The sequence below is a fragment of the Camelus dromedarius genome, unplaced genomic scaffold (assembly GCF_036321535.1).
Source record: "Camelus dromedarius isolate mCamDro1 unplaced genomic scaffold, mCamDro1.pat HAP1_SCAFFOLD_15, whole genome shotgun sequence".
NCBI lineage: Eukaryota > Metazoa > Chordata > Mammalia > Artiodactyla > Camelidae > Camelus > Camelus dromedarius.
In genome coordinates, this window is record NW_026989805.1 from 93,599 (window position 1) to 165,687 (window position 72,089).

A 72,089-nucleotide genomic window follows, 5' to 3' on the forward strand; every position below is an offset into this window, starting at 1 on the left:
ATGCACTCGCCCCAGCCTCTCCTTACAGCAGTTTCCTCTTTGAGTGTGAGTGTGCTGTCCTGTGTATCTGCTCCATAACTAGCTTCATATCCCAACACAACATGTCCACCTTTCTTGCGCTCATGAAATTATAGACACCCATCAAACTTCGCCATGATGTGGTACGCGCACAGGCCACTGTTAAAGCAACAGCTATCAGGTGTCCAATGAGCACAAATACTGGAACTGACATTGATGGTGATCGAACAGATGAGACATGTCAGTTACATCAAGATTTACAAGTGATGGAAGACTCAACCCAAAATGACCTATGTCAAATTGAACTTATTTATTCAAATGACTGAGATTTATTTGGGTATCTACCTTCATGTTTAGTTTATTCCAATTTATGTAGTTAGGAATTAGTTTTGCTCCATTTTTCACTCCTCACCACTGGCTTTATTCGAGGATTCAGTGGATCATTTTCTACAATGATAGGCATTGACCTTGGCCAAAAAGACAAGAAGCCTCTCTTTTAAAAGACCCAGCCATGTGAGTCAGACAGAGAAAGACAAATATCACATGATATCACTTATATGTGGAATCTAAAGAAAAGTGATACAAATTCTACTTACAAACCAAAAACAGACTCATGGGCATAGAAAACAAACTATGGTTACAAAGGGGAAAGGCAGGGAGAATGGGGATTAACATAAGCACACTACTGCATATAAAGTAGATAAACAAGAACCTACTGTATAGCACAGGGAACTCAATCCAATTTTTTATAATAACATACCATGGAAAAGAATCTGAAAGAAAATATAATATGTATGTATATGTACAACTGAATCACTTTGCTGTATACCTGAAACTAACATTATAAATCAACTATACTTCAATAAAAAATAAAAATAAAAATAAAAGACCTAGCCAAAATCTAAGTAGGTTTTACTGGCATCAGGTAAGGTCAAATGTTCATTCCTGAATCCAATTTTTAGGGCCAGAGGAAATCCCTTTGTGTTTGTCTTATCAACTCCATGATCCTTGTCTATTTCTGGAGTTTGGAAGTAGAGTCAGCTCTACTTAAAACTCAAGAATTAAATTTGAAGGATGAATTGGTAGCCACAAAATAATCTGCATACTGTTTACCAGGGCAAGAGTGTTTGAGTGTTGAACAGCCATGTGAAGAGATCTATTACATCTGCAGTGGCAAAAACTGGCATCCAGGCTACTACTAGCCCACATCCATCCATGGCAGACATTTTTATTAATCTTGGACCCATCTCCTGCACTCACAATCTATTTCAACTTACTCTCCAGGAAATAGCTTGCAGTTCATCAGAGAAAATTTATATTATACCCTTTGTTATGCCATACATGATAATATTCTTAATGACTGTGGATAAAGCCTGGAGGATGTGTTGATAACTCATTTTTAATCTTTCACCTTCAAATGTACCTAAAACCTTCTTGAGTCTACTTATATTTTTGACTTTTCCACCTCTCAGGATAATTAATTATCTTCATACCTCTATTTCTAGAGGCATAGCAAGCAGTCCGGTCTACTCTCTATTACACCTGCCTTAACATCTTCAATTTAAGATTGAATTTTCAGTTAAAGAATAGAAGCATTCAGATGTTAAAGACCCAAGTGTCAGAAAGACGCAGGCAAAAATTGGAAACAATTTTTTATCTCCGATGATATGTGACTAAACAAAGAAACAGAGCTGCACATATAAAGGAAGAAAAAATTATCTCATGTGATAGAAAATTATTTATGGATAATATTTGAATTGCTGCACAACTTGTAAAACTGCATAAAGGCTTGTATTACCATGCACATCCATACAGTTTAACTTTCTGATTTTAACATGTTAAAATGTCATTCACTGCTAGTGAATGTAACAAAAAAGAAGCAGACTCAAGGATAGAGAGAGCAAACTAGTGGTTACCAGAGGGCAGGTGGAAAAGCAATGTAGGAGTGGAGGAGTAGGAGGCGAAACTCCTGTGTGTGAGATAAGCTACAAGGATGTATTGTACAATCTGGGGAATACAGCCCATACCTTGTAATACCTGTACATGGAAAATAACCCTTAAAAATTGCATGAAAATAAAAGTATTTAGAATTTTTCATAAGTTCACTAAAGACATGTTTAATAAGAAAGAATTAGACTTAGAAGAATATATTTGAAAATTGAAATGCTTCAGCTTCATTGCAACTTCAACACCTAAGAAGATAACAATGAAGAAGGAATGACGTTTCTCTCCTACCATTTAAAGTATCATTATTTCACTAAACATCATATTTGCCCTAAATTGACAAAACTTGAGTTGTTAGAATACATTCCAAATAAAATGCAAATCAAAGAAATTCTGATATGAATAACAAAAAAAATCATAGAATGACTCCCTTTACAAACTTCAGATTTTTTTTCAAATAAAGACACACAAATATAAGAAATCCAGGTATTAAGATTCTCTCTTGGGTGCTCTGTGTGTGTGTATTTATATACACCCTCTGCATATATATGCACACATAAGATAGATAGATAGATTGATCGATCGATCAATAGATAGATGCACTGGATATACACACACATACAGAGCATGCAAGAGAGAAATCTAAGAGTTGGATTTTTTATTTCGTTCTGTAAACGACACATGAAGATGGTAACAGTGTTGTAAAGGTGACAAGAATTGTTTCATGGCAACGTTTGGCTTTACAGTGCTACTAGGAACAGCTATAAATATAGTGTGAATCTCTAATAAAATGTTATGACAGTTAGTTTCTTTTCCATGTATCCTTAAACAGGAGCTTGTTAATATTATCTAATTAGTTGACTATGCTTAAGTACTTATAGGATCACGTACCTCCATAATATCACTTGTTTTTTAAAAGTACATCATTTCCAAGGTCATGACCCACTGCTATGACAGTTAGAATAGCTCGACATTCTGTGTTAGTAAATAAAGAAGACACTATTCTATTTCTGTGAGGCAACTGGCAATTATTTTTTTAATCAATTTGGCAAAAGTGGTAAATATCCAAATGACAAATATATGAAGGATCTGAATTCTATGTACAGAGGCCAGCTCTTTTCTGATGCCCTCAGACAGAATCAATAACTCTAACATCTGCATTCCTGTAACAGTTTATACAGGAATTAAATATGACGCTAACTATGTTGTTTAGCAAATATACACATTAGCATATGTTTTCACCCAATATTGGGAGTATTTTAGGGTTTAGAGACACTTTTTTCCTTTTCTGTATTCTCAGCACTTTCAGCACATACTTGGTGTTCAGATGTCATTTTTTAGATTTAATATGAAACAAAAAAGAAGGGTAGGTGTTTTGCATACATTTGATAATAAATAGGGTGATAAAAAATAATGCAAATTAAACTGACCATTTAAAGGCGGAGTTTATCCTCTAAATTCTAAATTTTAGTACATGACATCATGACGTTAGTTCTCCAGGCACAAAATCTTAGCGTTAGTTTTCCCTATGTCATCCTCTTCATCCATTCCCAACATGTCACTAAATTCCTTTGTACTTTGTTTTATGATATTTGTCCAATTTGGCTTTTCCAAGCTCCTGATTTTAGTTTTAGGCTCCCTGATTAAATAGCAATGCTACCACATTAGCCAGGCTTCACCTAAATGTCACGTACAAATTTATGAACCCACAGCACTATTACTAAATACTTAATTGATCAACCATTTTGTATACATATATTTATTTATAAAATACAAGTGTGTGCTAATTAAATAATAGTTAACACATTCCAAGTAAAGGTAATTACTAACAGTATGAGAATAAAATGTAGATAAAGTAAATTCTGATCCTAATGAATTGAAATATACACCTGTGGGAATGTAATGTAGTGTAAAATACAACGGATCTAAATGATTGATTTCTTATTTTTAATTTCCCCTGGTCTCCTACACATCCAGCACTAGGTACCTTCTGAAAATACTACTTCCTGCAGGCTTGTGCCCTGAACAGAAATCTACAATGTTTAAGCTTAGAGTCCTCAAGTGGCCATTTAAGTATTTCTACACGGAGGTCCTTTTTTGCTAATCCAAGCTTATTCCTTGCTCCATACTCCTCAGCAACACACACACGTGCACACCAATTCTTCTGTGTTATTCAAATAATGCCTGTTTTTGCTATTATCTTTCTCGTGTAGTGTGCTCATTCTCTTCTCTCTCCTGTCACCTGCACCACTCCTCTTGTCTGCATCATGATGCTCACACCAGCGCTACCCCGAGCCTGCACCACGTACCCTTCTGATCCAATGTACCCATGCCCAAAGCCTAGTTTTAGAAGACCTGCTCAGTGAAGTTCTCCTCAAGTATGATGACACAAGTCAATCATGTCTTTAAAACAACGGTAGCTTAGGGATCTATTTCATCACAGAGAGATTCTTTTTTTTTAATTTTTTACTTAAGTATAGTTGATTTACAATGTTCTGTTAGTTTCAGCTGTACAGCAAAATGATTCATTTATACAGACACACACACACACACACACATATATATTCCTTTTCAGATTCTTTTCCATTATAGGTTATTAAAATATATTGAATATAGTTCCTCATGCCATACAGTAGGTCCTTATTGTTTACTTTATATATAGTAGTTTGTACCTGCAAATCCCAAACTCCTAATTAATCCCTCTCCTCCACCCTTTCCCCCTTCAATAACCACAATTTGTTTTCTATGTTTGTGCATCTATTTCTGGTTTTTAAATAAGTTTACTTGTATCTCTTTTTTCAGATTCCACATATAAATATCATATAATTGTCTTTCTCTGACAGAGCAAAATAATCTTGATTCTTTTTCATGAATATATCTACCAGAGTCAAACACCTTTCTAGTATTACACACACACACACACACACACACACACACACACACAATTTAACTTATAAGCATCAGAGAGTAGTGGTGTCAGAGCAGGTGTATATTCGTTATAATTAGATCCTAAACCAATAAAACTACACACAGTGGATTTTCCATAAATGCTATTATTACTGATAATAATTAACTTCATTATAACTCTAGTAGGATCTTAAACAAGCACTCACAAACTAATATAGGTATTCTCAGTAATATTTAAGGCCAGTGAAATTTCCCACTGTAGAACAAAGAAAAATAAACTGTGTATATGACCATTTGTATGCAGCCAAATTTTGGGAACATTTCAGTGCTTTATAGGGACCCCAGCCTTTCTGAAATACTCCTCAATATATTTTTTATCTGAAGGAATCCCACTATTTATTTTTATGGTGTTTTGTGGACACATATAATTAACCAGAATCATCTTCTGAATACCAGTGACAATTATCAAAGGCCAAATCTCTCTGGTATTAAAACACAGTAATCCTATTCTGGAATTGAATGAATAATTTTATATCAAGTTGGAAGAGATGGGTAAAAACAGAGCAAACAGATGCCTCTGGCTAACAAGTACATGTAAAAAGGTAAACTTTTCTCCATTTCTCCGATTTTTCTTTTTACTGAGACAATCATGCCCTTTGGCATGACATAATGGATTTTATTTTTAATAGGAGAGTTGTTGACAAATGTAATTATTAGAATGTCTGTTTTCAAAGGTGTAAGAAGAAATAACTCTTTAGAAATTCCTAAAACATTTTTAAATAATTCTTTTGGAAAATCTCACCAATCTACCCAATTATGTGCCAACACATGAGAGCTTTTTCCTCCATTTGGCACTTTTGGAAGATTTCCCAGAATCATTGCCTCTTAGCAATGCTCCTGAGCACACCTGATCAAAATCGACATCATTCTGGTTGCTGCTCTGACGTCCAACTCCTTGAGTCACACCCCGATTTGGTCTCTTTGACTGAAACGAGCACTGGCTTCCAGCTGGAATCACAGATTTGGCCTTGTCACTGGATGTGTCATTTCTGGATTTCTTGTGTAAATCAAGCTGCTTGCAAAGAAGATGCATGAGTCCTGGAGGATGAAGGGGACTATTATTTATTTAAAATTATGGGGGAAAAAAACCCTGTGATTTTGTGTATATTGATTCTTATGTGAATAATGCACTAAACATTCTGTGAAAATTTGCCTGGGTCATTTATTTTTCAAAAAAAATTCAGCAAGTAAGAATAGACAATATTACTGTAAAATTTTTAAGTAAAAATGCATATATATACGACATTGCTACCATTAAATATGATTAATGTGGAAGGGAGAATGAAAGCAGTCACGGGAGTTGTGTAGAAAAACCAAGTAGATTCTGAAGCCTTGGCTAACATTGAACTTGGAACTATTTTAAAAGAAAGGCAATTCTGGAAGGATTTTCATCAAACCTAGAACTTAATGCTTTGGACTGAATATATACTTTGGAATTAGGTGGTTTGAGGTGAAACTCTCAGCTCAGTTATGTTTAAAGTTGGACAAAAAATCCATTACTTACTAGGTTTTTTTTTTCTTCTTTCCTTCCTTCCTTCTTTTTTTCAACCCTCCTCTCTTTCTTTTATGCTACCCTGAGGTTGCAGCATTGAACTAATGATAATCTTTTCTGCATCAAATACGTGGCTCATGCAAAGACCTGTTTTCTTTTTCTTCTTGCCTGCCTACCTTCCTTCCTTCTTCCCTCCCCCTGTATTTCCTCTAATTATGTAATGTTACACTCCTTAACCCTTCTTACCTTCATCTTCTTGATTGGTTAAAATCAAAATACTAGCATCTGCCTTACTGAACTGCTATGAACAGGGCAATGGCTGAGTGAAAGTTTGCCCCCTGCCTTGTTGTGAGCTGGCTGGTGTGACAGGAACAAGGGTCAGAGCTGGGGGTTGGGTGCTGTGAAAGAGACCCCCATCCCCCTCAGCCAGCTTTGCTGTGGGTCACTGGGCGCTCACTGAGCAAGCCCTAATAGCCTATTTAATTCTTGCCAACTCAGTTGCAAAACACTTACTTTGAAAAAGAGGAGACCTAAACAAAGTCTGGACAAGGAATTTGTATTTTTTTGGCCAGCTAGACATCTGTTTCCTGTTAGGCAGTGACATCCATGATATAAAGAAGTTCCTTGATACAATTCTCTACACTATTATGAAATTCACCCTATCATGGCATGTGTTCCTCTTATTACAACTGTATACACTATCTATGTGTATAAAGGGGAAATCATCATAAAGCTACAAAGAATATTGCACACTTTGCAATGGGGATTTATCATAGACAGAAGAACCTTTTGATTACTTCTTTGTTCTTGAAAAATAACTAAATACAGATTTTCTTCAGCTTATTTAATGTTTTGAGAAGACAAATATATTAACCTCAGAGTTTATGAGCGTGTAGGTCACAATTGAATGTGACTAGTCATTTCCATCCCGTGCCCTGGCCGCGGCTCTGCCTGCTGGTGTATGAGCATCATTACCAGGCTCTCAGAGTGCCAACAGTATGTCTCTTTCCTACTCACTGTGCCAGCAGCCGGATATGCAATCAGTGGAGCTGAGAACACAGACCCTCACCCTTAAACCCCATTGAGATCTGCACAGGATAGGATACCCTTGCTGAGCAGAGATGCCTTTATGCCTCCTCCTATTTAACTGGTTATTTTTCACTTACTTGTATATGATTAACAATGAAATTGGAAATGTAAAACACATAGACAAGGTTTACTTGTTTAAATATTCATTTAGTAATTCTTTATCAACATCTATTAATTAAGAGCTCATTTAAAAGACTTCTTGTTTAAATCTATTTGGAGAAAAATGACAAAGTGATGATACCACCTATTGCAATTTTATTTCTTTTTTGCCACCATCCTTAAAGTATCCCTTGTGTTTTCCTAATTTAATTTTAAAAATGGACTCTAAGTCTGTCTGAACAACTTTTGTCAGGAATTAATTCTGTCACTCCTTTTCTAAGCATAAACCTTACTTTCTGTACTTTTGAAAAAAAATCCCAGACAGTAGATATGATATAAATGCCCTGTATTTCCTTATTGCTATTCATTTATATTTTGCATTCCCATTTCTAATTTCTAAAAAAGACCATGTGTTTTGGAGTGTCTGTCTATTCAGCATTGTAAATGAAAGTTCTATCCAGTAAAGAAATAAATGAAGAAATAGAAAACTAAATGAGAAATTACAGGCATACCATTTGCAAAGGAAGATATAAGTCTATCTTTAAACACTTAAGACATGATCCTGCACTTAGAAAATCTGAAGAAGTTCACACACATGAACACAGACACACATGCACACACACGACTGCTAGAACAAACAAGCGAGAGTCTCAAGGTTGCAGGAAGAAATTCAAGTACAAAAAATAAACTTTCATCCTAAATACAAGGAGTGAACATTTGAAAATTCAAAATCACATTTAAAATAATCAATTACTTAAGAATAAATTTAACAAAAGGTGTACAAGCCTTCTATATTGTAAACTACAAAATATGCTGAGAGAAACTGAAGATGATTTAGTTCATAGAAGCACTATATACAATAGCCAAGACATGGAAACAACCTAAATGTCCATTGACAGATGGCTGGATAAAGAAGCTGTGATATATTTACACTATGGAATACTACTCAGCCATAAAAAGTGATAAAATAATGTCATCTGCAGCAACATGGATGGACCTGGAGATCATCATTCTAAGTGAAGTAAGCCAGAAAGAGAAAGAAAAATATCATATGATATCACTTATACATGGAATATGAGACTGGACAAAACAGAAACAGACTGAGACATAGTGAACAAATCTATAGTTACCGGGGGTAAAGGGGGTGGGAAGGGATAAATCAGGAGTTCGAGAATTGATAATATTAACTACTATAGATAAAATAGATTAAAAAAATTTTTTTCTGTATAGCACAGAGAACTATACTCAATATCTTGTAGTAACCTATAATGAAAAAGAATATGAAAACAAATGTATGTATATATATGTATGACTAAAACATGCTGTACACCAGAAATTGACTCATTATAACTGACTATACTTCAATTAAAAATAAAAAGAAATTGAATTTAAATTAATGGAGGGATTTCTTTTTTCATGCTCTCAGAACTTTATTAGCTGGAGTTTTGGCAAAAGAGAAAACCCCTGAAACAGTCACCCACCAGGTTCATGACGACAAGAATAGAGGAGCCTTTGCTTGGAGATGTGCTCTCCTTGAGATGAAAGCATATCTGTGATTTTTGAAAAGGGGGAGCTGACTGGCTGAATATCTCTGAGCACAAATTCAGAGTATTTTAAAAATTGTCTGCCAGAAGAAAGGGTGGAAGACTCAGTGTTATTATGTCAACAACTCTCCTCCGTTGGTCACTACGTTCAGCACAGTGTATCTCAAAACCACAGCAGGGCTTTTGTTGTCGTTGCTGTTACTGAGGTTGACAAGCTGGACCAAAGTTTACATGGTTTAAAACACCAACGTGATATTACTACTCGGCAGCTAATAATGACCAACATCTACAACATTAACAGTATCAAGTGCTGGTGAGGACACGGAGCAACAGGAACTCTCATTCATCGCTGGCGGAAATGCAAAATGATGACAGCTGCTTTGGTAGGCAGTTTGGTGGCTTCTTGCAAGACAAACCATACCCTCACCATACACTGGCACAGTCATGCTTCTTTGTGTTTACTCAAAGGAGTTGAAAATGTATGTCTACACAAATCCCTGTACACAGATGACTATAGTAGCTTTATTAATTACTCCCAAAATTTGGAAGCAACCAAGACGTTCTTTAGTTAGTTAATGCATAAACTGTGAGTACATCCAGACAACAGACCATTATTCAGCACTAAAAAGAAATGAGCTATCAGACCATGAAAAGACATGGTGGAACCTTAAACATATACTACCAAGTGGAAGAAGCTAGTCTGAAAAGACTACATAGCACATGATTCCAAATTGATGAGATTCTGGGAAAGGCAAAACTATGAAGACGATAAAAAGGTCAGAGGTTGCCAGGGGTTAACAGCACAGGGAGAGGTGAGTAGGCAGAGCACACAGGAATTCCATGGCAAGGAAACTACTCTGTATGATACAGTAACACAAATACATGTCATTATCCATTTTTCCAACCCCACAGGATACATAACACCAAAAGTGAACCTCACTATATACTCTGGACTCCAGGTCAGAATGATGTGTCAGTGTAAGTTCATCAGTTATAACATATGTTCCTCTCTGGCGGGGGACATTGATAATGGACAGGACTATAAATGTATTGGGGCAGGACTTACATGGGGAACCTCTGTACTTTCTGGTCAGATTTATTGTGAACCTAAAACTGCTCTTAAAAAAAATCTAATAAAAACTTATATGAGAAGGCAAAGGACCTGGAATAACCAAAATACTTTTGGACCAAACAAACAAATACCACATGATTTCCAACTTACTGGCATAAAAATAATCATATAAATCAATGGAACAAAATTGAGAGTTCAGAAATAAGTCTTTATATTTAAAGTCAGCTGATTTTTAACAAAGGTGGCAATGCAAATCAGTGAGAAAGGAAGGTCTTTTCAATAAATGGAACTGGGACAATTAAACATCTATATACAAAAAATGAACTCAGAGCATACGCAAAATATTAACTCATACTGGATCACACCACTTAATTGTAAGAGCTAAAACTATGATTTTTTAAGAAGAAAACATAAGAGGAAATCTTTTGATGCTGGATAAGGCAGAGTCTTTAACATGATTCAAAAACATAAATCAAAAAGAAAAATAAATGACAGATCCATAAAAATTTGGACCTCGTTTTGAAAACACTTTAAATTCCCTTCAAAGGAAACACTGATAAAAATGAAAAGATAAATCAAATACCAGCAGAATATTCTCAACGAACATATTGGATAAAGAACTATACATAGATTATATAAAGAACAGTTATTACTCAATAATAAACTGACAATTCAATATAAAATAGGCAAGTACATGAAAAGATATTTCGTTGATATATTAATTGACAATAAAAACATGGACATATTCCCAACATCACTAATCATTAGAAAAAATAATAATTAAGCCACAATGAGATAACATGCCAAACCCAGTAGAATGGCTATAATCAAATGACAGGTGACACCAAGGGTCTACAAAAATGTGGTGAAACAGCAATCCTCTCACACTGCTTCGTAATGTAAATAGTACTTTCATTTGGGAAATAACTTGGGCAATTTCTTTAAAAGCTAAACAGAAACTTACCCTAGGACATAGCAATTCCACTTAAGGAATCTACCTAAGAAAAACAGAAACCTATGTCCACACAAAGAAATTTTCATAGCAGCATTTTTTCAGTATAACTACAAGCTGAAAACAATCGAGTTGTTACTGGAGATGGGGGAAAATGTTTGTATACGTAAAATGAAATGCTATTCAGTGCTATAAATGAATGAAATATTGTTACATGCTACTGAATGGGTATAAGTGAAGGATTCTACATCCAATGTACATGAAATGTCCAGTAATGGCAAATCTGTGAGAGAGATCAGATCTGTAATTGAATGTGACTGGGGGTGGAGAAAGAAACTGTCTGTAAATGGGTACAAGGGAACTTTGGGGGGCAAAGGAAGTGTTCCAAAACTTGCTGTGGTGATGACTGCACAGCTCAGTACATTTACTAAAAATAACTAAATCATGCACTTCCAATGGGTGAATTTAGAGGCTTATAAATTATATCTCAAAAAATTGGCTAAAAATGACTGAAGGACTCAAACAAAAACAAATACAAATGAATAAAACAAATGGTACCATAAACATGAATTTTAAAAAATAGCATCATAGGAAAATATTTAAAACATGTGAGAAAACAATGGTATCCCTAAAATGTAAAGTCAACAAAACTTGTGATAGCCAAAATATAAATCATGTGCAGAGGTAACGGCAAAACAGAGTCATCCTTGAACTCCAAGGGGGTAGCAAACTTTCACACTGTTTTCCGCTTTCACCTTCCCCTCCTCTCCGTTTCTCTGCCAGGAAACCGAATGGGACCTGAAGTTACCCAGCTACGTTTGTGAAATTCTCTTATGCATCAGACCTCATTCTAGATACTTAAGAGCAGAATATAAAGAGGCCATACCCTGAAATGTTTATATTCATGTTTCATTTATTGTGAACAGAGACAATAAATAGATGAATAAAGAAAACAATGTGAAGCATTAACTAATGCTGTGGACATGAAGTAGAACGATATTATGCAGAATCACTGGATGGAAGGTCATGAGAGACTTCGGTGGGGGTGCTGTTAGAAGTGAGGGACGGCTTTAAAAGAGGAGGGACAAGACTTCCAAACACAAGAAAAGTGAATGCACAGTTCCTTCAGAAAGGGCCGAGTATGGTGTGTATTAAGTGTCTCAGGTTAGAGAGTAGGGGAGAGAATGAAAGGGAATGATTAGGGGCTGGCAAATCAAGGGCAGCACGTGCTTTGTAGATAATGAGACCGTGAAACAGCTTTTATTCTGTTTTCTCTTAGGAAGCTAAAAAAATTATCAAAACATTGATGGACTTTTTCACTCCATAATTGCTTCCTTTCTTCCTTTCTTTATTAATGGAGATGCCATTATTTAAAGTAATATCAGGAAAAAATTTTTAAGGTTCTGTCTAGCTCCTTGTCATCAGTAAGTATTGAGTGGGAGAAATTTAGGGTTTTGGATGTTGGTTTTGTTGTGCAAGATATATAAATATAAATAAAATATAAATATGTAGGAAAATATATATTATATATATGTATTTAATATATATATTCATGATTTATATGCAAGATTAATACACACATGCACAAGATAGATAGATAGATAGATAGATAGATAGATAGATAGATAACCTCACACATACAGAGGACAGTCCTTTTTATAGAAGGAAATACAGCTTCTGGATCAGATCATATAAGACTCTTAACAAACCAATCTTCATTTACTTTTTAGCTCACAGTTCCCCTGTCTGCTCCTGGCACTTCATATGAAAGTAATAATGGATTTAAATTAATTTCTATTATGCACACACTCCTCTATTAGGGACCTGTGTGGGCCTTTATCTTCCTATGCTGTGCTAAGCAGGCTGGACCTCCCACCTCTGCTGCTTCCAGCGCACTTAGCCATCCTCTACAATTCAACTCAGACATTGCCTCCTACAAGGTGCTTCCCTCCACATCCTCACCAAGGCAAACACTCCTCTCGGAGCTCCTGAGATGCCGTGCAGAGTTCTCCATCACTATACTTTCCACATCAAACGCTTCTGGTTATCATTGGTTATCATTCCGTCTTAAAAAGGGCAACTGGCTTGCATTTCCAGTCCCAGCCCTGATTCCTGGCACAAAGGAGCTGCCTCCTTAACGTTCGAAAGAAGAGCAAGTGAATGAATGAGAAAGTGAATGAATGGTTCCAGAGTATGGTTAGATCAATAGGCAGTGAGACCTCACATTTCTGTACGGTGGGAGGAAAGTGATTTGCAGTCTCAAGTAGAAGCCAGGATGTATACTCTTAGTTGAGCTCAGTTCCCAAGACAGACATTTACATTTCCTGCTGTGAAGGTAAGAAATTTAGCAAACGGTCCCTGATGGAGAATTTCGTGCTGTGACAACGCACCCTAACTTATTTACAGTTTTTTTTTCTTTTTCACTTATTTGCTAGATTTATTTCCTATGAGTGTACCGACAATAAACACAAATATCTTTGGAGACTCAAGCATTTGCAGGTTTTTTCTCTCCTGTTAAGTCCAGCAAAACTAAATAATTCAAGTATCAGTCAAGAGGAAAAATGTATCTGTGATTACCAACTATTTTATTTAATATAGCCTCTTATACCCAAGACCACTAACACTCAATGATTAAGAGAAAAAAGAAACAAAATGAAATAATAAAAGAAAAAACAAACCCTGATATAATATTTCCTAATGGGAATCTCAAGCTATTAAATCAGATTTTCTGGGAATTTTTCAATAATACAATTAAAAATATCAGTAAAATTGTAAATAATAGAAAGAATAGTAAAATAATGATCTACTTACTTTATTGTACAACTATTATAATTTTCACCTCAGCTATAGGGAAATCATTATTATACTGTTTTCTTAGGGGTATAAAGGCAACACCCCCTTTTTATTTAATCAATAAATGTTTCCATTATGTTTAATATTTGAAGCAGTTATTCATAGACTATTAACCATGGAATGCAATCATTAAACATGTTTCTTAAAACTGAACATTTTCATCTTTTAGGCTTAATGCTGCATTCTGCATTAAATGCTAAAATTACAATCCCACTATTACTTAAAAAATAGATTATAAGTTTATGCATACATGTAACTACATTATTTTTACACAGTTTGTGATTTTTCTCTTTATCTCATCAAGCCCTTCAATTTTTTTTCCATACTCAAGACTTAATATGCCACGTCAAATTCTTAATACATTAAATGGAAATTAAAATGTTAATGGAAACTAAATGAATTTAGAGAACCTGCACTTCTCACACAAAGCATCTATTTCAAAACTCTTTTCTGGTTATGGGCTAAGTCCTTTTCTTAGCCTGCAATGCCAGACAAAAACAGTCCTGAAATATTTGAGATTCAAAACAGATCAAAACCAAATTTTTTGTATTTGGAACTAGTTACATTTCCTATTTTGATAAGACTTATGGCTTCTTATTTTTTGAATGTAAAAGGCTGAAAGAAATGTGATTTAAGTAAGAAATAGAAACATATCTGTTTCATATCCCTAAAATCCACATTATTCTTAAATCAATGTCATTGATTAAATAATCGATATTGGTGGTTTTAGAGGGACATATTGCAAAACTCCAGAAAAAAATATGACTTGATAAAAGAAAGCAACTATTTGAACAGATATTTGGGATTCAGTCTTGACTAATTTATTCTTTTTTTCCCTCCACCTACCAGAAACACAAGGAGATTTTTCTGTAATATTGACTGTGAGAACTAAGTCCAGCTCTTAGAGGTAAAAACTCACAAAAATGAGAAGAACCACCCCCAAGACTAGGTTCCCTGGGGTTTTTAACTCTCAGAGACATCCATCATGAACCTCAGGCAATTTCTCAGTTACAGTCCAGACTTCCTCATCCCGGCACTGTTTCCCGCAGAGGGTTCTCCTCATGGGTCACCACCCCTGGAAGTTGGGGTGCTAAGTAGTTATTTGCCTGTAGTTCTCCCAAAGTTAGAGGCAGCCATTCGCACTGTGACCTCACTTCTCTTATGAATCTAAGAAGCTGTCGATTGTTCAGTTCAGTTTGTCCCACTTTCTACTTTAATTAGGACAGTGGAACTTCCAAGGTTCTTTCAGGCCACACCAGAAAATGGAATTCCCTTTGTCCAGCTCTAAGTTTTAAAAATTTAATAAAAATGTTTCAGCCGGTTGCCCATTGTCACCTGTTTGCAAGAGTTTCTCCTGAGATGTTTTCATTCTGCTCTTTTGTGTATTTAACATTCTCCTCTTGCCCTGTTTTATTTCTCTCTCTTTGTTTCTCTCTCTAAATATCTGAGAAAACTATGTATGTATTGCATAACTTTCAGTCAAGTAGTCAAGTGGAATGAAGATATGTTCCATTATGTTCGCAAAGAAGGTAATTAGCACGTAACTTGTTTGAGATGCTATTGGAGAACATGGGCCATCAAAACGACAAAGTAAATCAGGAAAGAAGAGAAAGATTCCAGAAACAATAACACAACACATAATCCAGTCTGATTAAATGGCCATATCACCAAATGTCCAGCAACTATAGAGAGTCTGCAGTGCCAGGTGTAGCAGAAGGAAGCAGAAAACAAGGAATCAGCAGATTATCTAAGATATGTCTCCATGTGGAAAATTACACAGAGAAACATTTAACGAAGCTGTTAGAGAGTAGAAAACTGTAGGACTGAAAAAAAAAATTATGGAGAAAAATGGGAACTAATGGCATCCATAAAAATGATCATCAAAACCAAGCATACTCGAAACATTTTTCTTTCAGTAGTGATAAAAATTTGTCAAATTATTATATCTACTTCCTCAATAGGCACAATATCACATCGGGAGGATAAAGGCAGAAAGAGAGAGGGGGGAAGCAATGTAAGAAAAATAGGTTTAAGGGATTTAAAATTCTTAACAATTATAAATTAAAAATATAACGTCTAAAACTGACACCAAAAATTTCAGTGTATGCACATTAAAATATGGAGAAAACTATGAAAAATAATAGTTATCATTGTTACGAGGGTTGCCTCTGGGGAGCAGGGTGGAGCTGGCTGCTAGGAGCTTGCTGATCTCGTTGAGCCTTGCAGCAGTAGTGGCGTATAATTTTTTTTAGGTATATAAGTATACACTGATTAAATTCATCATTAAGAATACCTCACAGATAGCCAGGTGAGGAATCTCACTGTAGCCTAAGTAAAACTTTGTCCTAGCAGAGACATTGGCATACTCTCCTGCCAATTCTTGAGCCTCATAACTTCTCCATTCCATCACCACTTTTCCCATTAACTAGATTTTTTTTCTATTTTTAGAACATTTCTATTTTTTTATTTGTCTTTTTTATTGAGTTACAGTCATTTTACAATGTTGTGTCAATTTCTGGTATACAGGACAATTTTTCAGTCATACATCAATATACATATAATCGTTTTCACATTTTTTCACCGTAAACTACAAGATCTTGAATATATTTCCCTGTGCTATACAGTATAAACTTGTTTATCTATTCTATATATATACACCTGTCAGTATCTACCATCTCAAACTCCCAGTCTGCCCCTTCCACCCCTCTCCCCCTGGCAACCCCAAGTTTGTATTCTATGTCTGTGAGTCTGTTTGTTTTATATTTAAGTTCATTTGGCTTTTTTCTTTTTAAACTAGATTTCTGAAACTAGATTTGCCTTAGACTTTTACATCTGCTTCCTTGATTCTGGACTCTGTGTGTGTGTGTGTGTGTGCGCGCACACGCGTGCAAATAAAAAGGAAACATATTTTTATGTATTTTGCCAAGTGATTTCATTCACATAATTGAACAGTGTGTAGATCGCTACAAATAAGTACAGATTCAATCTTTTTCTTTATAAAGAGTAACTAACATTGGATTGTCAATCTATCCTAATTCACTGTATATTGTTTCACCAAAAGATGTTTTTTCCCCATAAAACCTTGTTAGAGAGCTGAAGTTAACAACTTCATTCACCTTTTTTGGTACGTATCACAAATATACATAAATATTAAAATTTCTAGAAATGAAATTCTTGGTCAAAGGACATGGGAATTTTAAAATTAGAACTAAGTTTTATTAATGCCTTTTATAAATAATGATAAAAGTCTATTCCCAATCAACAGTATAATAACATTACCTACCTATTTCTTCATACCCTCACTATTACTACAAAACACACCCATATGAGAGTTGGAAATAGCTTCTGATTTATTCTGTACTTACTTAATGGTGAATGAAGTTGAGATCCTTTTCATATGTTGATTGGCTATTTTTATTCCTATGAACTACTGACTCACTTCATTCAGTAGGTTGTATGAGTTCCATTGATTTCAATGCCAGCCTCACTAGATATCAAAGTATCTTGTGTAATGTGGTTTCTTTCTTGGAGTTCTGTATGATTCTTTTTTGTCCATATTGATCTCTATGCTTCTTTTTGCTCCACTTCCACACAGATTTAATCTGCCTTTTTTATTATATCCTAACGTCGAGGGGGGCAAATTTCCTTTCATTTTTTTTCTTTGCTGTCATTGCATGGAAGTCTTTCAGGAAATCATTAATATTGTGATTAACCTTATTATTTAAACTCAAGTTATATGGCATCTTTGTATAAGCAGTGGTTTCCTTCTATACATTTTTACTCATCCACATTAGTCCCATTATTATCTGCATGTCTCAGGAAGAGCAAAAACAAGCTGGGGAAAATCTAACAGTATCTGAATAACTAAACAAACAGAAATAGCTCATTATCAGTTAGCAAACTAGCAGATAGACAGGGCTCTGCCGTCTCATTTAAAGGAGACAAACCTGGGTTTGAATTCAGGTTGTACCATTCCGTAACTTAGCAACAAAGGGGAACTGATACCATTTCTTAGGATTCAAGTTTCCTTACTTGTAAAGGGGAGATAAAATATTTTGCTTGAAAAACAGGATATGTGTTTAATGACAATGTCAAAAACAGATTAAGAGCTGGAATCTTGGAGACAGACATCCTTTGGTCAAATTCTGGTTCCAGCTTTTATTACTCTGAGCTTGTACAAGTCACTAGGTGAACATCTTCTCTCTGATGACTTCTAACTCTGTGATCACCATACAGATGTCTGCTCTAGTACCTAATTTCCTCATTTGTCAATTGGGGATAATAGTCACTAAGTGAGTTAATAACTAAAAAGTACTTAAAGCAGGGCATGACACTAAGTACTCGATAAATGTTAATTCTCTTCCTGCTTGGCATTTTTCCAACATTTATGTGTGTTTCTCTTTTTTTCTTAGTGTGTGTAATGAGTAAGAAAGAGAGAGAGAGAAAGGAAGGAAGGAAGGAATGAAGGGAGGGAAGGAAGGAAGGAAGGTAGGAAAGAAAGAAAGAAAGAAAGAAAGAAAGAAAGAAAGAAAGAAAGAAAGAAAGAAAGAAAGAAAGAAAGAAAGAAAGAGAAAGAGAGGGAAAGAAAGAAAGAAAGAAAGAAAGAAAGAAAGAAAGAAAGAAAGAAAGAAAGAAAGAAAAAGAGAGAGAAAGAGAAGAAAAGAAAAGAGAAGAAAAGAAAAGAGAAGAAAAGAAAAGAAAAGAAAAGATAAGATCAATCACTGACATCTGGCCAGATCTTCAGAGTTGGTATGCATAAACGGATAGAAAACAGTGAAAATTTGGATTTGTTTCAAATTTGTTTTCATGCTGGCTTACTCAGGAAGGTGAATAATAAGAAGGGCAGTTACAAATAGCATGTAGGTGGCTGGGCCTGCCTACTGTTTCCTCCCTCATGTCTCATCAGGTTGTGTAAACGTGGTGCTGTCCACAGCTCAGCTGTAGCAGTCTCAGTCCATGAAGTCAGAAAATCTGTGGACCCACACCAGCTGATAGAAATTACTTACACAATAATTGGAAATAAAGCTTTTACCAGGTCATGGACACCAGATTAATATTAGGGTTATAGGCCCTGAGTTTCTTGCCTTGCCTGCACAGGGTCACTCCTCAACTACATTCAGGCTGCAGTGACTACAAGTTTCTCTTTTAAGTCTGCCTGTTGGTTTTCTGTGGCCTGGCCTGACCACAGCTCACCACAGCCTCACGCTCAACTTTTCTACCCCGGTACACAGGGAGTCAGTGCACTGCTTCACGGCAAGGATCCAGAGCAAATAATGAACAAAGCCTGTTCTGTAGGAGACTCCCATCCCTGCTTCTGGACATTAACAGAACAAAGAGAAAAACATGGCTAAATGTGCCTCCTATGGTTTTTGATGGTACCGACCTCCAAATCTGACCCATCAGAAACAAAACATCAGCTCCCTTTGGTCTGAATGTTTCAGGACGCTCTGTGACAGGACAGGAGCTTGGTGGGCATTGATTCTGCCACAGGGCACACACCTGGCCACGGCCTGCTTGTTCTGAACTCACTTGAAGCTTGAATCATTCAGGAAATGGTTAACAGTCAGGGTAACTGAATAGTTGAGCCAAGAACACGGTTAAGGCAAAACTATTCTTTTCTTACATTTGCTAATGATCTCTCTGTCAACAAAATTTTCACATTAAATCTGATAGTCATTTTATTTGAGATTTCAGAAGTTTCAAGGTTGAAAATCTGTTACACAGGAATATTACCGACAGTATCATACCAAAGTCCAAAAGAGAAACTCTCATCAGATGGACCCACCCTGAGTTTGGAAGAAATGACCCTAAGTGTCATCACATGATTAGCTTCTGATCAGCTGAGTAGATGTACAGGACAACATTAAGGGCTATTTAAAAAATAACAACCTATTATTTGAAGGAAAGCATTCCATAAAGTGAATACAAAGTTTGAAATCTTAGCAAAGACAGTCTAAAAGTAGAATAGGAAAAATCAGAAATTTTTATAAGGGTATATAAATGTCTTGCGGAAATCAAGGGCAAGGATGCAGACAGGTGGGCATGCAAACTGACTCCAAGTTGAGTCAGAACTTGCTATCACCTGCCTCCTTCCCTCTCTCTGTGTCAAATTATATTCTTCTCGCCTTCTTTATTTTTCGAGACCACATGTCAAGAGAGATGGTCACTGACCATTTTAATTTACAAAAACAGAAACCAAAAGAAAAAAAATAATTGGTTAAATTTGAATCAGGAATATGCCCCCTACAAATTCGATCAACTGTGTAAATGGACTGGAGAGTGTGGTGTACCATTAAAAAAAAAGATAAAGAAGAGAAGTCAGGACAGGTGATTATTCCTGAGACAGAAAAAAACAGATACACCTCATTTTATTCTTATTGATTTCCTGGTAGTCATGACTTCTTCCCTGACTTGTCTTCATTCCAGCTATCCCGCAGGCTATCCATGGCCCCCAACCCAGAACTGACTTGCGTATTTTAAAAAAAATATTTACGACTGATTCTGTTCATTTTGTTTCTTCTTCAGAAGTACCCCTTTATCCAGGCAGAGTCCTGGAAGATATTATTAAAACATCAACATGGTTTTTTAAACAAATCATGGCAGACACTCTCTAGAATTCATGGCTTGAGTCCACACTTACCATGATCATCATTCAAACATACTGGAAAGGGAGTCAAAACAGAGGTTTCGCCCTGTGCAAAGCCTTACGTACAGTCGCACAGTGACTTCTGGTGGCTATGAACACTGCTGTAAATAATTTTCATCATTGAAGATCCAGAATTGTCCTTTCTTTGGCAAAACCCTCTCACATATGTATGTATTTTCAAAACAGCAAGGTGATTGCTTTCCCGGTTTGCAAACATAAGTTATTCAGTATGACTGGGTTGTAAAAGCAACGTTTAAGTGGAGGAACCAGAGAGGCATCAGGAGAGTTGGAAGGGAGTCTCTAAAGGACTGACGGATGGAGAATCAGAAGGCAATGCAATTGGATATGTTGGTGTTTAGCAAGACCAAATCTATGCTCCATTAATCATGTTTACACAAGTAAAAGTATGTATTTGAGAGCTCCCATTAAGAATCCATGAAGAATTAATAGAATGCCCCACCCCTAAACATTTCAGGGCTATTAAATCAGATACACATGCCAAAAAGCCTCTTTGAAGTGATCCATGCTTTCCATCTCTGTGAATTCAGTAAGACTACTTATCAGGTTTGTGCTGGCCCATCACGTCCCCAGTACTTAGCCTGTACTCAGGGGTACAGGAGATATCTAATAAAATCTGTTGAATAAATAAATAAGCAAACAGAAGAAATGAGAGAGATGGTTAAAATAAATGTGGTGAGGGAAAGCAGTGACTTTGAAGAATCCACTCATTCTCTCTGGAGCTTTATTTATAATTACGGCTCCTGGACCAAGCCTGTTGACAGGAAGCTTCCTGAGTGTGAAAGCAGAAGCAAGTATGATTTATTTGACAAAGCAAACGTATTTTTTTCTGTGAATTTCTGAGACACACAGGAATGACACACGGAACATTCTGGACTGGGATCTCAGCATCTATCTTACGGCTCCCCCTAGGGTATGAGCTGGAGATGTAAAACTGACAGCGGTTTTGAGTTCTGGAAAAAAAAAAAGTATGCTGATGTGCAAAATCAAAGGTATGAATGTAATAGCATAGTTGAGTCATACATGGGTTATTAATAAAAGCCGGGGCCGCTATGATGATCAACGGTATACAGGGATCTTCTAAAGGCAATACCACATATAATAGCCTGAAATTCTCCACAAAGGAAGAGTTTTAAATGTGACTCAGCTGGGAATATTACTTGCTTTCTTCTGACACCACAGTCGTGGATGAGGGTGTAGATTCAGAGACAATAGAAGCGGCTTTGTAAGAATCATAAAAATCAAAGGTGCGGTAAGAGAGGTAGCGAATCAATTAAATGCCACTCATTCTTTTTATTTCTAACAAAAATTAGTATTTAACAAAAGTAAGTAACTGAGTTACTTCTAGTTTTTGAGGACCTACTTATGTGTTAGGTTGTTTGCTAAGTTAATTCATTTATGTTTTATCGGTTGATCTTCACAACAATTCTTCCAGCCAACTACTGATACTATGGCAGCGTAATACAATGCTGTAACCCACCTATGTCTTTGCATTATCAAATAATGGTTGAGGGTTTTGAACCCAGATTTCTTATCTCAGAGCCAGGGCTTTCTTACAAATGTGCTGTTGGGATCTATAATTGTAGCCCTGACAGCTCAGTGACCTCTGTAAGGAGAACCATCTTTTCACAACGAGCTCCCTAATGGGTCTTTGGGCACGTTTTAAGCTCATTTAGTCAAAGATTTTGTATTTTGCCTTGTTTATGTTACAAATGCACTTAATTTACAGTTCAAAGATCTTATACACAAGGAGACAAGGAAAGTAAACTAATTGCCAATTTAATTTGCATGGCCTCTAGGTAATCTGGCTGTTTTTATTTTTTTAATTTAGATATGGTAGCCATGTAATATTTACAAATTGTTCTTATTAGGGTTACTTATTGTCACTTTAGCTTCCAGAGGGAGTTCATTTTAATTATAACTGATATGAAATACCATCTGGACTCTAAGGCAGAGAGTTTAATACAATATACAAACCCCATCTATAAGATTCAGAATGATTTACAGAGATAGTATACATCTGCTGGTTGAATTCTAAGCTGCCAAGTCCCCTCCTTTCTTGTCAAACTGTAGCTAATTGTCTTTGGGACTTCTTTTGAAAACTGACTCTATTCAATCTCCAAATTCTAGCCCATGGGAATTGGTTAAATTTGTTAGCAAAATTCATTAAATTTGTTAGCAAATTCCTGGCCAAAGTGATTTCTTTTGGGCTGTTAATGTGACTTCCACCAGGGCAGTAAGAGTGAACTTGAGGGCTTTGCGTAGGAGTTAGAAAATCTACCTGAGCCATGAGTTATGTGAGCCATCCATTGCTTGTGATCAAAAGCATCTGAACTGATTTTGAATTTGGTACAGGGAAATAAGGGCTGATAGGAACAGATACTGAGAGTTGAACTAACTGAACTAACGAAACAGGGCAAAGGATGGTAAGGACTCCTCCTCTCCTCCCTCAACAATGGAAGTTGGTGATCGTTGTGAGTAAAAGCGCTGTGAGTCTGTGATCACTGCCCACTGGGACTCAGAGTTTGTGTCTACTGACCCTGCAAAATTAAGAACTGAGGCAGGAAAACACTGTCATGTCTGAGTGTACTGGCTAATTCTGCAGCTTTAACTAAGGTCCCAAAAGATATAAAGCCTTTTCTGAAGTCAGTTCATCTGAAAGCAGAGTTAAAAAAAAATAATAATAGAGCTTTGCTAAAAGTAGCTCCTTTTGCCTGTGGGCTGAAATAAAAAAATGACCGAAATTCTGAACATCTGCAGCTTTGCTGAGCTGGAAAAGGCAAATCCTACACATCAAGCAAAAGTTATGGCAAAGTGGTGTTAGGAAGCATTTGTTAGGTTGAAGATTCGGCAGACAAGTAAGATGAGAGCCTAGGGGAACCTAAGGAAAGCCTGACGCTACATCCTACCTACAAACCCACAGCCTTATGTAGAAGCTTTGACCTGATTATAAACAAAAAAAAAAAAAAAAGAGAGAGAGAGAGAGGAAAAGGAAGTAAGGAAGGAAGAAATAAGAAAAGAAAGGGAATTGTTTGAGGGGTGCGTATAGAAGGTGGGGACAATCTCAGCCGTGTCTCCTCACCTTAGCAGTGACACTGAGGGAAGAGAGACTGCAAGTGGCAGGGCCCCCATGCAGGCATGAGCAGGGCTTGGAGACTAAGGCAGCACTTTTGCTTAACAAACTTCACAGGCCTGAATCTAGGCTCCAGTGTTCCAGCTGAATGACCTCTTTCTGGCCCTGGCTTCTAGCACATCTGATTGTCTCAGGTCAAATAGCTGTGAAGCTTGTTCAGGTTTTAAGGGACTGATTTGGAAAAGGGGACTCCAACTCTGGCCAGTAAGTACCTGAGATTATTCACCTCTCTGAAGGATGCTCACACTAGCATTTGCACTGGGAGGGTGAGAGTTGTCGGGGTGGGTTAGTCCCTGGAAGGTGTGGTCTCTATTCAGTGCACCTCCCAGATACAATCAGGGGGGTTGCTGTACATGGAGCCTTGCCTAGAACAAACTGAACCTGTGCAGCCAGGGAACTCCCTCCACCGCAGGCGAGAGAGATTCTGTTATTCCCAGTCAACAAGACTCGAGGGGGTTCAAGGATGAGAAACTGTAGTTTCATTTCCATTCCCCCTTTCAAATGGCAGTTTTCATCACTGTTACCATTTTGCTGTCATTGGCTACCAAATGTGACCTAACTGTTCTATAAATGTACCTAAATATAGAGTTCTAAAGGCTACATAACTTAAAATCAGTTTTCTGTTCTTACATCATGGCATCTTTTATTCTCTCTGTGTGAAAGCCATTATCAAAGTAATATATAAGATTTCTTTATCTTTGCTTTATAAAATGTAAAAAGGTGAAAATCTACACTTCTTTATTTGTCATATATTTCTTCAGGGAAGTATTACCCAAGGTATATTCTGAGGAACACTAGATATATAATCCATTACTTAAAGATGGGAGTCCCTTCAAAGAAATTTGAGTAATTTTGCATAACTTCATTTTTTTTATGGAGGAACACCATACTAAATAACTTACAGAACATTATTAGAAGTCTGAATTTTTTCAAAAATATCACATTTCAAGAAGCTATAAAATCTTTACATTTTTATAATATCTTCTTTGACCTTTGAATTAGTTAGAAATATATATTTTTAAATTTCCAGATTATGGACTATAGTTTCAGAGGTTTAGATGTAGCTATGAGGTGAAAACAGACATCATAATTCCATGAACTCATGAAAGATTACCATTCTTAAAAAAATATAGGCATTATAAGAATACATATATAATGTGCAGTGTCCAATTCAAAATAAAAGGTAATAATAAAATGTTTTAAAAATTAAAGTATTTCACAAAGCAGAATTATGGAAACTGCAAATTAAATATATAAACCAATGTTATTTAATATAAATTCATCAGTTACAACTAATTGCTAATGTCAAGCAATGTGAGTTTCACTTAGACTTCTGAAATATACTTACATAAAATACTTTCTTTAGAGTAAAAGACTTCTTTTATCTCCAAATGTAAATACTGAGACATTTTTGACTGCTTAATATTTTATAGTAACTTATACATAAAAAGAAAGTTAATATATAAAATAATTAGGATCTTGGGGGAAGGCCCCTAGACAATGCTTGGCAATAAAATTATTCCTTTTCCATCTAAGCTACTGCAGCACAAAGAAAGGCATTTTCAAATAAGAATGTTGTAGCACGTGTTTAATTTTGGAAAGTCTTACCTTTTATAATCTACAAATTCATGTGTTGGCATTAGTAAGTAGTAACAGAAAGATCTTTAACCATAGGAACCTAGATGGTTATCACTATAAATTCTGAACTGTAAACATACTTGGCTTCAATATCTGAGAGTGACCTTTTTAGAAACTCGCATTTTGTTTGGCAAAATGATAAATGAACAAATTGATTATTGATTAATATAGAACCACAGTGGCCATGGGGAAAATCTTCCATATCATGAACTTAAATGAGGTTTCAGTGCTAACCCAAGGCTCTCGTAATTTATACCTGACTTTATATAAATATCAATCAATATATATGTGTAATATATAAAATGAGCATGAGCTAAGATCTTCATACAAATTGTCATCTGAGCACCTCTCATTGCTTTTCTATTTATATCTAATATTTGTATCTGAGATTAAACAGTATTAAGATAAAATGTGAGTGTAAATTATGTAACTTAGATTTAGCATGTATAACACTAAATGAGCATACAGACAGCTAGAAAAATAACAATGAATGTTCTGTACTGAAGAAATAAGAGATTTGTGGGACTATGTGAACTAAATGTCTATTATGTAGACAGAGATCCAATGCAAAGAATATGAAACTTGTCAGACACACATGGAGAGAAACAGGAAAATTCCAAGCTAGACAATCTCAGGATATATGTGAGAAAACTACTGACTCACTGATGAGTGCGAGAAGCAGCGCCAGCCTTGCACACGGCCAGGGGCTGATGGAATTCTGATTTGGAGAAACCAAGTACAGTAGACGTAACATTCTCCTCTGAAGCCAGCTTGCTGAGACCAATGTGGTCGACCCTACATGCTCTCATGAGTGCTCCGAGTGAATCGGATTCAGACCTGCTTCCATACTTCCATTCCTTCCCCTTGTAAAACCTGACTGCCTCAGAATTATTTTTTAAGTGCTAGGATTAATTTAAGAGATGCTCATTTTATTCCATTGACTGTTCCCTGGATCAGATGTCCCCCAATCCTAATAGTTCCTGGCAGTTAGAAGGGTCTTGCCTCTCTCTGTAAGGCTGAGAAATATGGGAAGTGAATTGGAGAGTCATGATCTCTCTTTTCACAATTTCACTCCAACTAATCGACCTTTGCATTAGTTGTCCAGACTATTCCTCATCTTAACTTACTTGTATTAAAATCTCAAACATCACCGAACCAAAATGTCAGCACAAGTGTTAAGATTTGTCACTCAGAACAAGCCCTGAGCCATTGACACAAATGCTTGTTATATTGTATAACATTTCTTATTACTTTAAATAAACACGGCACATATATTGTGTGTTAGTCACTGCCAGTTAATCATAATACAGCCTTGGGTTAAAATAATACCATCCAGTTTTACTGAGAAGAGGAGTCTAATTGAGCCCACCTCACAGACAATTTGAGTTAGAACACTGCACACCTCCTGTGCCCTACCTCCCATTTCTCACAGCCCACGTTCGACTGTAGCCGTCCCTGCAGCAACCAACTTCGTACAGCTGTAACACACCTGCGATTGTTTCAGCTGCTCCATGTAGCCCTGGTTTTCTGCTTCTGTGTTTTTTCTGATCCAGCACAGAAGCAGAAAGCCAGGGGCTTTTGGGGGGGGTGTTTGGGGAGCTTTTTGTATTTTTTTTAATTCCTTAGGGGATTTATTGATTTTCACACTTGGTTATGCTGAACTGCTCCAATCTCACAAACTCATCAAAAAGAGCATTCAGTGTATTAAAATGTCCACATCTCCCAGGTGAAAATGGGAGCGCACCCTGAACTCGCTCAGGCACAACGGAGTGGTACAAAGGAGAGGGCATCTCCTTGCATCAGCAACGGGAGGCAGGAGATGCTGATGGGATGCTCCCCATTCCGGTCCTCACACAGATCGCTGGAAGCAGCCTCTCTGGAGGTCCTTAGAAGATCCAGGCCAGAAGGGGTACAGTTGCCCACAAAGGCAACCTTTGAAAATTCATTCTTCTACTGGCTTTTCCTCTTTTCTTTTTAATGATTCCCAGTCCTTCTCTTTCATTCCTTGAGATAACTTTCCAAAATAAGCTTACTTGCCTGTAAGTCTGTCTCATACTCAGCTTTCAAACGAGAAGCTGAGCTAAGACAGATAATATCCTGAGAGACGGGGTGGGGAAAATGGGTCAGCAGCTCCACTTACAAAGTGTTGGCTGGACAGGCTTCTTTTACTCCGAGCATCCACCTGTTTCATACGTAACGCAGGATGCTCCCACCAACGTGCCAGAATTAAAAAGTACAGTTGTTGCTTCCAGCTTTTAGTCACCCTAAACCCACTGCTTAAGGGAAATGGGGGGTGGGGTGGGGGTGGGAGAGGTGGCTGCTCAGATAACTTACTGAGTCTTTGGATTCCTCGCAGTCTTGTTAATGTATCCTTGATAGGACTTTGTCTTGCTCTTTGTATAACATTTTATGGAAAGACAAAAATAAAAGTGCAAACAGTTATAAAGACATCTGTGGGGAGAGGGTGCTCCGTCTGTTCTGACTGAAAAAAAAAAATCAAGCAGACATGTTGCTTCATAACTTCTTGCCTGAGGAAAACCGTGTTTGCAGGAAAACAAGCCCTTTTGTGTTCCCACTGACCTAAAATTTCATGTGGAATATACTTGCTAGACAGAACATTTGACTGCAGGATATGGACATCAACCTGCTCTCCAGCTTGAAGATCGGAAATGGATATATACTAGCTTCACAATGAACAGTAATCATCTGGTGGTAATTTGTATTGTTCATTGGTGCAGCTAGACTTCTCTGGCTGCTCCCACTGGAGGGTAACTCATGGTCTAGAAATAACTTACCTAGTCAAGAATTAGAAACCCAAAAAGGTTCATCAAAAATAAAACACGAGACTTACAGAAGTTGTCTATGATATGACAAGACTTATGGCCCTAATGGTAACATGACATCACCGGCCTCCTCTGGGACAAGGTTTCTTGGTCTTGGCCTCTGAGTGCTGCTGGGTCCCAACATCCACTGCGGTGTCACTCACCCTTCTGGTCTTTTGGCATGACGCCCTGACTCCCACTGTTCATTGCTGTCTGTTCTAAACGTTCCAAACACTCAACCCTACCACAGACTTCATATGGTTTGTTTGGATGGGGTGAGAATCTGAATTTCCACAACATTTTAAACACTTTCAACTTTTGGTTATTTTTCCCATAGCATTCTGAGTGTGTCATTACTCCGCCCACATTAACACCACACTTTTCTGTTAATAATCTACCTCCTATTTGCCCCCCCCTTTGGAGGGAACACCAGCAAATTTCTAATATTCTGTCCAGGAAAATACACACAAGCATCCTTCATTTCACATTCAAAGCATCCTTCTTTTTATCATTAAAAAAAATAAGTGTCTTGGCTTTCAGAAAACTGTTTCTACTATGCACTAAAAAAAAGTCATAACCAATTTTTCCTCTAGACCAAGACAAACTTTCCTGTGAGGCAATACCAGTCACAGCAAAGGTCTAATGTTGGCTATTTTTAGGGGAAAACAATGACAAAGTACAACCAATCCTGTAGACTCTTCTGATACAAGCACTAGGAATTATATTCCTGATGTGAACATGGCAGTCCGCAAGACAAGCACATCTTCTCAAAGATCCATATTCTCAGAGGGAAGGAAGCCCCTTGCGTTATATGTGGAAAATTCATGGATGCCACCCATGTTGTCTAAGTGGTGAGATACTGACCATAAGACATATGAAGGAAGGTGAATTTGTGCTTAACAGGAGAATACTATTAAAGGTATACTTTGTTTCCATAAGTTTTTATACTTGACAGAAAAGCACTTGATTTAAAAATATGTTCATGCATGTATTTACATATACACATTTGTATCCCATAATTGTATAGTAGTAGAAACAGTCAACGTGTTTGTTTTTGGATCCTGTACCTGCCCTGTTGATGTCTAAAGACCATTTATTTCAAGGACAATAGAATAATGAATGATATAAAAAGCAATGACTTCAAATAGTGGGTTTTTTTTTTCCCCTAAAAATATCAGCCAGTAGCGATGACCCTTGTTTGGTGATGTGATTCCAAGAAGTATGTTCATATTTATTTCTACTGTTACTAAAAGCCTGGGCCACTTTAAGTGTTGAGAGATTGATCTCACCAAGTGCCATAGTCCCCAATTTCTCAGTGCATTATTACATAATCATAGAAAATTGGACAGGTCATAAATGGGGCACATAAGTTATAGTACAATAGTCAATGGGATATTATGCAGCTGTTATAAGAATAAACCTGAATTATACCTTTAAGTCATTCAGGGCAAGATATTCAACAGCAAATGAAGAGAGAATTAGTAAGGTGACAGGAGACACATGGGACACACTGTAAATCTGATAGCTACAAATCAGTGCAAAAAGTTTCATAAATCTAAACCCTTTTTTGAAATGTGAAAAGCACCAAAATATCAATAGAACCCAGAAGCTGGTATCTTTAAGTTGTCCCCTTTTAGACCACGGTCTACAGCCTTATGTGTATAAATTATCATAATAACTATTATTATTCTTACTTTCAATTCTTCCCTTTGCTGCCTTCTTGAAAGAAACTGGAATCACGTACACCACCATTTTGTTTTGCTTATCAAGTTTTAAAATGAATTTATGGAAAAATTAAAATCACTTCCAGAATCAGGGTTCTTGGGAGCACTCAGCTCAAGCCACAGTCCCAACTGTCCAGGGTAATTTCCCATGTGACCCCCTGAGCGTCCTTATCTAAGGACAACTGTGGCCAACCCAGCCCACTTGCTGTTTTATTGAAACTTATCTGTTGCAAAGCCACTTTTTTTTTTCTGATGGACAAAGTCTATCTAATTCTGGTCCTTTTGATTTGGGCAACTTAAAAACTGAGTCTGATGTGATATAGAGAAAAGCACTGCTGAAAGAAGGAAGTTGGGGTCTATGACCAAAAACCATTAAATTAAAGTCCCCCACAGGCTCATTGAGGATAAAGGCTACTTGGATGAGGACCTTATATGGCTACAGAGTCACTTACAGCAAAATGATGCTACTGTTTTCTCTCAAGGGACTGAGCAAGGAAAGCGAACATCAATGTGCACACACATATAATTGTATCTCTTTTTTCCCTGGTAAACCATGAGTTATACCCTTCTTGGGGCTTTTCTCAAGGGTATGAGTGATAACTGCACAGAAAAAACTCTTCTCTGACAATAACTATTCAGAAGTACACATATGAAGGGCATTCTGGAAGTGGTGCATGATTTCATTACTGTAAGAGACATCTCCTCTCCTTTTGGGATATGGGCATCCACGGGGGATCAAGTGAAATATTTTTAAAAATGTTTTCTTTAACATTTATATCTGTCAAGATAGATTTTTAAAACATTGTTTAATGGTGACTTTCTTATAAAAAGAGAGTCAAGTAAATATTGCTGTAAACAGGAGGCCTTGAGCTAGATTACCTAAGGTCAAGCTTTTTGAATTTCTTAGTTTGACTGAAAGTCTAAATCAAAAGTATCAGTCTCTTGGTGTGCCTGTGTCACACAATCAGATGTTACTTTTTTTACAAATGGACCTAAACGAACTGTGAGGCTGGTTATCGCATGAGCTCTCTCATCCACACAGGCCTTCAGCAAATCTCAGCAGGTCCCACCGCTTTCTAGCTTGGGCCAGATGCCCTGCAGATTCGTTGGTAAACTACAAGAAATCTATCTTGTGTCTCCAGTAACACTGATGATGAATGAACTCTCTGATGATGAAATAGCTCCTTTCTTACTTCAGTTTCAGCAAAGGACATGCAGGGTATAGAGCGATAGTCAAAAGTAATATCTCCACATATAGAAAATTCTTATGGATCATCTACTGAAGTAAGTTTTAGTTTAAGTGTAAAAAGTTCAAGAGCTGAATGCAAAAACAATCAAAACAATCGCACTTAAAATAATGCTTACCGTGAATTAAAATGTTACCATCAACAGGATGTCCTAGATGTGTGTATGCCTGCAGGCTGGTGTTGTCTTTCCTTAGAAGAGTTACACTCAGTCAAATTCTTCCTTCTTTTGTTTTCTTTGCAATCTTCTGATATTAAAATTATCTCTTTTTGCAATTACGTTTGCAAATCATCTTTAGTTCCTGGAAATGTAATAAAAATACATAATAATTTTAGACCTAGGAATAATAAGAAGTAGTTCAGATTAAAGAACTCACAATCAGACATTGCACTGTTTCTTCTTTCTCTCCATTCAGCTTATTCAAATGATCCGCAAACTGATTTCACAGTACCTCGATAAAATGTTACGGCTGTTAATAGAGAATTTAAGTACCTGCAAATTTATTCATTTTCATACAAGAGACTGATATGAGTGCATTTTTGCAAAATATATGATGAAAATTATCCCATCTTTAACTTGTTGTATTAATCATTAAATAGTGGAATATAGCTTTGTTTTAGGTTTTTATTATTGTGGATTTCACAAACAAAATTAAAAGGGCACATTCTTTTTTATTTACTTTTTTTTTTTAACCTTTTTACTGAAGTATAGTCAGTTTACAATGTTGTGTTAATTCCTGGTATTCAGCATAGTGATTCACATATATATATATATATATATTCCACTTCAGATCATTTTTCACTATAGGCTATTACAAGGTAATGAATCTAGTTCCCTGTGCTATACAGTAGGACCTTGATGTTCATCTATTTTCTGCATAGCAGTTAGTATCTGGAAAAAGACACATTCCTGAAGTAAGTAGTAAGTAGCTAGAGCTTTCTAAGCACTGATTTGTGTTAAATGGCCAATTTTAATATGAAGAATGTTTAGGACATAGTATTATTTCCTAAAAGCAAAATAAAACCTGGTAAGAATTCTCAATAAACAACATCAAAATTCAGTTATCATTACTCGAATGTTTTTCACTTGTTGTTCATTTGTGTGTTTTTGCACTTTTACCCCATATTGAATATTATAATAGTTATCTTTATTTTATCTACTGTAATATCATAATGCTGAAATGGTAAATTAGTAAGATTAGTATCTCAGTTAATCAAATAACTTTCCTAATTCACAGGTCATGATCTTAAATCCATCATTTCATAATTACAGTCCATTATTATTTGGCTTTTGTGTTTTTGTCTTCACTGTAACTAAAATCAATAAATTCTAGATGGATGAAAGAACAAACCTGTCTTTGATTTAAAAAATTAAAGAATCTGAGGATAAATAAAATCCATCTGTACTAGTAGTTTGAGAGTATGCTCAAATGTATCATTTTGGATTGCTGAAGGACAGGCAAATTTCAATTTTCTTATTTTTATGTATACCACTTTAGGATTAAGTAATTTATCTTGGTTTTTAAAAAGCAAAGCTAATGAATAAAAATTGTCTTGATTGATTGATTGATAGTCTTTAAAGTATTTAAGATTTGGCAATGGTTTTGTCATCAAAAACTAGTACAACCAAACATGGTCTAATTAATCTACATAAGAGGAACTTGCTAAAAATGTTAACTTGGGTTCAGTTATATTAAATATCTTTCTGTTATGTTAATTACCATGAGAGCTTCCCTAATTGGGATTATTATAAACTTGTGGAAGTATTAGATTGTAAATGCAAATAATACATACTGGAGTGAACTGTGTATGAGTTCTTGAAATGTCATAATGAGGTTAAGGATATAAATCCATCAAAAATAGATAATATACTATTTAAATAAACAGTGGTTCTGGCATTAATCTTAAACCTCTTCTCACAAGGAAGATTTCAAAAGTAATGACTAGGAGAAATTTTTTTGCTCTGATGAAATTTTTTTCTTCATCTCATTTACCATTACCTGTTGGCACGAGTCTGATGCATCTGCTGGTCTGTCCTGATGTGATCACTTTATTGATATACTGGTTGCAAATCTATGAAAATTGTCCAAATCCCAAATGTCATGTTTTTTCTTTCTTTATCAACTCTACTTTTTGTCATTGTTGTTACTGTTCTTTTTTTTTTCTATCAAAGTTCACCTAAGTACTGTAGCCTGAAACAGCAGTTTTTCACACACAATCAAGGAATTTATGTTCTTTTAAAACATTAAACATTGCATTTATTTTGATACTTCTGTAAGGAACTATCTTATAAAATCCCTATGCTTCATAGCATGATCTTTAGGTGATGTGCAGTTTAGAAAAATTGTCTTCCAGCCTCCATTTGAATATAAACTATGTGTAAGCAGCTGTATTTGTTAGCTTCTTTGGTTTTCTGGTGTGCATAAGGACATCAAAGTGTGATGGGCATGTATGTAGTGGGCACAGAATAAATATTTTGAATAAATGAATTTAGACTTTATTCTATGTCTGTAAACTGAGTTTTTCTGCCCCACTGCCTAATAATAATAATATAATAATAATAATGTTTTGGCTTATTTACTCAACTATTTGGATGTTAAAGTCCACCATCCTCACAACGTCTGGGTTGCTCACTCTATATAATGTGGATGATCTCTTTCTCAGTCCTTCACACTTGCTGTCTGTTCTTTAAATCATCAAAACTGTATATAATTTTGTGAAGTATATATATATATATATATAAGTAGAGCTATCATCTCTAAATTGAGTTTTAACCCAATTGGTTAAGTAAAACTTCAAATGAAATAATTAAGATCGATGTTTTTGTGAATGAGATGCAGTAGTATTTGACTAAAGAGACAGACCAGTGGCGTGGTATGAATGCGAACATCTTCAGATGTGGAGGAGATGATGGAAAAGAATGATTACTGACAGGGTGGCTGCACACAGGGCCCCAGTAATGCCATCTATGACTTAGTCCTTACACATCTGGTCTCAAATATTAGTAATTGTATGTTGTTCCTATTTGAAAAGATTTTAAACACCAATTATGAAATATATTCTAACTCTGTTCTCTAATCCATTCCTCAGTAATATGACAAATGTGAAAGAACATTTTAGCATGGTTATTTTATTAACACATCCCTTCAAAAAAGAGTGAGATGGATCCCCAGCTTAGTCTGATAAATTAACTTTTCCTTAGTGAATATTGTCATATTAAATGTAACATATTAGTCTACATTATGTATCATAGATGTGTTAAAAAAATGAAAACTGTATATTAATAAGAGTATTATGACAATCATTACTTAAGTAATGTATGTTTCACTATTTAAAAATGGCATATCTGACTTGGTCATAAGGATGGAGAAATTTCATTTATTTGTGGGGCAACAAAGAAGAAATGCAATAAAATGACAACCTAGACAGAACTGACCAGATGCTGAAAGCAGATGGAAAACTTAGAGTCAAGTATTAAAAGAGCAGGTTTATAATGCTGCAGCTGGGGATTCAAATATCTCAGTATCTAATCAGGCAACAACATCTGGCCTACGGCTATTCAGAGGTTTTCCAACAGTAGGAACCACAATACAATTTAATAATCAAAACTGAATTTATAAAGCTAGCCAGAATGAGCAGAAACTCAGAAGACCTTCCCACAGTATCTCTCAACTTTTCAAAACAAGGACAACAAAATGGTATAACTTGCCTTTTGATAATTAAACTCCACATACTGCAAAATGAAGTTGGATAAAAGTTTAATCAAACTCAGTGAGTGCCATTAAAAAGGCAATAAACAAATGATTGCATAAATAACAACAAACTTCCGCATTCCCTTCAGTTGTTGAAGGACAAAATAAACAAAGTGGCACTTGAGTAACTGGCAAAATACACAGCAGTAAAAAAATTCATATTTAATTGTAAAATGTTATGGGGGCCTCAGTTTCTCCTAACTCCATTTTCATTTGTTATCTCTCTTTTTTTTTTATTAATTTGAGTAAGAAATACAAAGAAATAGGGAGTCATTGACTCAGTAATGTATAACATGAGAGAGATCAACATGCAAAAGCATTTTCATTCTGGATCAAAATTAATTATTTTATTTAGTAGTGTTTTATCCTTAATTAAGAGGAAATAATATCCTATAAATTATACTACATCTCTCCATAAATCTTGCTATAGTTCTCAGTGGATTCAAAGCTTAAATGTAAGAATTAAGCATTATGTCAAACCTCTTTCTCTGTCTGGTTCCAGCTTAATTTCTCTGTCTTCATCCAGCTTAATCTAAACTCATCAACCAACAGGTCCTCCCATGAATGGTAAATGTGGTGTGCATTAAATTAGTCATGATTGTACAAGAAAAACATCATCTTCCACTTCTTCATACTACTCATAGTGCCTAAGCCTTGTGTTTGTGTGTATTTATATACACACACACAAAAGATACATTACTACATCTGAGATACCCATTATCCGATCACATAAAAAATTAACTTCTAAAAAAATAATAGTGAAAATTTGCAGTCATCTTACTTTTCAAAGTATCTTTCAAAATGTAACACTAAACGCTCAGTTTTTCAGAAAGATTTTTTAGAAGGGTGGTGGGGCTGAATTTCTTGCATACAGTTGAATGAAATGTAGCCAAGAATATAGTAAATTGCTCACTTTGAAAAAGTGATAATCATCACCTTTCCTCCATCAAAAACTCTCCTCTCTGATTTAGTGATTGACTCATTTGATAGTCAGCTCTCTATCCCTATCAGATGAAGAAAAAGAAACACATCACTGACTTCCAAACATGACACTGGGATAAAAGTTCTTGCAATGTCTCTGACACTAGCAGTGATTTTCAAGTTTGTTTTTTTGTTTTTTCCCACAAATCTTTAGTCCCTAGGTCTACATTAATCTAAGTAATGTTGGAGTATTCCAGAGTACTGCTAGAGAGTTGTCACTTTGTCACAATCCAAGTATGTGTTATTTGGACTTCTGTGTCTTAGAAAATAACAAAAGAAAAATAAGGTTTACAGGTATGGATGGTGGAAATTAAAAGTGACAATGCCAAGTTGTAAGGTGTACAAAGAAAAACTATAAAGAAAAAACATCAGAAAGACTGTAATATTGATGGTAAACTTCTCTGAGTGTTGAAATGGTTTGGGTCCAAGAGACTTTAAACTGGAGTCCCTAAGACATTATTGTACTTCAGAGAGATATCTGCTTTATAAAAGTCATGCTTAATTTTGACCAAATGATACAAAATTGAATAATCAACACATGATCCATTAGATATCTTATTTTCCTGGAAAACTGGAAAAATTAAAATTTCACCATATACCAATGGGAATAATATTGCCGTATTCTTCCTAAATGACTACTGGTGTGACACTATTAAGATTTTCGTAGCAGCTATAGGACTGTTTGAACAGCAACCTTTTTTCCTAATGGCGATCTCTCTACCTATCCACCCCTACTTCCCCAGACAGTGATGCCCCACAAGGTCTTCCCAGCTACAGTTAAAGAAGTTCAGTGTGGAAAAGTAAATCAGGAGGGGCCAAATGTGTCTCCACAGAATGCATCAAAACATTTCCTTATTACATATAACAGATATAGAGATAAATTACAGGGTTCTCTGTGGCCAAATTGTCCACAGTGAGAAGACAACATGGCCCCCAATGAGAGAGAATGAGAAGCAGAAATTGGAAAAAGCGGAGATAACTGTTTACAGCTGAAGGGTTCCTGATGTCCAGGAGAATGTATGTCCTGACCTGAAGCTGTGTTCAATTCCTTTTTGGATTTCACGAACCAATTCAATCTCCTCATAAGCTAAACGTGTTAGAGTGAAATTTCACAAGCAAGGTAATTGATTCCTATTACTGATACCTGTTCTCTGCCAAGAAGGAGAAATAGAAAACAGATTCATTTTCCCATTTGGAATGCCTAGGAAAAGAAAAAAAAAGTATCAAATAAAAATGACAAGACATCGGATATCAGTTTAATCCCAAAGATACAGAGCAAAAATGAGCTTGTAACTATGAACTGTCTAGAGAGAGTTTCCAGGTCAACATAAAAGGAAAGGGAATCAAAGCGAAGCCATGCAGACCCGGTGAAGTGAAGACACAGATCAGAGGCTGAGAACCTCAGGCACTTAGAGTTTACAGGGCAGAATTCTGGAGAAAACTCTGGAAACCTACAGAAGTTTCTCCTTGTTTATTCAGCTGAGTACTGACCGATACATGAATAGTATAAGGAAGCCATAAGAAGCCTGGGAAATGACCCCTGAAAGGGACTAACAAAATCATCAGAGTTCACAGAGGAAAGATGTTAGTGCTTGGTCCCACAATCCAGGAAGGAAAACCTCATCTGTAAGGGTAGTCAGCAGTGGCGAAAAATAACGTCTAGTCTAAACACAATGATAATCCCACATAACAACAGTTTAAAAGTCAACACCCCAAAGAGCAAACTGTTTTCAAGTAACTTAACCTCATCACAGAATAAACCTCAAGCACATTAAACACAATATGGAAACATCCAGCACTTATTAAGGAAATTTTCAGAATGGCCGGTATTTGAAACAAATAAAATATGACATAAATGGCAACTCAAAGAAGCACGAAAAGACAAATCAACTGAAAAGGATACAAAAGGGAAAAGAGAGAAGGCACAAATTACAAGTAACAAAAATAAAAGAGGAGCCATCACTCCTGATCCTGTGAACGTGGAAAGGATAATAAAGTAATATGATGAACTCCGTGCCCACAGGTTTAATAGCACAGATGAAATGGACCAATTTCTTTAAAGACACAGCTACCAAAACTTACACAGGCAGAATAAACTGCAGAGGCTCATGCTGACTAAATAAGTGGAATTAATACTAAATATGCTTTTAAAATAGCAAAGTATCAGGTGCAGATGTGCTCACTGGTGAATTCTAGCAAACATTTAAAGAAGAAATTGTTCTAATTCTGTACAATCTCTTCTAGAACACAGAGGCAGAGGGAATACTTCCTAACTCACTTCAGGAGCCAGTATTACCCTAATACCAAAACTGGACAGAGATATCACAAAAAAGGAAAAGTGCAGATGAGTATCATTCATCAAAATAGATGTAAAAATCCTTAACAAATTAAGAGCAAATAGAATCCAATGATGTATAATCAGTATAAATCACAAGCAGGTGGGATTTATTCTAGGTGTGCAAGATTGGTCTAACTTTCAGAAATTACTCTCTCTTATCCATCATCAACAGCCCAAAGAAGAAAAATCACATGACCATATCCATAAATGCAAAAAATAGCACTTGAGAAAGCCCAACACCAAACATAATAAAAACTCTTAGCAAATCGGGAATAGAGGAAAGTCCCTCAGCTTCAGAAAGGACAGCTATAAAACACATGACAGCTGGCAGTTGCATTTAATATGAGAAACTAGATGGTTCCCCTATAAGATCAGGAAAAAGGCAAGGATACGTGCTTTCACACATAATGTTTGACATTGTACTAAACGTTTTAGATAATGCATCAGACATTAAAATAAAATAACAGACAGACTGGGAAAGAAGAAATAAAATGGCCTTTGTTCACAGATGACACTACTGTCTATGTAGAAAATTCTAAAGAATCACCACCAACAAAAAACATTCCTGGGAACTAATAAGCAATTAGAGCAAGGTTGCAGGATATGAGTTTAATACACAAAAGTTAATTGCTTTTTTATATACCAGCAATAAAAAATCATCATTTAAAGTTAAAGGCAAAATATCGTTTACATTAGTACCAAAATATGAAATACTTTGGCATAAAACTAACAAAATATGTATGAGATCAATATGAGGAAAATCATAAAACTCTGATGTAAGAAATCAAAGAAGGTCTAAACGAAAGGAGAGATGCTCTAAGTTCTATGCACAGAAAGACACATTATTGCCAAGATTTCAGTTTTCCCCAACCTGATACATAGATGTAACACAAAGCAATCAAAACCCCAGGAAGTCACCTTGTGGATGTCAATAAACTGAATCTGAAGTTTATAAAATACAACGGATCCCACGCAGCCAACACTAGAGCGAAGGAGGAAAACAGTCAGAGGACAGACTCTGACTTTAAGACTTATGATAAAGCTGTAGGAATCAAGGCAGCATGGTATTGGCGAGAAGGTAGATAATACAGATCAGTGGGACAGAACACAGAATACAGGAATGGATCCAGAGATGGGTATTTTCTGCTGATTAGCCACAAATGTGTAAAGGCAATTCAGGGGAGAAAGTAGAGAACGGCTTGTCGACAAACGGTTCTGGAAGAATTGGACATCTATGCGACCTCACAATATATGGGGGAAAAAAACTAAAAATGACATTTAGCATTATAAGCTAAATGTAAAACTTAAATCATAAAGTTTCTATAAGAAAACATAGAATGAAATATTTACGATCTTGAATTAAGCAAATATTCCTTAGGTAAGGCACCAGAACAATATTAATGGTATTTAATTAATATTAAAAAAAAGTATATTGGACTTCTCAAAATTAGGAATCTGTGCTCTTTGTAAAGACACTCATAGAAAAGTAAAAAGACAAACCTCAGAGTGGCCGAATATTTGCAAATTATGTAACTGATAACACACTAGTATCCAGAATAAAAACTCTCAAAACTCAATTAAAAGAGAATATGAAAATGAATATATGTATGTACATGCATGACTGGGACATTGCTGTACACATTTGACATATTATAATTGATGGTACTTCAATTAAAAAAAAAACCCTCAATTAAAAGAAAGCCAACAGCTCAGTAGTAGTGGTCAAACTATCTAAACAGATACTGCACCAAAGAAGATATGCAAATGTTAAAGAAGCTCATAAAATTATGCCCAAAACAATTAGTCACAGAGAAATACAATGATTTCATTTATGCATTCATCAAATACATGCAATGGCTCACCTATTATGCTCCAGGAATTACATGACATACAGAGGACCAGATGTGAGAGAGGTTAAGGTGATGCCCTCAGGTCTACAGTGCAGTGGGAGCACTGACGCAAATCCAGAGTGTGATGAGTGGTAGAAAAGCAATGTGCAAAAAGCTCATAGTGATGCACGTAGACAAATGAACCGATAAACAAAAAATATTCACGGAGGTCCTAATTTAATCTTGGAGGGTGGGGAAGACATGTCAAGGAAGTGTGTTCGTGCTAAGAACTGAAAGATAGTAAAGCAGGTGAGTCGTGTGATGTGGGGTGGATGGGTCTAACATTATGGCAGTCACTTCTCAGAAGGAAGTGCAAGATGTTCAAGCAGCCTCCATTGTTTTTTTGTGTTTTCTCACTCTATTATTTTTAAAGGCTGTCTGTATAAAGGCTTTTTGATTTGGGAAGATCATAGCATGCAATATATTATTTTGAATAAGCTAAGCAGAAAATCTTTGCTGGACTTTTAACAGTGAATTTTACTTTATTCAAATACTAAAAATAGCTAAAAAGTCTCGATATTTCTTATTCCTTTGCTACCTGGAATTAATTATTGGTACTTATCCATCTAAACTTAATCTTAAAATCTATTCCCTCACATCTATCTGTTTATGTACCTATTCTTATTTTAAAAAATCCTAATTTCTTAATTGATTTAACTTTATATATCTTCTTTAGTCTTTTATAATATGATGTTTATGGTAATTTCCACAAATGACAATGCACTCAGTTTACAGCACATGCAGGTAATTCCAGGCCAGTCTGAGAATTATCTCAAAGATTATTCCTAGATCTTTCCTCCACACTTCCATTTCCTTTTGTTTCTCATTCATTTGCTAGGTTTTTCTTCAGATTATAGTGTGTTTAAGTAAAATAAATACATTTCAACTTTAACAATGCCACGTTACTCGTTAGAGGAAGTTTGAACAATGTAGACAAGTTTGTAGAAAGTTAATCATATTTATCTACATGTAATGAAAAACGCTGTTGTATTTTAGTGTTTTCCATACAATATTCAAATGTGAGTTTTATTAGTTTTGGAATTTACTCTGCCCTATTTTAATCATTTTCTATTTTATGTTTTATCATTCATTTTTTTAAAATTAAATTGAAATAATATAATAGAGGAGACAAATCTGACTCTATGTTGGATCTGTTCCTTTAGTTTTAACCACTGCACCCTGTTTTCTAGGCTTAGTCTTGCCAGCTCTGCACCTTTTGTAAAACAATGTCGCCTTGAGCCTGAAACATACAGGAGAGCCTGTCCTCGGGGCTCTGACCTTTAAGGATGTTAGCACTTCTGCACTTAAGTAGAGATGGCAAGTTGCAAAATAGAGAACAACCTTTGTTTTGTTGGAAGCTTATAGGGACACCATGACCTGGCCCACCAGGAGGGCTGCAAGAACAAAGAATGCCTGCAGCAAGGAGTTTGCAACAACCAACCAGACCCTCTCCCTTGTTTTCTGTATTCTGACTAGAGCAGGATGATTCTCTAAGACATTGGTCTACCATCCTCCTGGTCGGTGGCTTTCTGAATACAGTCACTATTCCTTGTCCCAACACCTTGTCTCCCGGTTTACTGGCCTGTCGTGTGGCGAGCAGAACGAGTTTGGACTCGGAAACAGTAAAATCTAAAAGAACTAATATTTTTGATCACTTAATATGATCCTTATAAATAGCCAATATGTATGTTTAATTTTTGAATAACTATGAAATAGGTATTATTGGCTTCATATTAGAAAAGATGAAACAGAACATAGTACCTTTTGTTGCAGTTTGGAAACCATGATTGTGATCCTAACAACTCTAAATTACAATTCTACATTCTACATTTTTTATATTATTTTATAATTTTAGTGTTTTAAAATTTTTTTGAATATGAATATTTAAAAACTGTAAATGTAAATAATATAAACAATATAAATATGTTTGAGGATAAAACTAGTAGTTCTGACTCATGCAACAGAATCTGAGAATGAAAACTATAAAGAAACTGGTAAAATCTCATCTATTCTTACACGTTTTTTCATATATAGCAAGTAATAATTTATAAGTGTATATATACATATATATGTTGGCAGCCAAATAATTCTTCGTAAATAAATATGCACTGAATAAAGTAAATAAAGTTCAAGTTTAAAACAAAATAGCACTACAAAATAGGCTTACACATACAAAATAAATATCCCTTTGACCAAAATTTTCCACATGGTTTTTTTTGTCATTATCTCATAAGCAAATCATGAGTTTGACAATTTTCATTATTTGAGTCTCCATATTGAATTGGTTAATTCTGCCAAGAATTGTTGCCATTTGTCATTCTTTAGTTTTTCAGTTAAATTTGAATAAATGATGGAGAGTATAAAAATAATTTAATAAAGAACACAACATGCACTCACATTTTGATATTATATTGAATTCTGCTATGGTATATGCTATCTTAAATATTGTATCACCATTTTAAATTTTTCATCAGTGATTTTTCACTTATTTTAATATTTTAAAAGGAGTGATTACAATTTTATATATTAGAATATAACAATATTTTATATATTCTGTGAAGTTTATATATTTTCATAAATTCTAAATAATTGAGTTAGACTTAAAAATGCAAATAATGTCAACCAAAATATTTGGTCCTTCCAATCTTTTGTTTGTGTTAAAATAGCTAGTAACTGATGGTAAATAATAAACTGTGATCTCATTAGTAGAAAATTTATTAAAGTTTTGAGATTAGTTATCTCTTAGTCATAAATATGTCTAATTAGAGTATATATTTTTTAATTGAATCTTGATGAGATTTTAGACAAGGGTGTCTTGTTTTGCATTGTTCTTGGTGCTTGAAATATAATTTTAAATCAGTTTTAGCCTACTTTTAAAAATAATAGCATAGTCCTTATACTATATACTACAGTTTATATATGGATCTGTGTGTGTATATATGTGTATGAATATTCATTTACACATATATTAAAGTTTTATTGTAGTTTAAAATTGCATATATAATTCTTGCAATGTTTACTCCATAATTTGGCTAAAATTTGCTTCTTAATGTTGTTGTGATAGAGTCATACGTTAACTCTATCAATAAATTTTTTTTAAAATCAAAATATAGTCAGTTTACAATGTTGTGTCAATTTCTGGTGTACAGCATAATAGTTCAGTCACACATATACATACACATATTTGTTTTCCTATTCTTTTTCATTATAGGTTACTACAAGATATTGAATACATTTCCCCGTGCTATATAGTATAAACTTGTTGTTTACCTATTATATATATAGTAGTTAGTATCTGCAAATCTCAAACTCCCAGTTTACCCCTTCCAAACTCCTTCCCCTCACCCCCCACCAGTAATTGTAAGTTTAGAAAAAAGCTCGATACGTTCATATCAGATGGACTCCAATACACTGTATAGGATTTACCAACTTAGTTCTGCAACAGAAAGAAAAATATATAAATAGTGGAAGATAGGACAGGGAAATTCCTCTAATATGAATCCTAGAATAGTCACATATCAATGTTAACATAGTTCATATTTTTTAAATGATTCCTGTTTGAGGTCTTACATTTTAGAAAAGTGATTTAACTGAAGAAAGACACCAGAGGAATTTTGTTTTACTACATACTTTCTTTGGAGCTAAGTGGCAACGGGTGAATGACGGTACATCTTCTAGTGTCATTTCAGTTTTGCTTATTGCATGCTATTTTCAAATGGTTCCCTAGTCAGGGAATACTTCTGGAGTCACTGCTTATTTGAGATCATTAGAAAAGATTTATTGATTTTCATTTCTACACCAACCATGTAGATGTAAGCTAGTTTGCATGTAAAATAATTCATCCCTGTTGAAGTTAAGCCCAGGAGGTGAATGTACTACAGTAGCTATAAAATACATCATTAGATCTTTCATTTATACTTGTATATAATTATGTCAAATGTCTTATTACTGGCTAATGGCTTTCTCTTTTCCCTAAAGTGGCTTATGTTATAGCTTTCATGAGAATGTGTTTACCGTTTGTCATAATTTCTGATTTATAATAAAGTTCTAAATCTTTCTAATCAGAAATACATGGTAATAAATAAAAGGACATTCAAATGACTTCAACATTATTTCCTGTGTTTCTATTCTTCTAAATCTGTTGTTACTTCTCAACACTCCTGGCTGGGTCTCTATTTCAAACTCTACCACGTGGACATAGATGGACATCCCTTTCAAATTAAAGTTCTGGAACATCAAGTTGGGGGTATTTTGTAGGTACCATGGACAAAGCTGACCATTGTCGAATTTTCCATGATAGTTAATTCTAACAACTTTCACATACGGTGTGAAAATTAATGTTACAATTATTGCCTTCTTATGTAACTTTTAGAATAATATTTAATAATTTATAAAAATATTGTGGGTTTATGAATCCAATTTTGTCAAAATATTTTCGTGACTTTCAGGTAAATTGACATTTTTCCTATGTTATGTCTTTAATACATGAATGTTATATCTCTCCTTTTGTTTCAATCTTCCTTGATTTCTTTTTTTATGATTTGACATCATAATATGTAATGTTTCAGGTAACAGTATTTATTACTAGTGCTGTTAGGTATGTTAAGAGTCTTAGTGTGAACCGGATGCTTTAGGAGGGTTCTGTGGCTTTTGAAATGCTCATGTAACATAATGGAATGGGATTCAGAAGAAAATGCAAACACTGTCTCGGTCTTTGTAACATTGAGAATGGACCCAGAGATGGCAATTCATTCAACTGTTCTCCAGATTTACTAAGATGAGTTCTAGAATCCCAGCATCCTAACTCCCATGGGATTTTCTTCCTACTGGGTCACCAAAGGGACCAACCAAGCAGAGAGTTGCTCTGCCATCTCGTGGCTGTCAGTGCCTCCACTCTGCCTGTCAGGGTGCAGCGTGAAGTATACTGATAAACAGCAGCCCACTGCTACCCCCTGACAGTGTTGAGTAGTAGACTATAAAACTTAGTCAACAATTCCATCTGGAGGAACATCTAAACTATTATATGTGCAAGTCTTCACTTTGTGATTTTATCTAACATATGCAGTGAGTTAAAAAAAATCAGACAGCAAATAAACTTCATCCCTTCACGTACATGTACATGTACTAGAGGTTATAGCAGTGATATTTTGGCTTTGGGCCACATGTTCATTCCTTGAATTCTTTGATCTGTGTTTTGTAGTTTTCAGCATTCAAGATTTGCACATTCTTTGTTAGATTTATACCTAGTAATTTCATTTTTTGAGTGACTGTAAATGGTAATATATTTTAGAATTCAGTGTCCATGTGTCCCTCATTATTATATAAAAATAAAATGATTTTACATGTTAATCTTGTACCCTAAAAACTTTGTCAACTCATTATTTTTAAGAATATTTTAAAAATTTTTTGATTTCTTGAGATTTTGTATACACATAATTATATCATCTGCAAATAGTGACAATTTTATTATTTTAAATTTGTATGCCATTTATTTCCTTTTCTTGAGTTTTTGCACTGGCTAGAACTCCCAGCAGGTTGGTGAGTAAGAGAACAGTCATCCTTGGCTTGTTCCCAGTTACAGGAGGCAACATTCAGTCTTTCCCTGTTAAGTATAACACTAGCTGGAGGCCTTTTCTTTATTTTTCTTGGGAACTGCACTGACTAGAATTTCCAGTACAATGTTAAATAGAAAAGGTGAGAACTGACATTCTTGCTCTGTTCCTGATCTTAGGGGGAAAGTATCCAGTATTTTATCATCAAGTATAATGTTAGCTCTGGGTTATTCATAGGTTCTCTCTATTAAGTTGAGGAATTTTCCATCTAGTTTTTGAAAGCTTTTATCATGAATGAGTGCTGGATTTTGTCAAATGCTCTTTCTGCATCTACTGTATGATCATGTAATTTTTGTTTATTCTATTGACGTGACACAGTACATTAATTGATTTCTGGATATTCAACCAACCTCACATCTTTGGAATAAATCTTACTTGTATCTAATTTTTTTAGCATGCTGCCAGATTTAGTTTTTAAATATTTTGTTGAAGATATTTGCACCATATTCATAAAATATATTTGTCTGTAGTTTTTTATTCCCCCTCTTGGGATGTCTTTATTAGTTTTCATATCAGAGTAAAATTCACTTTATACAACAATTTGGAAAACATTCTCTCTTATGTTTTGAAAAAGTTTGTGAAATTGGTATTCATGTTTATTTATAAGTTTGATAGAATTTAGCAAGTCTGGGCCTAGGCTTTGCTTTGTGGGTAATATTTAAATTATTGTTTTACTATTACTAATAGTAAATAAATATATGAATAAATATAATTTTATTACTATTTTAATCTCTTCACATGTTACAAATCCATTCCCTTTGTCTATTTCTTTAAGTGTTTTTGGTAGTTTGTATCTTTCAAGGAATAGGTCCATTTTACCTGAGAAATTTACTGGCATACAATTTTTCATATATTCTTGTATAATCCTTGTTATTTCTGTAAGGACCATAATAATGTTTCCTCTTTTCTGTCTGACCTAGTTTTAGAGACTTCTTTCATTTTTCTTGGGAAATCTACATAAAATTGTATCAAGCTTACTGACTTTTTTCAAAGAAACAATTTTCAGTTTCAGTTATTTTTTATATTATTCTGTTATTTTTTTTATTTTTATTATTTAGTACTGATGTATACTATTTCATTTCACCTTCTTGCTTTAGGTTGAGTGCTTTAGTTTGCTTTTCATTTTTCCAGTCTCTTAAGGTGGAAGGTTAAGTTTTTATTAGAAATCTATTTTCCTTTTTAATATAGGCATTCACAGCATAAATTTTACTCTATGTGCTGCATTAGTTTTACCTCATATGCTTTATGTTGTGCTTTGATTTTCAAAGTTTCAAAATTTATTTCAAATTATTTTATGATTTCCCCCTTTACATCATCTTTGATTCATTTGTTAATTAGGAGCATATTCAATTTCCACATATTTGTCAGTTCCCACTTTTTCCCTTGTTATTGCTTTCCAACTTCACACCGCTGCGGTCAGAGAATATACTGCATATTATTTCCATCATTTAAATTTTCTTGAAGTTTGTTTTGTGGCTTCTTATGTCTTCTGGAGAATGTTCTAGGCTCACTTTAGTAGACTATATATACCCTGTCATTACTGGATGGTATGTGCTATAAATGTCTGCTGGTTATAGCTGGTTTATAGTATTGTGCAAGTCTCCTATCTCCATGTTGAATCATCTGTTTAGCATATATACATTGTTGAATGTGGGTTATTAACATCTCATATAATTATTGTTGAATTTTGTATTTCTCCATTCATTTCTTTCATGTATGTTGGTATTATTGTTAGGAGCATATATGTATATAATTGTTATAGCTTTCTAATGGTTTACCATTTTATCTTTATAAAATAAGTCTCTTTATCTTTTTTTGTCTTAAAGCTTTTTGTCTGATATCAGTATAGCCACTCCAGTTTTATTGTGATTGCTGCTTGCATAAAAAAAGTTTTCATCCTATTAATTTTAAACTATTTGTATCTTTGAATATAAAGCATGACTCCTCTAGACAGTATATTCTTGGATTTTGTTTTCCTCCATTTTAAACATTTCAGCCTTTTGTTGGACTGTTTAATCCATTCACATATAATGATACAATTAACATAGTTGAATTTATATATGCCATTTAAAATTTTGTTTTTTATGTGTCTAGTATATTTTTTACCCTCTCCTCTCTCCAGCTCTCTTCAGTAAACTAACCAACTTAACAATGTAACATGTATTTAACATGTACAGTTTAGCAGTTCACTGAACCTACAAATGTCCCAATTGCTATCCATTACCACAGTCTTCACAGTTTTTGAGAGCACCCTCAGACATTAGTTTCTTCATGCTCTTTTGTTAATGAACTCAATTCCTTTGCAAAGAGATTAGGAGCTACATAGTATTTTATTGCTTGCTTCTCTCTCAGTGCAAATTTGCAGGCCAAGGTTCTGGGGGTGGGCACAATGGGATGCTTCTCTTGGAGTAACACCCTTGATCTAGGAACTGAACACTTGATGGAGAGAAGCAGAAGCCATAATTCTTGCTGGACAGATTGCTTTGCTTAGTGTAGGAACACTAGTTTACAAGTCAGAGCAAAAGTGGAGTCTCAGTGGTTTCATGTCAAAGACAGAGCCTCTGTTAAACAAAGGTTCCTACATAGAAGTAGCCCCTGACTCTCAATTTTACTCACTCAGAATAAGCCTAGGCAGCAGGTAGCTGGGTTGAGGATGATAAATTCTGAACCAGAAATTTCTTTCTGGGAAGATAACCCTCTGACAGGGAGCTAGGGAGAGAGGGAGAGACCTGTGTTCTTAGCTATCCCAGTCTGGAGTGGAATTTCTGCTTTGCAAAGCTTAGTACAAACACTATAGTCTCTTGCTTTTCTTACTGAATTTTTTTACATATTTTCTTGAGTAAATATTCATTCACTTGATGTAAGCTATTTGGAGCATTTTCAGAGGTTATAAATAGTTGTTATGTACATACATATAACGTTTACATATTTATATATATATAAACTTGTTATTTATATAATTGTTACATATAATTTTTTTGTATATGTAAATATAAATTCTATAAGTATAACATTGTTATTTATATTTATCTACTACATATTATATAAGCAACTAAAATACTATTATATATAGATACATATTATCATATATAAACATATAAATATATAAAGTATACATTTTGTATATGTACACATTTTTATATTGATTGAATATTTTTCTTACATAATTATTTATACGTATAAAACATATATATATGTAAGTAATTTTCACCAGTCACATTAGGGCGTGGTCTGGAGAGCCCTTCATGCTCTCATGCTGGGAGCGAATCTCTGTTCATGTTTTTGTGCATTTTGCTTTGTTTTTAACTTAGTGGGAGGAATAGGGGAAAGTATATCTATTTCCCAGAACCAAAGTTCTCAGATTTGTTTTTATATTTATGGAGTCAAACATACCAATCTGTCTGTTTAGAGCTTCTGGTGTTCTTAGAAACTGCTTAGTCATCTCAATATTAATAAGTATTTATTCCAATTTAATTTATGTACTTCAGTACTTTAATACAAATAATTGATTTTTTTGAAAATATTTTTATATCAGTATTGATCCAACCTAGTTGGTTTTCTTCTGAATTTCTCTCAAGAAACTTTATTAAATAATCCATATTTCCTTCTCTAAATTGAAATGCTAGATCAATTACATGTTAAAATTCAGTATGTTTGTCCAACTAGGCATTCTATTCTCTTTCATTAACTGTCCTCTTTCACCATGCATGTATACCAGTATATATTTTTCTTAATTATATTATACATATAACAGGCTGCTCTCCTCTCTCATCTATGATTATTTTTCTCTAAATAGTCCTCTTTTTTCAGAACCATTCTGGATTTTATAATTAGGTTATCCACCAAATGGAACCACAATAAGTGTAAATTTACTTCTTAGGGTAGTGGAATATTTTAATACTGAATCTGCCCACATAAAATTTAGGTATGACAGTCCATATTTCCATGATTCACAAGTAGGAGAATTGAAAGATTTCATAATATGGATATTTAACAAATTTCTATTGTAAATACAACCTTTCTATTTTTATATAAGAAATTTAACAAATTTACAATTATACTGACAATTTTTCACATCACTTCTCATAATGTTTTGATAGTTCACATGACTGCTATAATCATTCTATCACTGACAAATATTGATTTATTTTTATTAATTTCAAATTTTGTATCATTCATTTCCCTGATATAACTGTGTTGGTTACAGCACCCAGACTAACTTTACACAATATCAGTGATAATTTTTTGACTGCTGCTCAAGGGAAGTGCGAGACATTGGCATGTGTATCAAGCACCATTAGTTTCAAGTAATCAAATGATAAGCATATAAGATGTAGCAGCAAGATAAATATTGCATAAATCACCACATATATTTTTATTTAAAAAACATTTTTATCGAAAGAAATATTTAATTGTATTAAATCTATGTTTGGCATCTGTTGAAATGATTTTTTTTAATTTAACTTTTGATCAAATAATAAACTGAAAAATAGATACAGATTCTAAACACTTAACAATTATTGAATCACAGGCGTAAATTCTACTTGGCCATGGTATACTATTATTTTCATGCTGCTACAATGCTTTTGCTAATATATCCTATGGGAAACATATTTGAAAAACAAAAGTAACCAACCAAAAAAATAGACATTATCTCCGGATTTATGAATGAAAAATATTTTGTTTATAATATTGTCTACCATGTGTTGAAAGCTCTGTGTCAAGATGTAAGTACACAAGTTAATAAGTTTTAATCTTACAATTACTTGTTTAAGATATTATATCATCATTTTTGTTAATTTAAATAACACCTGGTAGTAAACGTGACATTTTCATTAAAGTTTTCTGGCCAGTGACAATGGCATTCACAGTTGCCATGTATCCAATATATCATACCAGGCCCTTTTCTAAGCAGTTTTTGTGTTTTTTATCATTTAATCCTTACAACAAATCTGCGAGGGAAGCATTTTACAAGTAGTTTATTAGGAATCAGTTTGATTCAGTTTATAAAATTTCAAAATTATAAGGCTATGGTACTGAGATTTTATCCTGTTTCCATGTGACTCTAACATTCATGCTTTAAACCATTAATCTCACTGCTCTTTGTTCCCTTTTTATAAAAAATAAAATATTTTTCTCTAGTATAAATGAAATACGGTCCTTAGTGATGAATAATATATTGTTAATTTTGTGCTTTCCTCCACATTGATATGAAAATTTTGCTATTAACCATGCTGCTGCTGCTGCTGCTGTTGTTGTTGTTATTATTATTATTATTATTATTATTATTATTATTATTATTATTATTATAACATTCAATAGATTATGGAAAGCCTAATGAAGATTAATAAGTAGAACTAATTTGTTACTGATGCACCATTTTCCCCTGTCAAGGCTGCAAGTTTGACTTCTCTTGCAAAAGCAAATGCTTTCAGAATATGGAATGATAAGTATCAAAAGATTATTGTCACTATTCAAAGCTTAAACTGCAGCCCGTAAAGTATTACCTGGGTTTTTATGATCGCTCCTTTGTTATCCTTCCTGTCTTCTTCATAGCCTTTCATTAGATCAGCACCAGAGGTGATCCACACTGATTAAAATCTATGACACTTCATTTTCATAATAGAGACTCATTTCAATTCTTCAACCAAAAGGCTTGGAATGAAAAGAAAAAAATCTCAGTAAAAAGCCTGTCATCAAAGAAGAATGCTTTACACATCTGAGCTGACAGTCAAACCACAAACAAAAAAATTTCTAAGAGGCTCATATTCTGACCACAGATTTATATGTTTTGAAATTCAATTATCTATTATGTAGAAACACTCTTTTCAGCTTTCTTCATGTCCTGAAGACCTTGGCTTCTACACTCTTTCATTTACAAATGAGACAAAATTATCTCTCATTGCCTCTTAAATGACTGGGACAAACATGAGAATGATTAATAATTTGTGCAAATCGGTTTTACTCAGCTACAGATCCTAAAGTCTTGAAGCCAGACTCAGATTCAGGTCTGCCTCTTTGCTGGCCAATGAAAACCAAGTTTCTGTGAGTATTATAAGAGCATCCTCCTTAATTAAATTATGGATGATCTTGAACTGTCTAGATTTTTTAACCAGTGCACGGAGTCATCCTTTGTGACTGCAAGCAAGGGAGCGATAGCCTGGCTCTCTCTGACCTCTCACATCCCACCGTCTGCAGCAATCCATGTACACAGACAGGCTTAACAGTTTTCTTGCCTGAGAAGGCAAACTTGGTGATGTTACCTTTGAGATGCTGAATAGTATCATGGTTACTCATCAGTTCACGTGCCAGATTGCCTGGGGTAACAATGTTGATGTTACTGTGTGACTTTGGAAATTAATGTATATTCTCAAAGGATTAGTTCCCCATTTGAAAAATTAAAGTAATTTTAACATCTAGTTATAGGATTTTTTCTGCAGAGTAAATAAGTTACTATAAAGTGCCTAGAAATATGCCTGGCTCATAGTAGGTGCATAATACAGGAGTGGTGGTTTAAAAATATGTACTCAAATTATTTGATAATCCCTTGACCATTGGGTGGAACCTAATTCCCCAACCCTTGAGTGTGGCCAGACTCAGTGACCAGCTTCTAGTGAGTAAGGCTGTAGGAATAACAATTTCTATTTTCTTAGGCTAGGTCATGAGGCACTATAATTTTCATCTCATTCTTTTTTGGGTCACTTTCTATGGGAGAAGCCAGCTGCTGTGTTAAGAGGACAATCAGGCAACCCTGTAGCAGGACCAAATGGCTATGATGTAAAGTCTCCTGTCAGCATCCAATAAGGAACTGAAGCATCCTCCGAATATTCTGATTGGAGAAAGCCATGCATACTCCCAGCTAACATGTTTTTGAATATCTGCTTGATAGAAAATGTGAGACAATGAAAGTTTATTGTTTTAAGAAACTAAGTTTAGGGCATAATTGGTTATGTAGCAATAGAGAATTATATTCAATGTCTCAGCTACTGTTGGTATTATTTTCCTGCTAACATTTCTCAACTAGGCGCAGAGAACTATTTTTCAGCACGTGGTTCATGCTGATCTGCACAAAGAAAACCCAGATGGTTTAATTGGTGAATTCTATCAAACTTTAAAATAATTTAAAAATTCTTCATGAACTATTCAAAAAAAAAAAAAGTGGAAATACTTCCTAACTCTGTGTGAGGCCATTATTACTCTGATACCAAAACAAGATATCACAAGAGTAAAACAAAACAAAACAAAACTGCATACCAATATTCCTTATGAAAAGGCTAGAAATTAAAAAACAAAAAGAAACTAGAAAACTAAACCCAGTAAAATATAAAAAGGATTATACAACCTTACCAAGTAGGATTTATCTCAGGTATAAAAGATTGGTTTAACATTTCAAAATCATCAATGTAACATAACAAATTATATTAGAATTATAATAGAATATTCTGTTATAATCACATAAAGCACATAAAAACACATGATTGAATCAAGGGATGAAAGAGAACTCTAGAGAAAAGTAACATATTTTCAAGATAAACATGCTGAAAAAATTAGGAACTTCCTCAAACTGATCATGAGCACCTACTAAAGCAAACAAACAAAACAGCCCACAGCTAATATGATGCTTAATGGTGAAATGCTTTTCCCATAAGACCAGGGAGACTAGGATGAAGGTTTTTTTGCCATCTCTATTCAATATTGTATTTTTGAGATGTGTCAGATAATGTTTTGCCTAAATTTTCTTCTAGGAGGTTTACTGTATCTTGCCTTATGTTTAAGTCTTTTACATCTTAAAAATATCCTCCTTGAAGGGTCTACTCAAGCAATAGAAATAAAAGCAAGAATAAACAAATGGGACCTAATGAAACTTACAAGCTTCTGCACAGTAAAGGAAACCAGAAGTAAAACAAGAAGACAACCTACGGAATGGGAAAAAATTTTTGCAGATGAAACTGACAAAGGCTTGATCTCAAGAATATATAAGCAGCTCATATGACTTAATAAAAAACCAAACAACCCAATCCAAAAATGGGCAAAAGTTCTACACAAGCAATTCTCCAAGGAAGACATACAAATGATCAATAAGCACATGAAAAAAATGCTCCATATCACTAATTATCAGAGTAATGCAAATCAAAACTACAATGAGGTATCACCTCACACCAGTCAGAATGGCCATCATACAAAAATCCACAAATGACAAATGCTGGAGAGGCTGTGGAGAAAGGGGAACCCTCCTACACTGCTGGTGGGAATGCAGTTTGGTGCAGCCACTGTGGAAAACAGTATGGAGATTCCTCAAAAGACTAGGAATAGACTTACCCTTTGACCCAGGAATCCCACTCCTGGGCTTGTATCCAGAAGGAACCCTACTTCAGGATGACACCTGCACCCCAGTGTTCATAGCAGCACTATTTACAACAGCCAAGACATGGAAACAGCCTAAATGTCCATCAACAGATGACTGGATAAATAAGAAGTGGTATATTTATACAATGGAATACTACTCAGCCATAAAAACCGACAACATAACGCCATTTGCAGCAACATGGATGCACCTGGAGAATGTCATTCTAAATGAAGTAAGCCAGAAAGAGAAAGAAAAATACCATATGACATCACTCATATGTGGAATCTAAAGAAAAACAAAAAACAAAAACAACAACAACAACAAAAATAAATACAAAACAGAAATAGACTCATAGACATAGAATACAAACTTGTGGTTACCAAGGGGGCGGAGGGTGGGAAGGGTTAGACGGGATTTCAAAATTGTAGAGTAGATAAACAAGATTATACTGTATAGCACAGGGAAATATACACAAGATCTTATGGTAGCTCACAGAGAAAAAAATGTCTCAATGAATATATATATATATTCATTCATGACTGAAAAATTATGCCCTACATTGGAATTTGACACAACATTGTAAAATGATTATAAATCAATAAAAAATTTTAAAAAATATTGTATTGAAGGTTGTAAGGAAGGAATTAGACAAAAACAATAAATAAAAAGCATCCAGATAAGATTATAAATATCTCTTTCCATTAAGGATATCATCATGTATAGAGGTGACAAAAATAAAGGGGTCCACTAAAAACAAAGCCTACTAACTCTAATAAACACATTCTACAAGGCTACAACATACAAGATCATTATTCAGAAATCAACGGTATTTATAATGGTATTTATAAACATTACATGTTTATAACATGAAAATCAAGGTAGAACAATGCAATTTAAAACAGCATCTAAAATAAAATAATCATAAATAAATTTAACAAAAAGGTCAAATTTTTACTCTGAAAGCCACAGGACACTGTAGCAAGATATCAATTGACACCCAAATGAATTGTCAAACTTTCCACATTTATGGATGAGAGGATTTCATTTGTTAAGGTGGCAATCCTCTCAAAATTGATCTACACAACCCATGTGATCTCGATCAAAAACCCAATTCATTTTGCAGTAACTGACAAGCTGATCCTGAAACTGATCTAGAAATGTAGGTGAGCCAGAATAGCCAATAAATAAAAAATAAATAAATAAGAAAAAATTTGGATGACTCACATATTACTATTTCAAAATTTACTTAGATATAAAACTTAGTTACAATTTATAGTGATCAAGACCATGGGAACTCAGCAAAGAGACAGACATGTACAATTTAGAGTCCTAGCTGAACCACCATATGTTTATCAACTTATTTTCCATAAAGAGGGCAAGACAATTCCATTATGGAATGAATAGTCTTTTCAAAAACAGTACTTGAGGGGATTGGAAAAATGTGGTCAAAAGGTACAAACTTTCAGTTATAAAATAAGTACTAGAGATGTAATGTACAACATGATTAATGTAATTAACACTGTTGTCTGTTATATATGAAAACTGTTCAGAGGGTACATCCTAAGCATTCTCATCCCAGGGAATTTTTTTTCTTTCATTTTGTAACTATATGAAATAATGGATGTTCACTAAACTTACTGTGGTCATCACTGCATGATGTACGTAAGCCAAATCATTATGCTGTATACCTTAAACTTGTACAGTGCTGTATGTCAATTACATCTCAATAAAACTCAGAGAAAAAATGGTGTTTGATAATTGGATATATGCATGAACAAGAATCAATTGGTCCCTGACCTCATAGCATACACAAAATTAAAATTACTCACTAAAATGTATTAAAGGCCTTAACATAAGTGTTAAAACTGTAAAACTCTTAGAGGAAAACATGAGTTAATATTTGTGATCTTTCACTGGGAAATGTCTTAGATAGGACACCAAAAGCTCAAATGATAAAAGAAAATAAATAGATAAAATTTTACTTCATAAACATTGAGAACTTTTACACCTGAAAAGATATTATTAAGAAAGTGCAAATTCAACACAGGAGTAAGGTAAAATATTTACAAATATTATATCTGGGAAGAAATCCGTGTCTAGGATTTTAAAGAATATTTAGAACTCAACAGTACAAAAAATAACCTAATTTTTTAACTCTCAGACATAGTTCTTAAGACTGTAAAATGGTACAACCACTCTGGAAAATAGTTTGGCACTTCCTCTAAATGTTAAATGTAGAGTTTCTATATAACTCAGCAATAACACTCCTGGGTATCTACCCAAGAGAAATGAAAGAAAAAACACCTACACAAAACTTGTACACAAATGTTCATAGAATGCTATTCATAACAGATAAAACTGGAAACAACAGAAATGCCCACCAACTGATGGATGTATAAACAAAATGTGCATGTTCCTATAAAGAAATATTATTTGGCAACAAAAAGGAATGACATACTGATACAAACCACAGCATGGCTAAACCTTGAAGACTTAATGCCACATGAAAGTCGGTCACAAATGGCTACATATTATATAATTCGATTTGCATTAAATATCCAGAATGGGCAAATACATAGAAACAGAAAGTAGATGAGTCATTATCTGGGGCTGGAGGAAAGGACAATTCGGGGTGACTGCTCATGGGCATGAGGTTTCTTTTTGGAGTGATGATGTGGTTCTGTAATTAAATAGCAGTGATAATTTTATAAATTTGTAAATATACTAAAAAACTACTGAAAATGTTCCAAATTTATGGCAAGTGAATTACATCTTAATAAAGCTGTTACTTTAAGAAAAAAATGAAGGAACCCATTGTGTTATGCCCTCAAAGCTGTATACATGTATATATATATGTCTCACAGTTCCTGTGCTAAAATTTCCACTTAATTGTTTAATTGAAAGACAAACAGGTTGTATAAGTATTCATACAGTTGCACAGTGTGGATAAGGTTCATAGGGCACAACCAATGCCAGAGTGGGAGAGAGGCTGAAGAGGTGGTTTGTGGACTGGGTATTGAAGGATGGTTTGTCACTAGCAAAATGGCAAAAGGGAACAGTGATAACATGCAGCATAGAATGGGAGAGAGAAATGAACCAACTGGGAGAGAGGTAGAGAAAATTATAAAGGACACAGAATTTCATCTTGAGAATAAGAAAATGCAATGAGGAATTCAGATGGGACAGGGTAACCCAAACAGATGTTCATTAAGAAAAAAAAATCGCTTGAAATATGGTAACTGGTAAAAACAAAAGCAAAAACGCAAACAACAACATAACTATAAGAACTAACATTAGGGATAGAAGAAGAGCTAAAACTGAGACCTACTGCTTTGAAATTCTGCCTTTACATGAATGCCTTCTTCCAAAGACTTATAGTTAGTGTTGTCTTTTCTTAATGATGCTTTGTTGATTCTTCTCCTGCTTCCCTCAACTCCAAACAAAAATGCAGAATGAGTAATTCAAATGAAAGACATAAAATATATTTAGAAAATAATATTACTATCTAGTGCCTACTGAAAATATCTGAGAAAACCCTGGTTGTACACTTTACATTATGCCCCCTTTTTGGGCAAAAGATTTCTGTGTGAGTGAGTGTAACAATTCAACTCCATTAAACAATAATTGCTTCTCCGATTAAAATGACATTTTGTTAAACCTCCCTTTCTTTACCATAAATTTCTGTAGCACTATCTGACATAATTTCCACAGTTATAGAGGAAAGTCTAACCAGAGAATATAAATACAGTCAGTAGAGATGAAAATAAAGCATTACAACATCTGAATACGTCTGAAAGGATATTTATGTCTGCTCCTTAATAGTTACTTACTTCAAATTTTGTTCACTCATAATTTTCAGATAATGTGTTTCAGTTATTTTTATGGTGACATGTTATAATTTACAAAATTATTAAATTATATATTTAGAGAGGAAATGAACGAGGCTCTTTCAAGTTTCTTTAGGCTAATTGTAGAGTGTATTTCCTAAATGATTGCGATTGCCTGTTTATTCTACCGCTTGCTTATGATACCATCCTAATTGCCCCAAAGGGAATTCTTTTTGACAAAGATTGCTAACAAATATTTTTACAAATTTATGTTAAGAAATGTTTCATTACTTTAATGTATGTTTTATGTATTGAGCAAGCAAGCCTTTCCCTTGGTCTTTCAGTTTTATCTCTCTTCAGATTACTGCCAATGCAATTTTAATTAAATTTAGAAGTTAAACTACATATATAAAAGTAAATGTATTTAAAATATACAGGAATAAAATTTTCAAAAAGCAAATAATTTCTTAAGTACTATATATACACCAATATAACACATTTAAAATACTAAAATTCAGGGAATTCCAAATTGGGAATTTGAAATTTGCACCTCTTGGGGAGTGATGGAAATGTTAGCTATCTTGACAGTGGTGGCAGTTTCACTGGCGTATACACCTATCAAAATTCATCAGATTGTATGTCTGAAATACGTGTAGTTTACTGTATAGGAATCACACCTTAATAAAGGTGTTAAAAAAATTCAGGGAAATAACTTGGCATCCAGTGAAAATAGTTTCATCAAACATGAAGCTGAACAAAGGTCTTCTCAAGAAAACAAAGCTAAGAGAACTTGTGAGCAAATAAAACTACAAGAAATACTGAACTTCATTAGGTTGCAGAAAATTAATTCTGGATTGGAGTCTAGAGTGCAAGAAGAAAGGAACACCTCAAGAAAGGGCGTTAAGTGAATAAATATAAAAGACGATTGAATGCATGAAGCAATCATCACAGTAATATCTGAGACATTTCTACCACATTCAGAAATAAAATACATAACAAGAGTTGGGAGAAAAGAACTAAATGTAAATGGATTTAAATTGTTGCACGTTTCTTGTATTATTTGGGATGAGATAAAAGTAGCAGTTTAAGATAAGTCAACAATAATTTAACAAAGCTTGAAATAATGAGAGAAACTATTAAAGAGTAATAGAAAAATATGTTACCAAAAGGGTAAGAGAGATAACTCAAATAGAAACCAAAAACTACCTGACTAGTACAAAAGACCACAGGATGGAATCAAGGAATGAAGAGCAGATGTGACAAATAGAAAACAAATAGCAAGACGGTAGACTTAAACCCAACAACATCAATAATAACATTAAATATGAATGGATTAAATGTTCCAATTAAAAGACAAACATAGGACAGGGAGAAAGGGAGAGAGAAAAAATCTAATAATACCCTTTTTGTAAGAAACAACTTCAAAAAGATGGGTTGAAAGTAAAATAAGGTGAAAAAAAAAAATACCGTGCAAAAACTAACCCAAGGGAAGGTGGTGTGATAATGTTAACAGCGAATTAAGGAAATTTTAAGACAGGGCAAAAATATGACCAGGCCTTCAAAACACATTTTAAATTCAAATCCAAAAATGACAAAGGAAAGTACAATAATGATAAAATATAAACCAAAAAGGAAGTAGAGTGTCTCAAAGTCAGGTAAGGTAAGACAAGATGTGTTATGAATGATAAAGTGGAATATTTTACAATAATAAAATAGTCAATAGACTAATGTGACGATCCTAAATTTGGGAGCACATAACATATAACTTTAAATTACATAAAGTCAAATTAACTAAAATAAAGAGAGAAAGACACAAAATAAAAATTATCATTAGAGATTTTCAATATGCTTCTTTTGATAGTAAAAAAAAAATAAGAAATTAAAAGGTTTTAGCAACATTGTTAAGCAAATTGTCTTATTTGATACATGCCACACACATAACTGTAAAATATACATTCTTTTCAAAAGGTCACATCACATTTAACAAAATAAAGTGTATTCTGGGCCATAAAACAAATTTAAATAAATTTTTGTTAGGAAAAATAAAGTATATATTCTCTAAGCATTACAGAAATAAATTAACAATCAATAATGATTTATTAACAAATGATAAATATTTGTTAATAAAATAACAAACTACTAAATAATCTATAGGACAAAGTAAAGTTACAATGAATATTAGAAAACATGTTAAGATGAAAATAATGAAATTATGGTGTAACAAAATTTGTGGGATATAGATAAAGTAATTCTGGGGGATAAATTTAATACTTTAAAATGCACATATCAGACAAAAAGAGTTTAAATACCATGACTCAAGCTCCCAACACAAGAACCAAGAAAAATTGTTCATATGACCTACAATGGCAAGGTAACTGCAACCACCACAGGAGTGATGCTACCCATCCATGATGTAGGTCAATGGAACAGAATTTAAAGTCTGGAGTAGCTCCATGTGTTTATAGACACTTGATTTATGATAAAGTTGCCACCAAAATTTATTATGAAAAAGTTTTAATCTTTTTCTATGAATCATGTTGGAGCAATTAGATATCCATATGGGAAAAAGAATGAACCCTAATCCTACTTTATACGATACAGGTAAGTTAACTTGAGGTTGATTATAGATTTTATCAGGTTAACCAGATTCATATTAAAACAAAATCAACATTCTAGGGTTAAAAAATAAAACTTTGAGGGGAAAGTCTTCATGACCTTGGAGTAGCAATTTTTAAAATATTAATAATCATGAATACTAATCATAAAGGAATGTAATTCATATAGCAACTTTATTAACATAAAGAACTTCTGCTCACCAAAAGAAATTAAAGTAAATAAGTGATTTGCAGAAAGGTAGAAGATATTCTGGGTATATGCATCTGAAAATGATTTGTAACCAGAATATATGAAGGATGATGTGAATCAATAAAAAAAGCCAAAGAATAAAAATTTTTAAATGGAGCACAGTTTTATAGAAGCATTTTACTAATGAGTTTACTAATGAGTGTATTTAAATGATCGATAAGCATATGAAAAATATTCAACTTCAATAATCATCAGGGAAGGGAAGATTAAAACTACAATGAGATTACAGAACACACCCATCAGAAAGGCGAAGATTCAGAAAAGACTGACAATATGACGTACTGATCAGAAAGTAGTACTAGATCCCTCATACACTGTTGAAGAGATTATTAATTAGACCAATTTTGAAAAAAATGCTTAGCAATATCTAGTAAAACTAAATGTACATATTTCCTAAGCCCATACCACTCCCATGAACAATTCATTCAAATTCCAACAAAAGATATTTGCACAAATATTTATAGCAAATGTAGTCATATAGGAAAAAAAAAAACTGGAAAGAACACAGATGTACCAAGAAAAGGACAGACAATTTATAATATTATTTATAATGACATTCTACTATAAAACAAAAAAATAAAATGTCAGTCTCTCAATACATGTTATACTATAGATGAATTCACAACGTATCATGTTGCACAAGAGGAAAACAGAAAATATTACATAGATTATTCACAATTTTATTTGAATTTCAACTACAGCAAAACCAATATATGATGATAAAAGTTAGGTTGGTAATTATAGTTGTTACTTCTGCAGTTTACTGATAGTATAAAGGAAACTCCTGGGGTGGTAAAATTATCATATTTTATTTTTAATCAAAAATAAAAAATAATGTATAACAAAACATATTACTTAAGCATGGATCAACACTGAAAAGTCTATTAACATTAAAATATAAAAGCGATCAAACATACAATTTTATAAATCAGTGGAAACATTTTCTTATACTAGGAAAAATAAAGGACATGTTTCCAATGTCAACAATAACTCTAAGTTAACTGGAAATTTTTTTTTAATATATCTGTAGATTTTCTGGGAAAAAAGGATAAAACATTATTAAAAAACAAAACAAAATATAAAGAACGCTAATAAATAAGTAGATGTTACATATCTGTTGGTGGTCAATACAACTTCAGTTCAAATCTAGGCAGGGGTTTCTGTGAAACCTAAGAGGGATGGGGGGATTCTTAACCAGATATCAAGATTTATAATAAAATTTTAGAAATGAACACTGTGCAATATTTCACTTAGACTAATACACAAATGAGCTCAAAAGAAACACACATAGATGCTATAATATGTAGTAATTTGATATACGATAAAATCTGTGTCAGTAAACAGTAAATGATAGACTATTAAATACCAAAATGGGAAAAGCAAACATTACATTTGAGACATTACAAGGAAATAATCTAACGATGTTAAATTTATTTACTTCTTAACAGATAATAGAGACACAAATATAAACAAAAAATAATGCCACAATGCAAATGAATAAGAAAGATTGAGTATCCAAAACATACACTGAGCAATCAGCCCAAAACATGAATAGTTATTACAAAAAAGAAAGCCAAGTAGTCAATAAATATAAGAAAATCTTCTCTTTTTTCATAGTCCTATGTGGGAACAACTTGAAAGAACAGTGAAATAATATTCCACACATAAGATCAACAAATGATACGCTTGGAATATACAATGTTGATAAAGATGTGAAAAAAAAGAAATGTTTTATTCACTTAGATAATGATTTTGATAATTAATAAAGTTGGAAATGATCTGTTTCAAGTAGAAGAAACCCTGGGAACTTAACCCTCGGAAGTGCCATTTGTGTTGGTCCAGGATATTAGACATTGAAGAATCAGGGGAATAACAGGAGAGAGTTTTACAAAGAGATTTAAAAAAAAAAAGGCCATAGAAACACTGTAGGAATGATTGCTCCTCTACCAGATATGCTGAGCATTGACCTCATCTACTATGTGGAACCTTTCAAGTGGACACAAGAATATATATCAAAATTATTTTTATAGCCCTGGTTATATGACTTCCACTCAATACAAAACAGAGGTACAACAGTGGTATCTGAGGTCGCTTCTAGCGACAGCAGGTGGTATCCAAATCTCATGACCATCCAATACTGCTTTGAACAGAGATGTCTGGCTTTTATTTCTTAATATATTAGATTCCAACAAGCTATTTTATTTTAATATAGGACTATAATGCAAACAAACAACTTTGATAACCACCTATTCATATTTATATAATGCCAAAAAGAAGACACTAGGCTCAAGGTCTCCAAGTCAGGTAACTGAATGGCTGGAATTAGAGATATGATCTCCGGATTTTCAGCCCTGTGTTCACTACAGAAAAAGATCCACAGAAAAATCAGTGAGCACTACTGAGTGAAATGAGCCAATGTATCCTATTTTGTGCATCTCTGTGCTGTATATATTTGATCAGAAATTGTAGGTATAGGTAGAAGGTGTTGCAGAAAAAGCATCATGGGCACACAGACCTGGTAAAGGCTTGCAGACTGATCCTATTAGGTGGGACTAACAGTTTCAGTTAATATAGAAAGTTTGCAAAACATTAAGCTGAAATGAAGCTGAACAAAATATTTTCTAGTATTTTTACTTCATAGATTTCAACTTGCAACTTTCACACTGCTACCGGGTTACAGCGAATTTTCTCTCCTCATTCTCCCCACCATACTCTGGCCAGAGTGCTGTACTGTAGTTTTCAAACATGTCCTTCTGTTTGAGGCTTCCTTTCTTCCACAAGCTATATGCTGCCTGTGATTTTTTCATTTGTTTGACTTCCCTATAAAGCTACCTCCTATCCATTCTTCAAGATAAAACTTAAGTCACTTATTCAACATAGTTTGCAAGTCCTAATCAGAGGCATTACGTGAGAAAAACAAACAAAAAGACATCCAAATTGTAAAGGAAGAAATAAAACTGTCACTATCTATGGACAACTTGATTTTATATAGAAGAAATTCAAAAGACTGCACAAAAACTGTTAGTATCAATAAATAAATTCAGTAAAGTTGCAGGGTACAAAATCAATATACAAAATATACTGCATTTTTATACACTAACAACAAACTATCAAAAAATAAATTAAGAAACAATTCCATTTAAAAATGCATGAAAAATAATAAAATACTTAGGGATTAATTTAACCGAAAAGAATGAAAACTCTAAGACAGTGATGAAAAAATTGAAGACACAAATAAATGTAAAGATATCCCATGCTCATGGGGTGAAAGAATTAGTATTGTTAAAAGTTATTTTACCCAAAGCAATATACAGATTCAGGTCAATCACTATCAAATTTCCAATGATATTTTTCACAGAAACCAAACAAACGATCCTAAAATTTGTATGGGATCACAAAGGACCCCCAATAGCCAAAGCAATCTTGAGACAGAAGAACAATGCTGGAGGCATCGTGTTCCTTGATTTCAAACTGTATTACCAAGCTATAGTAATCAAAATAGTATGATATTTGTGTAAAAACAGATGCATGAAACAATGAAACAGAATAGAGAGCCCTAAAATAAACCCACTCATATATGACCAATTGAATCACAACAAGGAGGCAAGAATATACAATGAGGAAAATACAGAGTCTCCAATATATTTTGTTGAGAAACCTGGACAGCTTCATGCAAAGACAATGAAATTAGACTACTACCTTACATGATGCACAAAAATTAACTCAAAATGGATTAAATGTTTGAATGTAAGACCTGAACCCATAAAACTCCTAGAAGAACATATACACAGTAAGATCCTGGATAAAGGTCTTTGTGATTTTTTGGATCTGACGCCAAAGGCAAGGGCAACAAAGGAGAAAACAAAAAAGTAGGACATCAAACTGAAAAGCTTCTGCACAGGGAAGAAAAGCATCAACAAAGTGAAAAGTCTACCTACAGGATGGATAAGATATTTGCAAATCATGTATCCATTAGGAGGTTAACATCCAAATATATGAAGAACTTATACAACATAATAATTTTTTTTTGATTTTAAAAATGGGCAGAAGATTGAATAGACATGTTTCCAAAGAAGATGTATAGATGGCCAAGCGGCACATAAAAAATGACCCACATCACTCATGATCAGAAAAATGCAAATCAAACCACCATGAGATACAATCTGACATCTGCTAGAAAGGCTATTATCAAAAAGAAATTAAATAACAGGTGTTGACAAGGATATGGAGAAAAGTAAACACTTGCTCATTGTTTGTCAGTACGTAAGTTGTTGCAGCCACTACGGAAAGCAGTGTGGAGGTTCCTCAAAAAATTAAAAAGAGAACTACCATTTGACCAAGCATTTTCACTTTTGGATATTCAACCCAAAATACTAAAACACTAACCCCAAAAGATACATGTACCCCATGTTCATTGCAGCATTACTTACAGTAGCCAAGATATGAAAATAATCTAAGTGCCCACTGACAGATGAATGGATAAAGAGGATTTGATACACACACAGACACACAGAAATACTATTCAGCCATATATAACAATGAAATCTTGCCATTTGCAATAATATGGATGGATTCTGAGGGTATTATATGCTAAATGAAATAAACCAGACAGAAAATACAAATAATGTAAGATCTCACTTATACATGGAATCTAAGAAAACAAAACAAATGAACAAGCAAAACAAACAAATAAAACAACTAATGGATGCAGAAAACAAGTGGGTGGTTGACAGAAGAGAGTGGGCTGAGGAGGGGGTGAAGTGATGAAGGGGGTCAAGAGATACAAACTTCCATTTATAAAATAAGTAAGGATGTAATGGAAAAAAAGAAAAAAAAAAAGAAATGAAAGATACAGCTAACGTTTTCTTCCTAGAAAATTTCACCTTATCTTAGTTAGACATTCAACTATTTTGCTAACACTATGTGTGTTACCTTTTCATGATATTTCATGTCACCCAGGATGTACCACATCAGACTATTAATATCACACAAGTAAATTATATACATATATATTTGAAATTAATATATGTGAGTTATATCTATAAATTGAGTGTGTGTGTGTGTGTGTGTGTGTGTGTGTGTATATATACATATAATGAAGACATAGTAAATCAAAATACAGGGAGATGAGCCTGGAAATTCATCTCCCCCAGCTCAAATCAATCACTGACCACATTGTACTTATCTCTGGATGATATATGATTAACAACAGAATATTCAGTACAGATTAAGAAAAGAATTACAGATGTTTTTATTATAAAAATGCTAAGACGTGGTGGGGTCTATAATAGTGTCATGGACACTCTCTACCTTTAGTGTTTCTTCACTCCAGACCCTTGGTGACGTTAACTACTGGATTAAACACATTTGGCAGAGAGCAGTCATAGAACCACTTCAACCCAACAAGGTAACTTTTTCTTCTTTCCCTTGGAATCAGCGTATTTCTCTTTGACCATCATTTCCAAAGATGACTTACTTAAAAACATTACTGTCTAAACACGTCTTGTCTTGAGACTTTCTGTAGGCTGGGTAAATTCAATTCTCTTCCTAAATTCAATTATTCATATTTCTCTCCCAAACACTTTGAGAAAAGACCTCGTGTGTATTTTTATTCATCTTTCTAAACTCCACTGTAGTTAAGGTTGGCTCTTAAGCTATGTTTGATAGGACGGTCAGGTCACCGCATATTCAGGTATATATAATTATCTTTTATGGGTGACTGGTCACAAATTCAATAAAATTTAAATGAGTGCTTTGCTTAGTTCCCCACAGAGAATGATCACTCCCTACCAGTTGCCCAGAAGAAGTACATCCAGCTGGTCATGCACTGCTGCACAGACTCTTTTTTTTTTTCATGGAAATCAGTAATTCACTCTGTGGGACCTTGAATTTGAGTTTGCATTTATTTTGACAATAATTGTTTGGGTAGTAGAATTATGCAAAGAGGTAAATAGTTTGATTCAATCAACACCTAGATCGCAGGTCTCGTTGTTTATGGATTTTCAAGTCCTTTTTTCCACTTGTCAAAAGAAAAATATAAAAAGGTGATAATTATTCTGATCATGCTCCCAGGACAGATTCACTCTTGTGTCAATGATTTACAAAAATCAAATACATTTGAGAAATGTAACTGCCTTTTCCTCCTTTTATAATTTTTCATGTTTCATATGTGGCAAACTAAGTGGATTATAACATTTCAAAATGACACGCAATTTGATACCCTTTTATAAAACACACATGATTAAGACAGTATCTTCTAAAAGATAAATAAAAATCATTATGCCTTGCATTCTTGGAGCATCAGATAACTGGGAAAGTGACTTGGAAACCATATGTGACTTCTAAAAGTACAGATTTAACTGGGTGTATAGGATTTGAGTGCAGAGACATGTGAGGAATGTTAAATGTTTAATTTCCCAAGGTTACATAGGAACTTTCTGTAAGTCATAGTCTCCTCTAACCCACGTAACAAAGTTAGCTTGGTCAACCCTGAGCATATTTCAAGGGAATTCCAGGAAGGAGAGCAGAGATCAAAGTCTAGGAAACATTTTTTTTTCCCCAAAATGAACATTTTTCTAACGGTCAAAGATTTCTTTTTTTAAGATGGGTAAAGTATTCATTGTTTTGCTGCACGATGTCTAAGACAATTTCAAGTGCTAATGTGTATTGGAAGTAATCTAATATGAAGAAAGGTATAAAACGGCAGAATTTTCTCAACTTATTTGACTTTGGCATCCCATTTTCAAGAAACACTTCATTTGACCAGCGTTCTATGAAACACATTTTGGGGTAAATGTATTTAATGGCATTCGTAGATCTATGACCAAGCATACCTAAAGATGTGCAAGGAGTTAAAGCAGCAATTTCATAATCTACAATGAAAAGCACACCCAATGCCATAGTGGGCATGGTTAGAAAGTCAACGACAAGACTGGATAGGATAGCGAGGAAAAGCAAAAGAGTTAAAGACGCAAGCCTGATGAAAAATAAAGTGGAACAAAAGAATGATGTAATCCAAAATCTACGTTAAAGGCAGGATGAACAGCGCCATGAAAGCAGACAGACCTAGATTCAAATCTAGACTATAAATAGTTTACCTTGACAAGTAAAATAAACTCTGACTTCTATTTTCTTGTGGCTCAATAAGACTACTATGTCACAGAGATTTTAAAAAGGAGCATCTAAGCCACAGTTTAGGACTTGGCCATTGGCCAATAGAAAGCTGTTGTAAGTATTGCTTAATGTGCAAGAGTAAGAGGCAACGATCGTAAAATGATTATAAATCAATAAAAAATGTTAAAAAAATAAAATAAAAATAAAAAAGAGGCAACAATCGTTTTCTGACTTCTTAAGAACATACATTCTCAAAATTGTAACTGCATACCCAGCATTGTTTCATACTTTTGCAAGCATGTGTTCGTAACAGAAAGAGTACTGTTGGAGAAACCGCGAGTGGTCTGTAGAATCCACCCCTATCACTGGCAAGGAGTCTGGCAGTGGAGCAGAACATCACGAGAAGAGGAGATTGAGAGCAAACGGTGGAAGACAGGTGAGAAACTCACCAAGTTCTGTGTGAACACGGCATTCGTTTCTAGCCATTCACATCGGTATCTATGTAACAGGAGGGGAAGACGGCGGCAAGGCACAGGGAGAGTTAAATGTGAGAGGTTTGTTAAAGCTAAGAGATTTCAATTTTGTCTGCTATCACAACTGCCCCTAATAACAAAATTGTCACTTCGTTAGCGATGGTCTTAAAGTAGAACTGGATAAACAAACTTTCTATGATTGCAATATATGGCATGGAAACTTCAAAGAAAGAAAATAATCTAAGTGATGGTATCATTTGAACACAAATTAAAACTCTCAAGAATGTTAATTTTATCTGGGTGATTAATGTCTCAGGACAGTCACTCCTGTAGATGTGCTATGTCCTCTCAACGGCTGTAAGGTTGTTTCCTGAGATGATTTGCCATCTTTAACTCTACCTTTCTTTTACTGTTCCTTATAGAGGTTTGAATTTAATAGGCAGAGTTGGGCATATGCAGAAGTCAAAACTCTTTTTTAATTAGAGGTAATTAACATACATCCAAGAGATTATTCATTTTGCTTAAAGCTTCATTTTCCTTTGTGAAGTTCCTGAGCTTCAAGGGAGACTGTTACCCCATTAGTCTCCATTCTTTAAATGCATAAAGATGTCAATAAAACATGGTCAAAAGTCAATGCACTGCTTAAAACCCTTCATGACTTCCTATAAGATAAAAGGTAAAATCCTCCTCATGGTCGACAAGTGTGTGCCAAGCCAGCCCCCAACACATTTTCTTCCCCTCTTCCCTTCTTGATGGCACTGAAGCGACACTACCTTTTTTGTTGAGGTCCATTTTCTTAAAACTAATTTCCCTGAAGCCTGTAACACAACAGCTCCCACTAAATTATTCTTAATACCCTGTATTTAGCTTTCATAACATGTATCACAGGGCATAATTGTTGTTGAGATTCTTAGAATGCTTGCTGCATATTGATAAAATCTAAGCCTGATCATGGTCGACAGTAACACGAATTAGTCAATAACATAGTTTAAAATGAATAAATATGCCCTAATAAAGTTATATTACCTGTCAAACCTATTATGCCTTTAAAAACTATAGAAATTTTGCATTGAAAATAGGTAATAAAAATAAAGACAAAGATATTTAACTTGTCATTTTACATAAACCATTATTTGAGCCTAACTCTTCAGTTTCATATTTCTTGGTCTTTTTGCCTCCTTCTGCTTGAGGTTCTGATTCCATTAAAACTGAGAGAAAATTCAAGACTTATCCAATTTCATTTTGACATCAAGAAATGAAAAGAGACCATCACAGAGGGCTTCTTAAAAGTACCAAGGACCTGACCTTTGTGTTATAAACAAGCATTTCACTTTCATCTCAAGGTCTCCCAGGCTTGGCAGAAATTTTCTCTACCTGTCACTTATCTTTCTCTCTCCTAAGTAAATTAAGTTATTGCCATGACTGCTGAGGACTGCCATCCTCTTCTTTATAAGCATATATCAGATCAAGGTTTTTAAAAACTTGTTCAGTTTGACCTTCCAGGCAGATGACACATCTGAAGGTTTCCTTATGGAGAGGGGCACAGGGCTCTCCTCACTCATGGGTTCATATGAAAGACTGACACTGGTTCTCTTGCTCTATGTAAAAGTGTATTTCATTCATCAATTTTTCAATTTTATGGAATATTTTAAAGAGTGTGAAGATAGGTAAACTTACATATTATCACATCAAAATATTATTACTGTCTGTTATTTGATCATCTATAATGAATTTTGAAGTTTCATTCAACACCATAGAAATATTTCTGAACATCAAACAATTAAGCTCATAGGAAAGTGAAATCTAAGAAAATCTTTTTGCATTTATGTCTTTCTTCAAATGCACGCACACATGAACACACATGCAAACACAAGAACCAAGTGAGTTGTACAGATACACATAATCTCATATATATTCTACGTTAATGTGTATGTAAGAAATAACAAAATATGTAATGCATATATAACTATACATACTTCTCAGTAATCGAATTCATATGTATATATGTACCTATGTTCAATATATAGTCATATATATGCACACTATCAAATTTCTGTCCAAGGTATTCAGTAGTATACCAAAGAAATAATGTCAATTGCTTGTCTGAGAGTAGATATGATGGAAATATTAGGAAAAAGGAGGGTGGGAGGTCAGCACACATCTGAGAAGCAAAGGGGCCACCGGTGACAGAGAAGGTAATTAAAAGCATATTCTGGAACACAAAAGATGTGTTTCCTGCCTTCATAATTCTGCTTCAGGCTACGTGATTCTGTAGATGCCATGAGGACCTGCTAACTACATCAAAATGAATCCACTGATCTCCAAATTTGGGTCTAAACATTAGAAGCTCCAATGCATTTTCAACTGGTGATTTTATTTATCACTGATTCATCTTTTTTGTTTCTTTCCTATTGCTAAACTATCTCAAAAGCATAAGATGGCCCCCTCTTTGTGATTAATAAAAAAAGGGAAAAAATCACAAGGAATCCAAGAGTTGAAGGAGACAATATCCTTTCAACATAACCACTCATCTAGAGTTTCTAGCTCAACATTTTATCTGCAGAGTCTGACCTTCATCCTTCAGGGATGAAATCTTCAAAGAAGAAACTGTTTAGGGTTTCACAAAACTGTCTATACACTATTGGTCACCAAGAAATCCCCTAATTGCTAAAGCAACCTTTTCTCTGGATGATTCAGTCACTCAGTCAATGAACATCTGCTTAACGGTGTGCAAAACATTACTGTAGACAGTCTTGGGGATAAAAAGGTGAATAAGCTTCAAGCCCTTTCCTTATGCATCAAAACAGAATTTTTGTTGCAAAGCGTGTTAACATAATTCTCAGTCTCCAAATACTTAGGTACGTGACTTGACATTTCTTGATTTGTCAAGAGGTATCAAATACCTTAAAAAATAATGTATTTTTTAAAACTATAGTCTTACCTCTATGAATTTTTCTTGAGGGAAAAAATCAGGAGGACTATGTGCAGATTTAACTATAAAAATATTCATGGAAGCATCATAAATATCCCAGCTGACCGGCAATATATAATGGTTAATAACCTCTAACACTTTTTTCCCTTTGCCAGAAAATGCACATTATTTTAGTCTGTGTAATAATGCTTATCATTCCCTCTTCAGAGGCACATAACATGCTAGGGACCTTTCCCAGGATCACATAGCTGACAGATACAAGGGAAGGATTATGCCCCAGAATCTGTGGTTAGTCAGTAAGCTATCAGTCTGGTTCCACATAAGGCTTTCCTTCTGAACCAGAGCTCAGCCTCAGCTTAAAGGCCACCTCCGCAGTAAGGGAGCCTTTCCTGAGAGCTGTGTCTAACTCTCCTCTTGAACTTTGCCCTTGTTCTTTATCACAATAATGGACTTATTTCCTTCATTGCATTTACCTGAGTATTTTTTCTTTCTTAAATGAGTTTCAACAGCTTTATTGACATATACCAGAAACTTCACCCATTGTAAGGGTACAATTCAGTGTTTTTTTAAGTCAAGTTGTAGAGTTGGACAGCCATAACCATCAATTAATTTGAAAACATGTTATTAACCCCATAAATTTCCATTGAGCCCATTTGCAAGCAATCCCAGCTTACATCACTGGCCCCAGGAAAGCAACTTTCTACT

The 72,089-nt window shown here is 34.4% G+C and overlaps 2 long non-coding RNA genes across 2 annotated transcripts in view; both read right to left on the minus strand.

Annotated features, from left to right (window-relative positions):
* Positions 1-1,003, minus strand: part of LOC135320802 (uncharacterized) — a 3,431-nt gene extending 2,428 nt beyond the window's left edge. The window contains exon 1 of the long non-coding RNA XR_010380130.1: positions 1-1,003. This exon is cut by the window's left edge and continues 765 nt beyond it. This is a non-coding gene — a long non-coding RNA (uncharacterized LOC135320802).
* A 4,400-nt stretch (positions 1,004-5,403) lies between these two features.
* Positions 5,404-52,261, minus strand: LOC135320800 (uncharacterized). Its single transcript, XR_010380129.1, has 3 exons — positions 51,335-52,261; positions 31,377-31,557; positions 5,404-5,967 (listed from the first exon to the last, which is right to left on the minus strand). It is a non-coding gene; the product is annotated as an uncharacterized LOC135320800 (long non-coding RNA).
* Between the last annotated feature and the right edge of the window lie 19,828 nt (positions 52,262-72,089).